The 68,663-nt window shown below is 60.4% G+C and overlaps 2 protein-coding genes across 2 annotated transcripts; both read left to right on the plus strand.

Moving 5' to 3' along the window:
• The first annotated feature begins 3,922 nt into the window (after positions 1 to 3,922).
• Positions 3,923 to 37,841, plus strand: FAM20C (FAM20C golgi associated secretory pathway kinase). The gene is made up of 10 exons (XM_044747132.2): positions 3,923 to 4,677; positions 6,368 to 6,546; positions 14,069 to 14,147; positions 31,963 to 32,055; positions 32,627 to 32,742; positions 35,428 to 35,608; positions 36,035 to 36,144; positions 36,332 to 36,413; positions 36,812 to 36,871; positions 37,108 to 37,841. The coding sequence occupies exons 1-10, from the start codon at positions 4,067 to 4,069 to the stop codon at positions 37,355 to 37,357; spliced, it is 1,761 nt and encodes a 586-aa protein (XP_044603067.1). The 5' UTR covers positions 3,923 to 4,066; the 3' UTR covers positions 37,358 to 37,841.
• Positions 37,842 to 47,189: 9,348 nt separating this feature from the next.
• FOXL3 (forkhead box L3) lies at positions 47,190 to 49,214 on the plus strand. Its single transcript, XM_070484013.1, has 3 exons — positions 47,190 to 47,933; positions 48,269 to 48,437; positions 48,665 to 49,214. Exons 1-3 carry the CDS (start codon positions 47,815 to 47,817, stop codon positions 49,079 to 49,081), a joined length of 705 nt encoding a protein of 234 aa, XP_070340114.1. The 5' UTR covers positions 47,190 to 47,814; the 3' UTR covers positions 49,082 to 49,214.
• Positions 49,215 to 68,663: the final 19,449 nt, after the last annotated feature.

The raw sequence follows: 68,663 nt of genomic DNA on the forward strand, positions 1-68,663 counted from the left end.
CAGCCCCATCTCCCCTCCTCCCCGCACAGGGCGGCCGAGCCTCGCACCCGGGGCCTCCTGCGGCCGGTTTCCTGGGATTAGCTGAGGTGGGACAAAGGATGGAGACAGTCGCTCCCCTGTGAGCATCCTGGGGGAGCATCAGGGCCAGGCCCCTCCCCTGGATCCAGGAATTCAGGGTGGTCTTGTCCTGCCCCCAGCTGCCACCCCATTCTCCTCTCCCTGCAAGCAGAGCTGCTCACAGACGCGTCCCCACTGCCCTCTGCTTCCCTCAGGCCTCCTGCCACCTCCACCGCCGCTGTGCAGAGCTGTCCAGTTAAGACAACCTGTGACCTCCAAGGGGCCACGTCAGGGCTGGTGGTCAGCCTCCCACTCCCGCTCCAGGAAGCACCAGTCGGCGTGTTCCTGGTTCTCCTGGTTCACGGGCTCCTTCTCCGTCCCCCGTCTGGTCGCACGTCTCCCCACCTCCCAGTGGCCCTCCCAGCTCTCGGCTCTCTCCACTCTCTCCCAGCCTGCGAGCCCGTCCACCCCACGGCTCTGTGCGCACGGACCACCCGCAGCCCAGAATCAGGGTCCTGATTCCCAGCACCCACATCTGCTCGTCCACAGACCCCTCTGGAGCTCCTGCTGGAGCCCAGCAACCTTCCACCTTCAGAACGAGTCTGCGCCCAAGATGGGGAGCCGCCCACACGTGGTCCAGCTACCACCTCCCACCCCCAGACTTAGCCCAGACATCCTGTCCCTCTGTCCTCGTCCTCACTGGCTGAGGCCTCACGTGAACCCCACCCCCAATCTCCCCTCACTTGGCTCCAGCCTCCAACCCCCACCCCAGGGTCCTGGCATTTGGCTCCCTGCCCCCAGGCTGCCATGCTCTCCCCTGCCTGCAAGCTTCTCTTCAAACGCCACTTTCTGAGGGGCTTCTCCAACCAGTCTGTGTGGACAGCGGCCGCCCACAGTGTCTGGTCCTGCACCAGCTTTATTTTCCTACGTAGTTCCTGTCACCCCCCAGCCTCCCGATATGTTGAACGTTGGCTTATTGCAGCCTCGGCCTTTAGGAGAAAAAAGCCCCCAGAACTATGCCCCTCGACTCCGATGAGGCCTTTCCTCCAGGGCCCTTTCCCGAGCCGCCCAGCCCGGCCTCCACCCAGGGACATCAAGGCAGAGGCCTGAGGGGGCTTCAGGCCCTGTGTGTGTGTCTGTATCTCTGCGTGTGTGTATATGTCCACGTGTGTGTCTCTATGTCTACACGTGTGTCTGCGTGTGTCTGCGTGTGTCTGTGTGTTTGGGTCTGCTTTTTGTGATTTCCATGGGTGAATCGATTAAACCAATCAGACTTCTCTGAACGAGGTCAAGAGGAACCGGGCAGAGACCCGGCCCCAGGCTTTCCGAACTCCGCCTCCTGTGGGCGTGCCCTGTTTTCAGAGCTCTTCCCGCGTGTGTCACCTGAGCCTTGTATCGCTTCCTCAAGCACCTGCTCCGCTCCGGCCGCAGGGCAGAGCTGTGAACAGCGTGTCTCTGAGGTCCTTGTCTCAGCGGAGCACGTGCATCTCAGGGAGACAAACCATAAACAACGAGAGAAGAGGTATCTTGTTCTAGGAAGGGAGAACAATGGGCCCGGAGGGAAGGGGGTGGGGCCCCTACAGGATCTGGTTGTTGAGACCATGCTTTCCTAAGGTGGAGTTGAGACAAACCAAGAACCGTGCAAGGGGGCCATCCAGAGGTGAGTGGACGAGTCCAGATAACATCTCAGCTCCCAGGAGAACGGGGGCCCCAGTGAGGCCCCCACACGTGATGTCCATGGTTCATGGGAGAAGGGCGGCGGGTGGAGGTTACAGAACCTGAAGGCCAAGGGAGGCACTTGGGGGCTGGGTGACCACAGATCTAAGCCCCTTGTGCCATAAGGGGTCTGTCCTCACTCCCACCCCCCCAGACGGAGCGGGGCTTGCTTCTCAACCCCCATCTCAGTTATTGCCTCCTTGGCCTCTCTGGGTAACTGTGCAAAGTTACCTCTGCTGCCCACAGACGGTGCTGTCAGTGAGAAGGAGGGAGGGGAGGGACGGAGGGAGGGGCTCCATCTCCAGCTCAGACCCACCCTCACCTCCCTTCCCTGACACACACCCTCTGGCTCCAGCTCCAGAACGGCTGATCCAGCCCTTTCACTTACTCAAATGGCCTCAGAAACCTTTACTTCACTGACCCTGACCCACCCCGGGGACACCTCCCCCGAAGCAAGCATCTAGTGGGTGCCTGCTGTGTGCCAGGCACTGGGCTGGGCTCACAGATTCGATGGCGAGTCTAGGGGACACTGTGCCCTAGATTCTCAGAAGGGAAACCTGAGGTCCCCAGTCGGGGAGATGCCCAGGCAGCAGAGACGGGAGGGGAGTAGGGGGTTCCCACCCTAGCGCCCCCAGAGACAGCCCCCCCTCTAGTCCAGCAGCGAGGCCGTGGTAGGGCGCGACGCTTCATCTACCGGCTTTGGAAATGCGCCGCGCCTGGAGGTCCGGGGCCGAGAGAGAGCCTGGGGATGTTCGCGACCACAGTCCCTGCCCGGGTTCGCCTACACTCCCGGGAACTGGCTGATATGCACGTTAATGTTCCCTGATGGAGGCTGCGGGTCCAGAAGCTGTGGGAGCTCAGAAAAGGCCACGTCTAGAAGCGCCTCGCCCCCGGGTGTGGGTGGCCGATTCTGCGCATCCGGAGGGGCCAACGAGACACACGCCGCCCCACCCAGGGCAGGGAGAGGCCGCCTCCGCGCACCGGTGCCTCCCGGCGCCCAGCGGATCCCAGCTCGCCGGCCCGCGGGAGCTACGGCGCAGGCGTGGCCCCTCCGGGTCGGGCGGGGTGGGGCGGGGCGCCGGCCGGTGCAGCAGCCTCTTGGCGGGGCCGGCGTCCCCTCGGGATTCGGCCCCTCTCCGCGCTCCTCTGTCCTCCTCCCCGAGGCGGGGGCGCGCGGGGCGCAAGGTCGCCGCCCGGCGGGGAGCTCATCCGGCGGCGCAGACGCCCAGCGGCTCCGGGGAGGGACTTGGCCTGGGTCTGGCCCTCGCTCACCGGGGAGGAGCCGAGGGCTGCAGCTGGCGGCGGCCGGCGGGGCGGGCGGAGGTCCTGGTGCAGCGGCCCGGCCGGAGGGCCCATCTCGGCCGTGCCCGCCGCCGCCGGCCCTGCTCTCCCGCTGCGGGAGCCGGGCGCCCCCCGCGCCCCGCCTGCCCCCCTCGGGCCTCTCCGTCGTCTCTCGGGAAAGCCCGGGAGAGGCGCCCTCCCCTTAGCGGGCCCGGAGCTGCGGAGGATCGCGGGGCGCGGCCGAGGGGAGGAGAAAAGAGAGGGAGCGCGTCGGCCGGGCCGGCCGTGATCGCCGGCTGCTCCGCCAATCTGCGGGCGCTGACGCGGGGGGCGGCTCCGCGGCGCTCGGATATCTGCCCGCCCGGGCGCGGGGCGCCGAGAGCTCGGCCGTGCGGGCGCAGCGCTCCAGGGACGCCGGCTGCACCTGCCGGGGACCTCGCCGGCCGCTCCGCGCGCCCCCCGCGCCCGCCCCCAACTCAGTCCTCGCGGCCGCGCGCCCTCGGCTCCCCCGGTCCCCGCCCCCGGGCCGCAGCGAGAGCGCCGGGCCCTGCCCGAGGAGCCGCCCCTTCTCCGCCTGGCCGGCCCACGGAGCCGCGGAGAGGACTGCGCCGCGCCGTCGCCGCCACCACGCCGGGCCGCCGCGCCCTGGTCGGCATGGGCCGCCGCGTCCGGCCCCTGAGCGCCTGATGAGCGCGGCCGCCGCCCGGAGATCTGAGCCGGCCTCTGCGCGCGCGGGGCCTCACCCGGCTGCGCCCCCAGCTCCGCGGACGAGGGCTGCTGGGCGCGGCCGCTCCAGAGAAGCCAGAGTGAGCGGCCCCGGGATGGCCCGGCGAGGGGGCGCTTTGGCGGGGGGCGCCCTACGCTGGGTGCGGGACCCGAGACAGCCCCCGAGCTGGTAGCTGCCCGACAACAGATGGACCTTGACCCACGTCGCGGCCCCGCGTTCGTGCCAAACCGAGACTAGAGGGGCACGGGAGGGCCCGCAGCCCAGGCCGCGCTCGCCGGCGCGGCCATGAAGATGATCCTGGTGCGCAGGTTCCGCGTGCTCATCCTGATGGTGTTCCTGGTGGCCTGCGCGCTGCACATCGTGCTGGACCTGCTGCCCAAGCTGGAGGGGCGCGGCGCGCGGCCCTCAGGGGAGCCCGGCTGCTCGTGCGCGCAGCCCGCGGCCGACGCGGGGGCCCCCGGCTGGGCCAAGGCCCGCGGCCGCCCGGGGGAGCAGCCGGCGGCCGCCTCTGCCGGGGACGCGGGCTGGCCCAACAAGCACACGCTGCGCATCCTGCAGGACTTCAGCTCCGACCCCTCCTCCAACCTCACGTCCCACTCGCTGGAGAAACTGCCGCCCGCGGCCGAGCCCGCCGAGGGCGCCTTGCGCGGCCGGGACCCCGGCGCCCCGCGACCCCGCGACCCCGCGCACCGGCCGCTGCTCCGGGACCCCGGCCCCCGGCGGTCGGCGCCGCCCCCTGGCCCGAGCGGAGACGGCTCCCTGCTGGCCAGGCTGTTCGAACACCCGCTGTACCAGGTCGCACTCCCGCCGCTGACGGAGGACGACGTCCTCTTCAACGTGAACAGCGACATCAGGTTCAACCCCAAGGCGGCCGCCGCGGCAGAGAGCCCCGACTGGTGAGTGGGCCCGGCGGGACGGGTGGGTGCTGGCCGGCGACCCCTCAGGTGGCCAGGGGCCCTTTGAGGATAAAGATGGAGCTGTGTGCCCCTCCCAGAAAATGCCCTTGCACGACAATGCATTGTGGAAAGAGGTTCAGGGACCCCGGGAGGGCGTGGACCTCCATGGCAGAGCCCCCCCAGGGGAGCTCAGGACCCTGCCCTTGCTGCCAGAATGCCTGCCTCCTGGAGAAGCTCTGCGGGGGGCTTTGGGAGCCGGTCCCTGTGGCCGCTGGCCTGGAAGGCGGACTGGGCAGCTGGGAGCCTGGGTATCTGCTGCACTTAGGGGAAGGCCCTGCTCGCTGGGAAACAGAGTCAGGCAATGAATGAAGGAGCGGCTGAGAGGTTGCGGCCCTCAGATACCTGGTGGTGTGGCTCTGGGGACGGTCAGGAAGGTCTGCAGGGCCTAAGGAGCCCGTAAACCAGGTGGTGAGACCAGGAGGCCTCACCAAGGGGCTGTCCGTCCGGCCAGGGTGCGCACACCGCCAGCTGCGAGGGGCCACAGCATCCTGAAAGAGCAGAGCATCTCCCAGGAGCATCTCTTGAAACGGTCCTGGTTTCAGCCCTGCCCCCAAGGCCGTCCTCAGCTGCGTAAATCCGAAAGAGCAGACGCTGAGACCCGGAGCTGGTGAAACATTAACCAGCAGCAGGGCCAGAATAAATACCCACCTGGGGGAGGTCGCCCCGGCGACCAGGGGAAAGGCCAGCCTCCCAGACAGCTCAGAAAAAAACCTTCTCTCCTGAAACTGGGCCAGGCCCGGGGTTTCTGTCTAAACACAATGAGGTACCTGCTGGCCTGAGCTTTGTCTGCCGGCTGGGGTCAGGGAGTGCTCAAAACGTGAGGATCAAGCCGTGGCCTGCTCCCAGGCTCGTCCTCGGAGAGATGGGCCCAGAGCTGGCGGTCAGGGATGCGGACACTGGCCACCGTCATGTCCATTGTGGGGCTGAAAGGGCGTCACTTGCAGGTGGATTAGAGCTGAGCCATGACCCACTTTTGCTCCAGCCCAGCAGCCAACAGGGTCAGTTCTCCCCCAAACTGGGCCCTTGACTCCAGAGATGGAGGACGGCCACATGGGCGGCGGGTCCTGCATTTCGGCCCCAGCTGGAGCCAGCGGCTGGCTCCTTCCTCTCCCCACCCAAGGCTGCTGCCGTTAAAATCAAATTTAGCCTCTTGCATCATTCCTGCCCCTGGTTACTGGAGGCAAGGCAGAGCGCCCGGGAAGGCCTCTGACGGGTGGTGTATCTGCGACTTGCACACAGTCTGTGGTCAGACGCGGGCTCGCTCGTCCCCAGAAAGAGCCCACAGCCCCTCGGCCCCCACGCTGACGTCATGTTTGGTGACCCCAGGACAGACGGCGGGGCCAGCGCCAACGGCCTGGGCTTGGTCTGGCTGTAGTTACAGCTGTCTGGGAGGCTCCGCCGTAGGTAAGAATTAAGGGCCTTTGGATCTGTGATTAGCTGGTGGAGCAGCAGCCGCAGAAAAAGTGCGCACGTCGCAGGCTCCTGTTGGAGCAGACACACCTTCCGTGAACCCGCGTTTGTCTGGATCCAAAGTTAGATCCGAGGCCTCTGCTGCTGACGGCCCCCTCTCCCCGCGGCCATGCAGCTCCCGTCCCTCCCTGTTGACTCCGGTCTCCTTCATTCGCTGTAGGCCCCGCGAAGGAGCCGAGGATGAGGAATTCTCCCCCACGGGGGAGGCGGCCATCGACTCCTACCCCAACTGGCTCAAATTCCACATCGGCATCAACCGGCACGAGCTGTACTCCAGGCACAACCCGGCGATCGAGGCCCTGCTGCGTGACCTTGGGGCTCAGAAGATAACCAGCGTTGGTAGGTCCCGCACACGACCCCAGGGGGCCGGGGCTGCTCGGGCGGCTTCCTGGCAGGAGAGCTGGAGGTGCTGCTCCCTGCTGGGGCGTCACCTCCCGGGGTGTAAGGAGGGACCTGTGGGTTCTGAGGGGAGAGTCCTCAGGAGGGGACGCTCCAGACCACAGGTGCCCCCAGTACGTAAAGGAGGGCACCCTGGCGATGGCCCCCAGCACGGCAGGAGGCGCGGCCGAGGTCTCAGGGCTCCCTGTGGTTTGGGAGCAGCTCAGCCTGGCACTCCTGCAGTCTCGTGTGGACGGCATTGCCCAGGGCTCGGCTCTGGCCAGGCTGGAGGCCCGGCACTCACTCGTGCGGAGGTGACGTCTCCAAGGACCTTGGGATCTGCTGAGTTGGACGAAAAGGGGCCTCGAGTGAGGGTTTCAGGAAAGTGTGTCAGAGCAGCTGCTGAGGGAGGTTTGTGCCGTTGTTCTCGGGCCGTGGGCGACCGCGTGTGAGGGTCCCCGTCAGTCACGGGCCTGGGGAGTCAGTGGAGGCCGGGCTGAGGCCCTGGGGTGAAGACCCGGCCTGGGTGGAGGCCAGGGTAGGTGGCCGGGGAACGAGGCGCAGGTCTCCTCGCCGTGCCGTGGGGCGGGCAGTCCCAGCTGCCTGGGGTTCTGTCCAGCTGCAGCCCGGGGGTTCAGGTGCTGCCTGTGAGGCTGCAGGTGGGTTTTCCGGGGTCTTCTCTGCCCGTCCTGAGCTGTGCACGGCACCCACCTTGCTGTGGGGGACAGACAGACAGCTTCTTTCTGACATGCAGTCACTCGCCCTCCTGGGAGAGAATGGCCCGGAACAGCTGGGGGCCTCCCCTCCTGGTGCTCGGCCTAGTGGGAACCTGAGTGCCGCCCCACCCCAGCCCTTCCTCCCGTCCTCTCAGGGCCCGGGGGCTTCGGGCTGCATGGGGAAGCAGTCAGTGGGAAGGACAGGGGACATCTGGGAGACGGCCACAATGGGACGTCGTGTGGCCGTTAGAGAAATGTCCAGCGCCCTGATCTGCGTGCTCACCCCTCCGCGGGTCTCTGAACGGCCCTGCCTTCCAGGCGCCCTCTGGGTGAGGGGGCGGAGGATGAACCAGGTCAGCGGGATTCGGCTGCCAGCTGACCGGGGCGTCCGGGAGGAAGTGGACACGCCCTGGCGAGGAATGAGCCCTCTGGACGCTGTGTAGGTTGAGTCCAGGAGCACGCGGGGGACACGGGCTCCATCTGGAAGGAGGCGGAGGGGGACCTCCTGTAGGAAGAGGTGTCTGACAGGGTCTCGAGTGCAGCACAGGCTTATTGCATCACGAAGGGGCCGGGAGGTGGGGCTTCCCAGAAAGTGGGAACGAGGTTTTTAAAATTAGAAAGGGTTTTAGGGAACTGCGGTGCTCACGCTGAGAGAGCCTGCCCGCTGGCTGCCATCCCTGTGAGCTTCTCTCGGCCTCAGTTTCCCCATCTGTCACGTGGGCTCAGGCCTGCTCAGGAGCCTGCATCTTACTCTGCCAAGGTGGAGAGTGTGAGCAAGCTGGGAAACATTAACTGAGCTCCACGCCCTCCCTTCCACCAGGGGCCCGGCTGCGGGCACCCCTGCCCCCTTTGGTCTGACTGTCCTAGGCAGTAGGGCCCATGCCACCTGACATCACAGTGTAACGGACGCAGCCCTCTGCCCGGGATCTGACGCCGGGGTCTGAGTGGCCAGTGCCTGGCAGTGTGACCCCCGCCCACCTGTCTGCTGGGCTGTCTGAGCTGCCCTCTCACCCCTGGACCACCCTCACCGGGCTGGGCATTCCTTGGGGCGGTAAGCCGGTCGGAGCGAGGCTGGGTGCTCAGTCCTTCGGCAGGTGCCAGAAGGTTGGTTGACGGGGCCGGGCCGTCAGCTGGGCGGAGCAGGGGGCCCGGCCCCACCAGTCACCCACCAAGGTGACTCTGGGCAACCAGATTCCCTCGTGGACATAGAGGTGGTTACAACTACACCCCGTGGCCTCGGGCCTGCACGTCTGAAACCCACACGTGGGGCAGAACCTGGACGGATGAGGCTGTTTATAAACCCTCATTCTTCTCCCCTGACCTGAATACTCACGTGTTCTCCTGAGGAGAGAGGAGCGTGTTTAATTATGGGCCTCTGCCCCAGAGCCGTCAGCTGTGACATGACACGTGGGGTGTCTACGCCACCGCCTCTTACCAAAGTTTCTGAGGTCCCCGAACGCATCTGCCCCCAGAGGTTCTGAAGGAGGAGGGGGACCCGGGGCGCCTACTTCAGGGGCTGTTGAGAGACACCAGCGAGTAAATCAGAGAGAGAAGCTGGGCCGCGTCCCTGCTGGGCAGGTCTCTGTGCGGGGCAGCGTTTTGGAGCTGGATGAGCTGGAGCCTGTGCAGGGCCTCAGTCGGACACGGACACCGAGAGACGCCCCCCCTGAGCTCACGTTTGTGCAAAGGCCCCTGGTGCTGAGGATGCACAAAGTCCTCTCCCGTCTCCGCAGAGCTGGTGGAGCAGGTTGGAGACTGGGGTCCCCAGAGGGGAGCCGTCTGCTGCTGGGGCCTGGCCCTGCCATGACCAGAGTGGGGTGCAGCCTCCAGAGGCCCCTGGGGACCCCGGCACGGCTGCCCCTATGGGAGCCGGGAGCCTGGAGCCAGCCTCGGGATGCCAGGCTCAGCGGCACGTCCATCTCAGCACAAAAGGGAAGAAAAGAAAGACACGGGGGTCACAGTGACCCCCAGCACAGGTGCAGAAAAGAGTCTGAATTTACAAAGCTGGGAATCCAACTGCCTTCCATAAGTGGGGAAACTGAGGCCTCTGACGCGGAGACTTGCCCTCAGCTGGCACGTCCCTGTCCGTCCCCACGCGGCCCTGGGGTCACTTTAATTTCCAGGTTGTTTGTCTCACTGGTGAACGTGAGCCTGGAAACATCCCGGCAAGAAGGTCTCCTGCAGGTCCCTGAGCTTCCTCTCCGGAAGGATCCACTAAAGCTGCCGGCGTGGAACCCTCGGTCCTCTTCACGGCACGTGCGGCCCACCGGACGAGTCTATTTATAGCTGGGCTCCTGGCTGCTTGGTAATAGCCATTTGCCGCCGTGGGAGAGGCTGGGGAGATTATTTACCTCCGTTGGCCTGAAACCAGCAGGCAGCACCGTGGGCTCGGACGTGATAATTAAGTAGCCGTTGTGCACGATTACGGATACAAAGAATAAATGGCACTGTTAGCTGCTCCATCCTCGGAATTACTTATTAAGAAGAGGAGTCACGGTGGCCTGCATGCCTCTGGTCTGAGACGCAGGCCCCACGGCCGCTCCGTCCAGGTCGGCAAAGCTGAAGTTGGGACCTGAAGAAGGGAAGGAACTCTGGGAACAGAAGTCGTGGGTGCTGGTTGATCCAGTGGGAACCCGGGCTAATTGGCGGGCAGCTTCGAGGAACAAAGGCCACGGCCGGGGCAGGCCAGGGGGCCGGCCGGCCTGGTGCCTGGGGGGCTGCAGGCTGCTGGGCCCGGTCGGTCGGCGGTGGGCTCCTCGGGAAGGCAGTCCCACCTCCAGAAAGGCCACAGTGCCCCCTCCCACCCCCGGGCTCCACGACCTGGAGAAAGAGAACCGGAAATGCCCAGTTCGCCGGACGCCGAGGCCCAGAGCTGGAGGGACCTGGATCACCCCACAGGAAGGACAGAGACCACCCCAGAGGACATGGCGGCCCCCTCCTCACCTCTCTTTCCAGCAGGCCGGTCAAAGGTCAAGAACAGAAGCCCACGTGGGTGCTGACCCAGTTCCCCCCTGGGCACCTGCCGTGTCCACTTTGAGCAAATGGTGGCTCCGGCCCCAGGTCCACAGGCGTGAGTTCCGATTGCGTCCTTCTGACCTGGGAGTGCTGGGCCCCCCCATAGTCTCCCTTTCGGGGAATCGTGATTTTCAAGGTGAAAGCGAGCTGCCTCGAAGGACGGCACGGTGTCAGGGGTCCAGGCTGGAGGCTGTCATGGCTCAGATGTCCCTTGGTGGCAGGTGAGGGACTGAAGTCTGGTGGTGCCGATGTAGTCGTGCCCCTGGGGTGGAGGCCTCCCGAGGCCACTCAGTGAGTCAGGGCGGGAGGACCAGGGTGCGCACCACCAGCCCGTCACTGTGGGCCCCGAGGATGTCCACAGGCAGCACAGGGCCCTGCGTGGGCGCCCAGGAGTCTGGACGCTGCTAGGACCTCCCTCCCCTGGGGTGGGGGGTGAGGAACAGAAACGGGGACCTGAGCCATCCTTGGGGGAGGCCTCGTTCCTCTGACCCTTAAAACAAGGCAGTGTCGAGGCCAGCCTGGTGATGCAGCGGTTAGGTTCACGTGCTCAGCTTCGGTGGCCCAGGGTTTCAAGGTTCAGATCCCTGGTGTGGACACGGCACCGCTCGTCAGGCCACGCTGAGGGGGTGCCCCACACAGCACAGCCAGAAGGACCCACAGCTAGAATACACAACTAGGTACTGGGGGGCTTTGGGGAGGAGAAGAAAAACAAAGGAAGAAGATTGGCAACAGATGTTAGAGCAGGTGCCAATCTTTAAACAGAAAAAGAATTTTTTAAACAAAGGCAGTGACCTTGAAAACAGCTGACGTGACCCCTAAGGACAGAGGTTGGTCCCCACTCACAGGTGACCGAGGCCGAGGCGTCAGAAGCCCCACCCCAGTGGCACCTCACACGTGGACCTTTGTGGAGTCCACGAGTCTCTAACAAACGGAATTAGTTTATTTAAAAGTCAAGAGGTGGCCTCTCAAAACACGGGCTGGGGTTCCTGTTAGAAATGGGGAGACTGGCGGGCCAGCCCCGTTTTCCATGGGGGAAACAGGGAGTGTGGCTGCCCCCGGTGTGCAGGGTCCCCACCGCGTCCTCCCAGTGTGGGCGCTGGGCCCTGCTCGGCCGCAGGCCTCTCTCCTCCCTCACGGAGCTCAGAGCGTGGACGAGCGTCATGTAGGAAAAGCACCGGGAGCTCTGAGTGTGTGTGAACCTGTGAACCCAGCCGTGCGTGTTACTAACGACATTAATCGGTGTTAACTAGTAACGCATTTGGCCGCGTAGCTGGGAACCGCGGAGCCCCAGCCGGGAGAGGGCGAGTCCCAGCACGGGGCCCGGTTTCCTCGGTCACGGCCCCAGTCTGTCCTCAAGAAGCCCAAGCTCATACCCTCCTTCTCGAGGCCGGTCTGTGCCCTGCCCCTCAGCCTGACCCCTCCCAGGGGCCCGTTCTGCCGTCACCCGAGGCCTGGCCCGTGGTGAGTTTTTCTCTCCTCCCGCCCCGGGTGGTCACCTTTGGCCTTTGCTGTGACTTGAGGCAGCTGTGTGGGTCTGTGCGGGGCGACCCTGTGGATCTCAGAGCCGAATCCCAGTGTCTCTCGACCGTCAACCCCAGCTGGGCAGAGCGAAGGGTGGGCCGGGGCGGGAGGCCCGAGTGCCCAGATGAGAGAGCCTGGCCCTTGCGGGGCCCTTAGTCCTGGGGGGATGCGAATGCCCTCTGATTCCTGGTTATTTATTTGCTCCATGGGGAGGAGCTGGCCGCACGGGCGCGACTCGCTCCCAGGATCAAAATGATTAAACTGGCCAGATTTGCATAACATTCTGTTATTAAAATAAACCAGGATTACAAGCCCTGGAGGAGCTGACACGCTGCCCCCAGTCAGAATAATTAAATCCCCCGTCAGCCATGGGAACCGGCAGAGACCCCATGGGAACCAGGACATCTAATGGGGCTTAGTGGCGCCACTAATTTTTTTAATAATTGCTTCCGTTTTCTGCTTATAAAAACATAATAATGTTCGTTGCAGAAATTTAGAAACCACAGATATGGGGAAAAAGGAAATTGCACTCCTGTGCCGGGCTCGTCCTGGGAGATGACCACTGGGCTTAACTGCCCGCCTGGTGTGCTCATCGTCAAAGGCGGGTGTTCATGGACCGTGGGTGCTTCCTAAGCTGTTTTGCTTGACGGTCAGTCTGTGAGCGTTTGCTGTGCAGTTAAAACTCCTTTGCTCCTGGTAAGAGGGCTGCACAGTGAATCACCGTGCGCCCTGTGCCCGCTCCCGGGTTGGCATTTTCAAGTTATTCCCGGTGTTTTGGAGTTCGGTCCCTGAGGGCCGTGGGCTCAGAGCTTTGCCGACAGGCCCAGCCCCACGCTGCTCCCAGGAGCCGCCGCTCCAGCCCTGGCTCCGGGACTCGGGGGCCCGGACCCTCCAGATGCCGTGAGGCGAGCGAAGGTTGCAGAGTGGGGTCGGCCGGCAGGAACCAGGAGGAGGGCCTGGGCCTGGCGCACACGGAGGCAGGAGAGCCCAGAGATGCCTGGGGAACTGAGGACTTGTGGAGGGCTTCCAACGCCATGGTGGCCGCCGTTTAGAACGGGCCCCGTGCCCGACGCTGTTCGAGAGGCTTCCCGGCGTTGCCCGCTTACTCGTGACGGCAGGCCTGGGGACGGCCACGGGCGCAGCCTGAGCACCGACAGGTCCTGTGATGCGTTTTCCTGGTTTGGCTTGGCCGTCACCATCACCCCATGCAGGAGATGGCAGGTGTCCCCAGGGCCCTTGAACAGAAGGGGACTGAGGGTAGGGAGGCAGCCCCGTGGAAGCCGAGCAGACCCCAGCCTCAGGGCTGCCCCCACCAAGGCCCCCCACCACGGCGCCCTCGAGCCCCTCCCCACTCCGTCCGTCCAGCTCCGGGTGTATAGTTTGCAATGTGCCCGCCCCGGTGAACATGGACTCTGGTGACGACGCCCTCCTGCTCTCGTTCACGCCTGTGACACTAGCTCACCAGTGCCTCGTGTGTGCACAGGACGCCGTCTGTGACAAGCCCTGTGCGTCCCATTTCAGGTGGCCTGGAGCTTCGCCGTGCCAACAGGTGGGGGTTGGGGGTCAGCCAGCTTAGTGCTCAGGGTCGCCGCAGGCCCAGCCCAGCGCCCCCGAGGAAACCCCTGCACATTTTCCTTCCTTCTGCTCCGTCAGCAAAAAGGAAAACCCACAGTCAGGAAAAAGCAGGTCCTTTCGGGAATCCTGTAGCCTCCGAGCCGGCCAGGCAGCCGGGAAGCCAGAGCGAGACTTGTGGACCTTCCGCCCCCGCGGGGCTGCGTGGAGCCCGGGGAGGCGTCTGAGGAGTGAGGCACCCCTGCCTGAGGGGTCTTCAGGGTCTCCTCAGATGAGCTCGGCCTTGACTCCCCTAGGACCCAGGAAGTGAGACGGCGGCAGTGCTGTGTGTGTGGGTGTTTGTGAGTGGATGTGAGCAGGTATCCAGGCGCATGTCGTGTGTCTGGGGAGGGAGGCGGTGCGGGCAGGTGCGCCCCTGGCCGTTCTTTGTAGAAGCCGGTCCCCTCGTCTGCGTTCAGGCTGTGGGAGAGGTTCTGCCCGACACCTGGTGTCAGGAGGGTGAACCAGCGTCGTTGCAAGAAACCCCAAACTTCCCAGGCAGAAGGGGCCCTCGGTCGCGTCCAGGGGCCCAGGCGGGGCCGTGGGGTCGTGGGGGGCGCCGGCGTTGGAGGAGGGGGGCCTGGGGCAGCGAGTGACCTGTGTCTCTTCCCTCCCCGCAGCCATGAAGTCAGGGGGCACGCAGCTCAAGCTCATCATGACGTTCCAGAACTACGGGCAGGCGCTGTTCAAGCCCATGAAGTGAGTGGGGCCAGCCGGGGTTGGGGTGCAGGGGCGGAGGGTCTGGTGGAAAGTCAGGGTCGCCCCCGGGGGTGTTTTGGGGTGTGACCTCTGGGTGACACCTCTCTACTGTCTCCCCGTCAATGCAAAGCGGGTACCAGGGGCCCCGCACCTCCCCGTCCCCCTTTGACCTCCCCACACGCCTCGGGGTCAGCCCTCTCGGCACAGGGCCAGTCGGTAAACGGTTTGGGGTTTGCAGGCCGTGGGGTCACGTCTCAACTGCTCAGCTCCGTTCTCCCGGCCGAAGCAGCCACACGACACATGCGTGAGCGAGCGTGGCTGTGCCGATAAAACTTTATTTGTAAAACCAGTTGGTGGGCCGGACCTGACCCACCAGATAAAATAGAACAAATAAATAGAATAGGATCATTTCAGACACTTTGTGGGTCAACAAAACGTAGCTGCCGGTTTGCAGCTGGTGGTGGTTTCATTCGGGTTTATTTCTGGGCCTCCTGCCCTGCCTCCCTGGACAGTTGTCCTGGACGGCTGCATGGAGGAGGTGGCCTGCCCAGGACTTCCCCCAGGACCCGCCTGACCTTTCTCTGAGCTGGGGCTGCCGGGGGCCCAGCTGCCTCGCCTGGCTCACGCAGCCCTGACTCCCGTGAGGATGATTTGGGCGAGGTGAGCAGGTGGCGTCCACACAGCTGGATGGTGTGCGGCCTGGGGCAGCTGTGGGCTCCTCACAGAACATTCTGGAAAGTGTGTAGCCTGTGGCAGGTGTGGGCCCCTTGTAGGACTCTCTGTGCCTTTGACCCTCTGTGCCAGGAGACACCATGAGCGGCCGCATCCTCAGCCTGGGGCGGGTGTGGGTGCCTCAAGGAACATTCTGGAAGGTGTGCAGCCTGCAGCTTCTTCCAGGCCCCTTGGGGTCGTGGCCGTGCTGTGCCGGGACGGGCGGGCCTGGACCTTCCACGGCCCAGTCAGGAGGGCGGACTTGTCCTCAGGCCCCTCCTGCTGGGCCCCGGGCACAGGCCCTCATCCTGCGGACAATTCTCCATGGCCTGGCGGACGTCTCCAGGGACATGGAGAGCTCCCTGTGCGGAGGGTCCGTTCCCAGCCTTGGGGCATGGAGTCTGGTCCCATGGGCTCAGGCTGCCGGCGGGGTTGGGGGCTCCCCCATCCCCCGCAGGGTCCCCTGTGACTCTGACGTTGGGTCTTGTCCTGGAGGAGCTGGATGTGCAGCTGGGGGTCGTGACAACAGCAGTAATCATGATGTTCGCTGAGCTTCGGCTGCGTGCAGCCCGCGGTCACCAGTGTTCCTGGGCCGGGCTCCGAGTGGGGGGTTCACAGGTCGCCATGTGAGTCACAGGAAGGGCTGTTATTGCCCGAGGTCGAACCTGAGCCCCCAGAGGCCCCTCGGGAAGCTGCTGGCTCTCGTTCGCCCCGTCTCCCCAGCTCTCAGCCCCTGCCCGTCGGGTCTGGGAGGAGGTCAGGACCTGCGTCTCCAGCGCCGGAGGCCGAGGCGGTGGGCGGACAGTCGAGGGCGGCACTCAGCAAAGGCCAGTGTGACAGTGGGATCCATGGGGAGGTTGAGGCCGGTCCAAGCCATAGAACTGGGGTTGGGAATCCGAGGCAGGAGGGGAAAGGATGTGTTCACAGGCAGAACCAGGGCAGGGCCGTGGGCTCCGTCCCCTGCACGCGCGTGCTCCCAGCGACGACCCCAGCCGGGCAGCGTCGGGGACAAGCTGCCGACATTGGCCCTCCCGGCCTGGTCCTCTGGCTCTTCTGCTGGGCCGGGTCCAGAGCTTCTTGGCAGCCCGGACCCCCGTCCGCTGACCACGCCGAGTCGCATCAATTGTGTCCCGCTGCCAGCAGCCTCCGCTCCCCTGATGACCCCCGGGGGCCTGGACGAAGACCCAGGTGCCCGCTCACCGTTTCCTGCCCCAATGGCTGTGGCCTGAGTAGGAAAACAGCTGTGGTTGTGGCTGTCGTGGTGAAAAATTAAAATCCGTGATTAATGTTTCTCGTGAAGAACTTTCTTCTACGAGCTCATCGCCGCGTTGTCAGTTGTCAGAAGAAGATTTCGAATTAATCAGGTGGGAGTGTTTCTCCCCCGAGATCTTGAAGGATGGGGGCTGAGTGGGTCCAGAGAGGGACAGGCGAGGCGGGCGGGCCGGGGTCCTGCAGAGCGTAATTCACGCGGTACGCGGGGGACCATCGAAAGCCAACGGTCACACGTTTTTAATAGGCATGGAAAAGACGTCACTGGACATCAGCCCTCGAGTTCCTGGATATTCTTGCTTTAGGGTTGAAGGAAGATTTTTTTTAACTGCTTTATCCAGATGTAATTCACACACCACACAGTCCACCGCCTGAAGCCGACGACTCAGTAGGTTTTAGCATCTTCCCAGAATTCCGTGTCCGTCACCGCAGTCGACTGAGAACCTTTTGTTGCTCCAGAATGAACCCTGTACGCCGTTGCCATCACTCCGTCCCCTGCCCTCCCTCTGGGCCTGGACAACCGCTAACCCCCTTTCTGTCTGTGGAGCCCCCTGTCCTGCAACCCTGGATAAACAGCAAACAATGTGCATCCTTTGTGACCAGCCTTGTTCACTCAGCATCAGGATTCACCTGTGTTGTGGCGTGAGAGGGCTTCGCTCCTTTTCACGGCTAAGTAATATTCCACTGTGGGGATGGACCACATTTTATTTAATGGGCATTTGGGTTATTTCGCTTTTTGGCTGCGTGAATGATGCTGCGATGGACATTCACATCCAGCCTCGGGGGGATGTGTGTTTTCATTTCTCCTGGTGAATTCCTAGGAGTGGAGTTGCTGGATCGTATGACAGTAAGTTTAACTGTTTGAGGACCTGCCGGGCGGTCTCCTACAGCAACTCCCGCTTTAGGATCCCACCAGCATCCCCGTAGTCTTGCCCACCCTTGTTCTCTGTCCCCTGTGGGTTCGAGCCGTCCCGGTGGGTGCGCAGTGATGTCTCCGTGTGGCTTTGACTTCAGTTCTCTGGTGACGAGTGACTGGAGCATCTTTTCCGGTCCCGTTGGCCATTTGTGGATCTTCTTTGGAGAAACGTCTGTTCAGATTTCTTGCATGTTTTAGTCGCCTTTTGTTAGTAAGTTGTAAGAGCTCTTTACATGTTTTGGACCCAAGACCCTTGTCACAGAGGTCGTGTCCTTTGAAGCACAAGTTTTTGGTTTTGAGCAAGATGCCCGATTTGCCCGTTTTGCTGTCGTTGCCTGTGCTTCTGGCATAGTATTGAGTTTTAATATTGAGAAAATGCGTGTGCAGGGGAGGTGGTGGTGCAGGCAATGTGCGTGGCTAAAGTCAGGATGCCCCGGTGCACCCACTGAGCAAGCCGGCCTGGCAGGGCCATCTTGTGGGACCACCAGTAAATTCTCTCCCCTCGCTGGTTTACCCCTCTGTCCACACGGGCATGGTAGGAAGAGGCCTTGAGACCCAGCCTGTCGGGTCAGTTCAGGAGGCAGGGCACCAAGCTTCCTGAAGCAGCTGCGGGTTAGACGCCGAGGCCGAGCGGGGCGGGCACACCCCTTGCACAGGCTCTTTCAACAGATTCCAACCTGCTTCTTGGAAAGGAGCCTTCCGGGCAGCCCGTGACGCTGCTGTGCCCGCCTCCCGGCAGAAATAGGCATCCGGCTGACCCACACACGCTCCCCGGGCCCCGGGCTGGCCGAGCGCCAGGCCCTGGGAATAGAGGCATGATTCAGACGCGGCTCCCCGGCACTTGGGGCCGACAGGGAGTGGGGTGTGTCTGCGCCCCCACTGCAGCCCGGGAGCTGGGCCTGGAGCAGTCGGTGCCCGATGTGCACAGAGCAGAGGGAAGGGAGTGGACGAGGCAGACGGGAGCGTGCGAGCAGCTGCCTCCCAGCCGAGCGGGGCCCGGGCTGGCGGCTAGAAGGCTCCCCAGAGGTGACCTCAGCTGAGGCCTGAGGACGAAAGTGAAAGTCAAGTGAAGGTTGGCTCTCTGCAGGCCAGGGGGCCAGCCTGGAGGAGGGGGTGCACTCTGAATGGACGGCTCCCGCAGGGCGAGAGGCTGCCTGTCCGGGACGGTGGCTGCGATCGGGGTCTGCATCCCGTGGCTGCTGAAATGCAAGTTAATCAAAGTGAAACAAAGGCCACGTTGTAGATGGCGCAGATAGAGACGGCGTCCACCGCCACAGGAAGGCCTGCTGGGCAGCCCTGGGTTTGCGCACACAACGTGAGGGGCGATGAGGCGGCGGGTGGGGGGCTGAGGCCACACGTGGGACGCCTGGACTGGGTGCGGGTTTTCTGGGAGTGTCATCAGCCCCACTAAGGGGCTGCCCCCGGCACTCAGAGCCAGTGAGGTGGGGAGAGCCAGGCTTGTCAGGTGTCAGAGGAACAATGATGGGGAGGCCGAGGGTGGAGGGAAGAGACGGGGGGAAAGCAGACCCCCGAACACAGCGACTGGACGTTGGGGTTGAGAGAGGGAAGGTCTGGTGGCCTTTGGGGGCATCCCAGCAGAGAGGGGCGCACGGCGGCCTGGAGCGAGGAGAGGACATGCCGGGCATCACCTCTGGTCTCCCCTTCCTGCTGTGTGACGGCACAGAACTCCCTTCCCCTCTCTGAGCCTGAGTTCCTGGCGCTGGACTGGACGAGGCTGGATTGCACCCTGACTTCAAGTCCAGGGCCGCAGAGGTGGTGACCCTAGCCCGAGCCGAGCGACACCCAAGGTCACCCAAGGTCGCCCGCGAGCAGGAGGCAGGGCTGGAAGAGGCCGCAGCTGGTTGACCTCAGCGCAGTGGGGGCCGTGGTGATGCCTGTCTCCCACGTGAGATCTCAGGGCAGGCGTGTCCCCCGTGGGACCACCTTGTCTCCACTGACAGTAAGTGCAGGCTAGTTTCTTATTCCTGAGCTCACAGCGACAGTTGAGTTCTGCACCTGCGTCCACAGCCGTGCTCGTGTCCTGGGGCTGCGGGAACAGAGAACCACGTCTGGGGGTTGGGGCAACAACAGCTCGTCCTCCCCGGGCTCTGGGGGCGGAAGTCCCAGGTCAAGGGGTCGTGGGCCGTGCTCTCCCCGAGGGCCCCTGGGAGGGTCCTTCCTGCTCCTCCAGCTCCTGGAGGCGGCCGGCAGCCCTGGGCGTCCTTGGCCGTGGCCGCGTCCCTCCAGCCTCTGCTTTGTCCTCGTGTGGCTTCTCCCTGCGAGTCTGCGTCCACGTGCCCTCTTCTCACGAGGACACCTGGCCCTGGGTGGCGGCCACCTGCTCCACTGTGACCTCGTCCGAGCCAATTCCATCCACAAAGTCCCCGTTTCCAAGAAAGGTCCCGCTCACAGGTTCCGGGGTCAGGACTTCAGTGTGTCTTTTGGGGGCACACAGTTCACCCTGCGCAGCACCTGGTGACACCTAGCCTGACACCAGCACCTCTTCTCACTGCCCATTGACGGCGGCAGGGATGAGCTTTCATCTTTACCGTCCATCAGTTCACCCGCCAGCCCAAGGCCACCTTTTCCATCGCACAAGGAGAGACGGGCTCAGATCGAGGCAGATAATGTGAGTGTTGATAAAACTCAATAAAATTGTATTTTACCGACATCGTAACTTCCCATTTCCTCGCCTTTTAAGCATTTACGTTTCCGTTGTGTTTTAACATCCGTGTGGACGTGTTCGCGAATCGTAGTGGCGTCCGCGGCTGAGCACCAGCCCCGAGGTTGAGAGCAGGATGGAGGAGCCGGCCCCCCGCCCGGCGCCTCCCGCGGCACCAACCTGCCCGCCCCACGAGGGGCCTCTCGTCTGCCGCCTCCGCTCGGTGCTGTGTCTGCGAGTTCGTCTGATCACCGAATCGTGTTCCGTTGTGTGAATTCGCCCCGCTTTACCGTCCCTCCCCGGCCGGTGGACACGTGGTTCGTCTCCTGTTTGAGGACGTTGTTGGTGAAGCTGCTGTGACCGTCTTGTCATCCTGGAGGACGCGTTTGGAGGGAGTGGTCCGTCCAGAGTGCGGCCTTGGGTCACAGGTCGGCTGGGCTCCGCCGTGGTGGGTCCTGCCGGGGCCGTCACCAGGCTGCGCCCAAGGTCGACATGCCGCATCGCCAGGACGGCGCCTGGTGCCGGGGCCAGACGCCCGTGTCGAGATTGCCGTGGGGCAGAGTCATCCACACACAGCCTGGAGGGGTCACGGGCTGTACACCGCCATCCCTCTGGCCGGGCCAGGCCTGACCCGACGCTACCCCAGGTCCTTGCTGCCCTGGCATGGAGGCAGCAGGCTCCCTCCCCTCCATCCTGCTCGCGGCTCCTTGGTCTGCAGGACCGGCCAGCGTGGCCGTGGGGGTCATCTTTCCCTCCTTTCCTTAGATTCCCAGCGTGGCAGGCGGGAGAACGTCTCTGAGCCGCTGGGCTGGGCCCGCGAGAGCTGCTTCCTCGTTGTCACTGTCACTTTAGTCTCGGCCATGACAGACCCAGTGGCGGCTCCAGCTCAAGTCCTCTGACCTTCCAACCACAGGGCGCAGGTGTGTTTTTATTTCCAATGATCCCTGAAGGAGGAGGAAATTGAGGATCAGCAGGATTTACGGGTGGACAGGGAGCGGGCGGCAGGCCAGGGCTGGAGTCCAGGGTCTCAGCCAGTGGGGCCCGCGCCCCTCGGGCGCTGTGGGGCCGGTGCAGGGGCCGCCTGGAGTCCCCTCGCTGGGCCGGGCGTCTTTGTAGAGGACGCACTGCTCGTGGTGAACCCGCTGTCTCCTGTCAGCAGCAGCTGTGTTCAGGGGGCACCAGGCAGGCCCCGCCCAGCACGTCCCGTCTGCCTCGGTTTACCTCTTCTCTGCTGGCCAGGCCTTGGCCCAGGGGCTGGACTGAAACAGAACCGTGTCCAGTGCACTCTGTCAAACCTCCCACTGGCCGTCTGCCCTGCTTTCCTTCTGCAAAGAGTAGAAATGTGTGCGTGTGCATCTGTGTGTGTGCGTGTGCGCGTGTCCTCGTCCCCGAGGGCCGCCGTCCGTGAGCAGCTGTCTTGAGGCTCAGGAATTCCTCGCAGCCGAGACCCATAAACAGGCAGCTGGAGGAAGATGTACAGGCCGTGACCTCATTTCTAAATGCAGAAACCCGAGCCTCCCGCCATCTGACCCGGTGAGGCCCACCGCCCAGGCGGCAGGCTGCAGGGCGCGCTGAGGAGAGCGGGGCCTCGACCCTGTGGTCATGACCTTGGTCTGCAGAGCTGCCCACTGAGACTCAGGGCTGCTCTGGGTCACCGGCCAGGCACCTCCCCACACGGCTCAGGGCCCGAGGGGACGAGGGGCTGGTCGCGCCCCCCGGCGGGAGAGCAGGTGCAACTGGGAGACCCAGGAGCTTAGTGTCGGCTTCCTGGGGCCTCAGGCCATGCAGGGGGCCACGCGCTGGGGACCACTGACTGCCGTCCCCGTCCCTCCAGGCCCGGCCAGGCCTCCGCACGACCAGGTCCATCTGGGTTAAACTCTCAGACGGGCGCCCTGCTTGGGGCTGGCGTTTCCTCGGGGTCAGTGATCTGTGGTCCAGACGGGTCGCCCGCCGTTTCCACTCGTCGCTTTTACAAGGAGAGAATTTAAAGAGGCTCCAAGTCGCAGCCCCTGGAGGAGGAAGGAGCCCGGCTCAGGGCGCGGTTAGAACTTCCTTTCATTGAGATGGAACCAATGTGTAACGTTGTGTCAGTTGAGGGCGCCCTGCTGAGATGATACATTGAAGCTGCAACATTGTTCCCATTGCAGCCTCACTGCCTCAACTGGCTGCTTTCTGGCCCCGCCCCTCGCCACGTCCCCCGCACCCCCGCACTGCGTCCCCATCTGGGCGCTAACCCAGGAAGTCCCAGCTCGGCCCCACATCCTTGACTGCCCCGTGCCATGCGGTTTGCCCACCGTCTCCATGTGGCCCTTTGACACCGTCACCTGACCCGTCTAACGTCCCCAGAAGCACAGGGCCCCGTGGACCTCAGGGGAGCCTCGAGCTCCCAGCTCAGCGCCTGGTCCCCAAGGGAGGGCGTGGGGGTCTGAGAACTCGTGTCCGGTCTGTGGGCGCCGTGTGGCTGCCCCTCTCACCATCCTGGGTCCCGGTACGCAACCGTGTCTATGGCTGAGGCTCAGCCAGGGCCTGGGGCCGGTCCCTTCTCCCTCCCAGGGCCACTAAGCTGGTGCGACTGACAGATAGAGACAGGGAAGTGGAGGTGGGAGAGGTGATGGCTGTTAACACGGGACCTTCAGTCGCTCTGGTCCAGCCCCTGTCTGACGGACGCACAAACCTGCCACGACTGCGGGGCGAGGCTGCATGAGGCGGGAGGGTGGGAAGGAAGGAGTCACAGGCGCTGAACAGCTGGGGAGGGGACCTCTGAGTTGGGTCTTGCAGGGTGAGTAGGAGTTCTCTGGGGCAGGAGGGCCTCTGGGCATGTGCCCCACACTCCGGCTTGGGGGAGATGAAAGGGTTTGAGGACCAGTGAGAGGGCGGTGGGGCGTTTCCAAGGATTTGCTGTTCTGCCGACAAATAATTCGTGTCTTCTCGCTGCTGGTCTCCCCCCAGGCCCCGAAGGCAAACACACGGCCCAATGCCGGCCGCCGGGTGTGAAGCCAGCAGGGCCTGGCCCGGCCAGAGGTGGACAAGGGCCCCTTTGTGTCCACACTCGGCCTGGGCCGGCCTCCCAGCCCGCTCTGCGCGACTGTTCTGGCTGGGGTGGGGGGGCCACCCGGCTTCCAGGAGCCTCAGCGTCCTCCCCATGGCGACGCCGGGCCAGGATGTGTAGTCAGATCGTGATCCGCCGTGGAGCTGGGCTCAGGGCCCCGGGCCGGGTGTGCAGGGGCCACCCCGTAGACATCTCCGTGATTAGCCCCGTCCTTCTCCTGGATCCCGCTGGCCCAGCTGGTCGTCGGGCTGCGGTCCGGTGCCTCGCAGGCCGGACGCTTCTGTCGTGTCGAGTGTTCAGCAGTGAACCAGACACATGAGGTCCCGTGCGGCTCAGAGCCTCAGTTCTAGAGACGAGTCAACGGCACATGAACTGATGAACAGGACGTTTCAGAGCGAAACCCGTGGGAGGCGTCAGGCTGAGCCACGAGCCCAGGGGAAGGCTGGCCCGCCCAGCCGAGCGCTTCCTGGGGCTTCTGGAAAAGTCTCTGTGCTTTGTGTAGTATCAGAGCAAGTGGGTTGTCCTTTCCAAAAACGTTCTCCCGATGGGCGACGTCGAGTCTTCTCGTGTTTTCCTCGGGTCTTTTGGGCGTCCGGGTGCCTGGGCTGGGGTGTCGTTCTAATCGGCACAAGGAGCGGAGGTTGAAGGGGATTGAAATGTGGTCCTGACTCCCTCGTCCCGGGAAGGAAATGAACGTCGGGGTTTCTTTCAAGAGCAGCTCGATCAGGGTTTTATGCCACAAAAGGAAACGTGCCGACTTGAGATCCCCTAAAAGGAGCCCAGGGAGGGGCTGGAGGGCAGGCCCCACCTCTGGCCGTTTATTCTCCTGGATGAAGGCGACTCTGGGCAGTGACCTCGGGGCTAAAGGTTTGGTCCCGGGCGAGCGGTCGGGAGCGGGTGGCATCATCATTTTTATGAGCTTTTAATAAAACACTGAACCACAGGCCCCAAACCCAGACGGGCAGGTGCACCTGTGCTCCAAGGGCGACTGAGAAGCCGCGTGTGTTTCCGTTTTCATTCATTCCTCAGTCGCATCCTGAGGCCGGGGAGCCGCCGGCGGGGCGTTGACAACACACAGATCCCAGCGAGTCCTCCTCCTTCGCTTTGGAATCGCGGCCGAGTCGTTGCGATTACGTTTAAGTGGAACTGACTTGGGACCTTCTTTGTGGTTACGAATCCGCTCTGAAGCGTTTTTAAATTGGTTTTCATTAGGGCCCGGTGGCTCAGCGGTTAAGTGCGCACATTCCACTTTGGTAGCCTGGGGTTTGCCAGTTCGGATCCCGGGTGCAGACATGGCACCGCTTGGCAAGCCATGCTATGGCAGGCGTCCCACATATAAAGTGGAGGAAGATGGGCATGGACGTGAGCTCAGGGCCAGTCTTCCTCAGCAAAAAGAGGAGGATTGGCAGCAGATGTTAGCTCAGGGCTAATCTTCCTCAAAAAAAAAAACTCATTTCTTAAATTGGCCCCAAGAGATTTAGGAGTCTCTTCCAAGTAGGTTTTTCCACCCAACGAGAGAGACAACCGACTTCTCTCCTTCTGCATCCGCCTCTGAGCGCCGTGGGGCTGGGGCTCCTGGACGCCGAGGTAGGGGATGCGGGTCTGAAGGGGGTCCTGTCACCTGAATGGCACGAGTCACCAATTGGTCCTCGAGCTCTGGCCGCAGAGTCTGAGCAATGAGATGCCGGGAGGGAAACCCGGTGTGGTCGGCACGAGGCCCGTGGGGGTCGGAGAAGTTTTGCTGCACGGAGCCCGGGGCTCAGGCCCCTCGGTCCAGACCCAGGCCGTCCAGCACGAGAGGTTTTGAAGGAGACGAGACACCGACCCCCCCCGTGTGGGCCAGGACAGGCGATGCCAGAGTTAGTGGAAGTGTTGACGGTGCACTCGAGGACCAAGAGGTCATCTGGGGTGACGGCCGGGGCAGCCCCCCGCGCCCTCCAGAGCGTCACAGCCGAAAACCTGGTGTTGAGCAGCTTACTTTATCCCCTGGTGACAAGGCGCGGTTTCCTGCCACGTGAGTCAGGGACGACCGTGTTTGGGAGGAAGAAGGACGCGTCTGCTGCCCGAGGTCGGCCCTGAGATGGAACTGGAGCGTCGTCCCCTCTGGGACGTCTGCTCAGACGTCGGGTCCTGGTCCCCGAGCCCATGCGTGTGACCTTGTTTGCAGAGTGATCAAGTCAGGGTCTGGGGGAGCTGGCGCCGCCCTGGATCCTGGTGGCCCCAAGTGCCGTCACGTGTGTCCTCGAGTGAGGACCCGAGGGAGGTTGGACGCTGAGAAACCGGCAGAGGCAGAGCCTGGGAGGTGCGGCTCGAGCCCAGGAGCACCGGCAGCCCCAGAGGCTGGAAGAGGCAGCGGGACGGTCCCCTGGGGTCTCAGTAGGGGGTGCGACAGCCAGCACCTCAATGTGTATGTGGGGCCTCCAGAACCGCGAGGGACAAACTCCTGTGGTTTCAGGCTCCGGTTTGTGGCTCTTTGTTGTGGCAGCCACAGGACATTTGCTCGCCTCCTGGGCCCTGGAGCTGAGATAAGTGAGGCGCATGTGGATGGTGGGTTTGCTGCTCGCTGGCCCATGACCTTGGGGGGTCTCCTCGTCTCCGAGCTCCGGTTCCCCGTCTGTGAAACGGGCCTGATAGCAAATCCTGGCAAGTGTGCAAGTCAGGCTCATGAAGCCCCGAGGACACAGCCTGACTCCTGGAGCCCTCGGGCTGGTGGGCGTGCGGCTCACACGCGTGGGAGCACGTGCCCCCTCGCCTCTCCGCCCAGGACCACCCTCTCCTCACCCACCTCCCCATCCCAGGCCCCGTCCAGGGTGCCCTTGGTTGGAGCGGGGCCTCAGACCCACGTGCACAGCCCTGACGGGCCCCGCTCTCTACAAATGATGGAGACCTCTCTGACCCTCCGTCTCCTCGTCTGTAGGGTGGGGACGCATCACAGGGAGTCACAAGGCTTCGGGGTGTGAATCCACGTGACTGCGGGCGCTCAGCTCTTACTCCTTCACAGTCTTGGGGAGCCAGCTGCCAGTTTCTTCTATTTTTAACCAAAGCAGAAGTTTTCTGTTTTCCCACAAATTGAAGAACGTCAAGGTGTTAATGGCAACCGTGAGAACTGCCGAGGGGCCGCTTCTAACGGGAGGAGCCGCGCGGTTGTGACGGTTGTTCGAGGCGGGAACGGTGACGGGAGGGGCCGGGAAGGGCGTGTGCAGGATGGGACACACGGCGGCCGCTTCCCTCCCTCTGAAATCGGGGTCCTGCCCTGGGAGCCAGGCCCTTCCCCGGGGACGCGGGGACGGGGTCTGCCGCCAGACCCCGGTGCCAGCGGCACAGCCTTCCCGTGTCCCTGCAGGAGCCTGGACGCCTGCCCTGGCAGGGAGCGCCTTCCGACCTCGCGGGGCCCGGCTCCAGCGCCCAGAGGAGGTTCTGACCCCGGAAGAAAGTGGCTTTCAGGACCGGCCACCGGAGCCATGTCTGCCTTTGGGGCCCGAAGAAAAGAGCAGGATTTGGGTCCGAGCCCCCTGGTTCCCCCAGGACCTGCCGTTTCTCGCCTTCCCCACCTCAGGCTCCCTTGTCCTTAAAACGGGGATGAGGATCGGAGACGCAGGGCACGTGGCGCTCGCCGATTCTGCCGCTCTGGCTCCTGAGAAACAGGTGCCGCCTCTCGCGGGTTCTGCATCGTTTGTCGAAAGTGTAATAAACATCAGCAGCGAGGCGTGACCGGATCCGGAGGAAACGGCCCGGGTCTGACGACCTTTCCAAGGTCACTGGGTCACTGCGCTCTTTGTGCTACTCGGCGTCACCGAGGTTCTCTGTCAGCTTCCTGCCGCGGCTGGGATGAGTGACACAAACCTGGCCGCTCAGAGCCGCACGGGTTCCCTCCCCGCGGCCCTGGACGTCGGAATCTAAGGGATCCGCAGGCCGCTCCTTCCCGAGGCTCCCGGGGAGACGCTGTTTCCTCCTCCGTCTGCAAGGCCGTCGGGGTGGCCGCCTCTGCAGCCCGATCGCCCCCTGCCTCCCTCTCATAGGACCCCCTGGGAGGACATTGGGATGATCCTCAGTCCAGGACGATCTCCCATCTCAGGAGCCTTAATCACACCAGCAACTTCCTTCTGCCATTTAAGGGGCGTATTCAAGGTTCTGGGTCCTCAGATCACAGATTTCCTGGGAGAGGTCGACATAGTCATTCTCACTGTAGTATGAATAACCGCCATCAGCTCTTACTGCGCTTCCTTCGGAGCTAAGGGAAGTCGCTCTAAAGGAGGGAGAGGGAATGTGGAAGTGTGGGGGGCTCCCAAGAGCTGGTCCTGACGGCACCTCGCCAAGGTTTAGCCAGCCTGGGACTTGAGGGTGTCAGGGGTGCCCAGCGTCCCCCAGGGCCTGCTTCCTGGTTGCCTGTGGGGCTTAGGGTGACTGTCCAAGCCGGGCGGAGGCCTTCCTGAGAGAGCGGGGGTGGACGAGCACCTCCCTCGGGGCCCGGCCGTCTGCATCTCACCACGCTCCACCCCGTCTTCTCTCTTCACCCCGGTCACCGCTGCCAAGGGCTCTGTCACCAAGACGGTCACCTCACTGCCTGTGTGCCTGTGTCCCCGTGGCTGTTTTACCAGGAAACTCAGCCCTTGACCTTTCGGTTCCTGCCGCGCGGGCTGCGGGTAGGTGTGGCTCCCTCTGCCCTCGGAGCCAGGTCCGGGGGTTCCAGGCGCCGACCTCTCTGGTTGGGGGCACGGCCAGACCAGAGGCTCCTCAGGTCCCAGGTCCTCTCAGGGTCTCGCACATCCCTGGGAGGGGCTCCCGCTCAGTCCACGGAGAGGACCATGACTCCCGGGCTCCGAGCCCGTGTGCTGTTCCAGGAAACGCTAATCCTGGCCTCCCCGCCCCTCGTCCGGGCGGCACAGGCTCTGGGGGCCCGGCTCCCCCCCGCACCATGTCGGTAACATCTCTTTCCCACAATTCCACGCCCCTCTCCCCCGGAAGAAGCCGGGAGCCTGGGGTGGCCTGGCCCCCGACCCGGGCCCACCTGGCCGGGGACACCTGGAGGGAGGAGAGGCTGCAGGGTTAGCCCAGGGGTACTGGGTTCAGTACTTTCCCAAAGTCTTCCCCCAAACGGCTGTGTCAGCACCAGCACCTGCTGTTCTCGTGGCCCAGGACGCGGCAGGAAGGCCTCCCCGCGGAGGGAGCGTGTTCCGTGTCCCCCCATCCGGGCGAGGAGGGAAATCCCAGTCCCCCTGCGCCCCTTAGTGGCCCCGAGTTCTCGCGGTGTGGACCCGCCGGAGGGGACGGCGCCAGGAGTTGGGCAGGCGGCTGGTGGAGCCTGTGGTTTCACGGAAGTGACCGTCCGTGGTGGACCCTGCCCTTCCCCCCTCACCCCCCGTCACGGCCGGCAGGGTCCACCGCCCTCCCTTGTTCTGCCCAAACCTTCGGCCGTGAGATGGCGGGGAGCTGCCCCTCCTTCTCCATCGGCCCCACAAATGAGTCCGGCCTCTCGCCGTCGTTCTTCCTGCCCCCAGCTCTCGGCCTGTGTGGGCTTGACCGCTCGAGGTCAGGGGAGCCAGGTCAGCGGCCACAGCCTAAGCCCTGCTCAGTGACCTCGTGGGGACGGAGGCAGCAGAAATCACCCTGTCCACAGCGGGGGAAACTGAGGTGAGGACTCTAATGCACTCCCCCAGCCCTCGCTGCCAGCAGTGGGGGCCAGGTCTGCCCCACCGTCCGGGCACCACAGGCATTCTGTCCACAGCTGATGGACAGGAGGCCCACGCGGGGTCCGCCTTCCTCCCGTGTGCCCCCCTCCCCTTCAGGTGTTTCCTGAGGGGCCTTGTCGGGACAGATCAACGGGGCCCCTGCCCACAGGAGCTTGCCGCCTGCAAGAGCCTTAAAACCCCATACGGTTCTCCCACGTCAGGAGGCCGGCCCAGAGCACACAGGCCTGGAGGACGCAGGCCCAGGAGCGTCTCAAGCTTCAGGAGGGAGGAAAGCCCCGGGGCAAAACGCGCTTCAGCTACCTCTCTGCACGTCTGCGGCCGTTCTGGGGAGGGGCGTCTGGAAGCCGCCACAGCCGGGCGGAAGGCCCACACGGCCTCAGGGCTGGGGACAGAGCTGCCTCCTTCTGTGAACAGCCAGGGGACCGAGGTCCCGGGAAGGCCCAAGGCGGGAGATGTGAGGGAACCAGGAATTGTGCTGGGACCTGTCACAGAGCCTCCAGGAAGTGGCGGGGCTCTTCCCAGAGCAGCGGGGCTCGGAGCCACCTGCACTCAGGTGTGTGACGGGCTCAGAGGGGTGGCCAGGGTGAGGGCAGAGGGAGCAAAGGCCACAGCATTGACGGATGGAAATGCTCACTTCTTAGCATCACAGATATTGCCGCTGCACATCAGGCAGTAAGGGTCACTGTGTGCTAGAAACCATGGCCATGGAGGTGATGCTGGTGGTGCTGATGGTGGCGGTGATGATGGTGGTGATGGTGATGGAGATGATGATGATGATGGTGATGGTGGTGATGATGTTGGTGGTAATGGTCATGGTGGTCGTGGTGATGATGGTGGTGGTGATGGTGGTGATGGTGATGGTGGTGATGATGGTGGTGGTGATGGTGGTGGTGGTGGTGGTGATGGAGGTGATGATGATGGTGGTGGTGGTGGTGGTGATGATGGTGGTGGTGATGGTGGTGATGGTGATGGTGGTGATGATGGTGGTGGTGATGGTGGTGGTGGTGGTGGTGATGGAGGTGATGATGATGGTGGTGGTGGTGGTGATGATGGTGGTGGTGATGGTGGTGGTGATGGTGGTGATGGTGGTGATGGTCATGGTGGTCGTGGTGATGATGGTGGTTGTGGTGATGATGGTGGTGATGGTGGTGATGGTGGTGATCATGGAAATTGAAGCAATGAGGGTGGGAAGAGCTCAAGGCGGCAGGTGGATTCGTGAGCTTCCCCCATCGTCTCCTCCTCTGCTCATCTGTTTACTAACCTCCTGTTCTCGAGCAGGCACTTGGCTGGGCCCTCCAGCCCCCGGGCCCTGCAGACAATGGTCTAGTGTGACTGTGCCAAGCTCCTCGGGGGACGAGCCTTTGTCTCAGGCTGCCAGGAGGCCACGGGGCTGAGACGGACCTCGGCGAGGGTGGAGGAGGGAAGCACAGGCAGAGGGCCCGGCACAGGCAGAGGCACAGAGACAGGAGGGCCTGGGGCTGGTCCCGGGAGGTGTAGTGACGCTGGAGCAGCAGGGGCGAGGGGGCCGGGGCAGGAGAGGAGGTGGGCGTCTCTGGCTGCAGGAGTCCTGGGTGGCCGGGTGCCGAGGAGCCGGCTGAGGCGCTGAGTTGGGGGCTGAGCCTGCGGCACCCGTGGGTCTAAAGGGTGCTGTGCTGTAGGCTGCTGTGTGTCCACCCTCAGTGCTGCTCCCTCTGCTTGCTGCCCACCCGGGGCTCTCAGGTCTCCACGTGCAGAATGAGCCGGTGGCCGCAGGAGCCAGGACCCAGAGCAGACACAGGGAGGGGTCTCCTGCCTCGGCCCCCAGGGGCCTGTTGTTGACGTGTGAGGTGCTCTGATGCCACCTGGGCACAGGCAGGGAGAGGCGTCCAAGAGCATGGAGCCATTCCCGAGGGGCTTCCTGGAGGTGGCAGCCCAGCTGAGAAATTGGAAGGAGGAAGGTCTGGCTGGGGCCGGGGAGGACGGGCTGCCTCCCACCCAGATGAGGAAAGAGGGACAGACAAAGGGACATCGAGGGGGCAGAGAAGCCAATGATTCGTGAGGGTTTCCAGGGTTCCTCTGCCCCGGGGGCAGGTGGTGAGCTCTGTCTACCCAGCTGACGAGGGTCAGAGGCCAGTACTTTCCAAAGAAAGTGACTCTTAATTCCACGACAAGCAAGGCCGGAGGCGCGTGGTGGGCTCTGCGTCCGGGGGGCACGGGGGTCCGGGGGGGCCGTGTGCACTGGAGGCTCGGAAGTTCCCCGGAGAGAAATCTTGTCAAATCCGAATTTTTCTGTTTCTGGTTAAAACTGACGACAATCCAGTGGAGCCGGGGTGTGCGCTCGACTCCAGTTCCTCCAGGTCGAGTCAGTGACCCCTTCATAACCTCAGAAACACCCCCCACCCCAGAAGCGGCAGCTCGGGGTCCGAGGGCGGCCTCCCATCCGCTCGCGGTTTGCCCCACGGTGTTTCTCAAAACCTGAAGCGGACTTGCCGGCATTTAAAGGTCAGGCGATTCCGTGGAGACGTCTAGGCTGTTGCTCGGGGCGAACGTCAGGCCTGCGACGGCGGAGCCGGGGGGCCCAGGTTCCTCAGTGCAGAACCCCAGGCAGGGGGCGTGGAGGCCGGGAGGCCGGGCCATCGGGCTGCACACACTGCCGGCCAGAGTGGGGGGCCGCGGGGCTCACTCGCCACACACCTGCTGCGGGGGGGGCAGGGGGTGACCCGCCGGGTAGGAGCAGCTGGTGGCCCGGCTCTGACCACCAGGCGTCCTGCATGGGCCGGGCACATCCCTGCTCCAGACAGAGCTTACCCTCCAGGCTGGGGGGCCCAGGGTGAACTGCGCTCGTGGTCGTGGGGGCATCGGGGGGAGCTGCCTCTGAGGGGTCGACCGCCTGAGCCAGCAGTTCTCTGAAGCGTGGAATATGGTGGCACGCTGTGAAAGAAATGGTCCCACGGTCTGTCGGGCTGCAGGCCTTGTCAGAGCCTTTATGGAGCTGTTGTGCGCTGTTGAGACCCCAGAGGGCACTCTCATAGGCACCGTTACCCGAACTCCAGAAGTCTGTGACGAGGCTCCTTCTGTGCGGAAGCCCCTGGGCCTGGGTGGGGGGGACACATTAATGCCCACTTAGCATCTGGAGACGTGAAGGGAAGGTCGTTCCAGGAAAACAGATCAGTGTGAGCGAAGAGAGCATGGGCAGGACAAAAAGACGGTCTGGACTCGGCTCCGGGAGATGGGGAGGGGCAGAGGGTCCTAACGCTGATTCCAGGCTCCCCCACGCCGCGTTGCCGCCCTGCAGACGCGGGAGCGGTCGAAGCAGATAAAGTCGTCAGGTGACAAGGAAGGGACAGGCTTTTCATGTTCGTTTCTGTGTGAATGTCATTTCTTTGGCTGTAAGTTTAGATAATTTGCTTTTTAATGCTGACGGGTTCACAAAATTCTCGGAAATTCAGCTGCCGGCTCTCGTGAACTGGTGGGCTCCTCGCGCCCTCCCTGGCAGGTTCCTCGGCGGTAAATGCCGTCCGTCTTGTCCGTTTCTCCAGGCAGACGAGGGAGCAGGAGACGCCCCCCGACTTCTTCTACTTCTCCGACTATGAGAGGCACAACGCGGAGATCGCGGCCTTCCACCTGGACAGGTGAGTCTGCTCCCGCCGCGGCCTCCCCACGGGCGCGGTTGCTGGGTCAGAGCACTGCACGAGCGCTGGGCCCCAGCCCTCCACCTGCAGCACCGAGTCCTGCGGCCGCTTAGAACGCGGCGTCCCCGCTCCGCCCGGGCCCAGGACCAGAAGGGCCTTTCTGTGAAAACGAGAGCAGCCGCGGCCGCCGGGCCCCTCGCTGGGAGGAGGGTGACTTGTTTACCACGGCCGGTGCCGCCGTGGGGGGGCCGAGGGTGCGGCGGGTCCTGTCTGGACGGCCCGCATTCCTCCGCGCCCGCCGCCTCCCCGCAGAGGACCGTGACGCCCCTGTCACCGGGAGGCTCAGGTCCGCGCCCTCCGCGTGCGAGGCGGCTCAGGAGGCGGCCCCGGGAAAGCGGTGGTTTAGTTTAATTTGAAACCCGCCCGGGCCCTGGGCAGATGGACGCACCGCCCGCGTCAGCCCTGGGCCGTCACCGAGGGCGCCAGGAGGAGCCGCGACCCCAGGTCGGGCCGGAGGAGGGCGGAGCGGGCCGGGGGCACGAGGTGAAGTCCCCTCCGTCCTTCCCGCCAGGATCCTGGACTTCCGCCGCGTGCCGCCCGTGGCCGGCAGGATGGTCAACATGACCAAGGAGATCCGGGACGTCACGCGGGACAAGAAGCTGTGGAGGACGTTCTTCATCTCCCCAGGTAATGCGCCGGCTCGCGGTCCTTTAGCCAAAGGGAACCGGGCGTAACCGGCCTGGGCCACACGTGGCGGTTGTTTCTACCGTTAGTGTTCGAAAAGGTGAATTGAGTCGTTCTTGCAAACCCGGCGTCTCCAACGCCTTCTCCGGCTCCAACACGAGGCCTCCGTTCTCTGAGCTGCCCCCCGAGTTTAAGTTGCCCCAACACGACCCTCACGCACTGGTGGGGCCAGGAGTGGGGAGCCCGCGAATGAGGGGAGAGCAGGACAGAAACCCCCGCGAGGCAGGAGGAAGGTTTCTGTTCCCCCGTCAGTGTCTCAACCACGTGACCAGAAATCAAAGGGCTGAGGAAGAACCTGTGGTGGGGAGGGGTCTCTGAGGGCCTCCCACAGCTTGCATGCCCCCAGCGACGGGGAGCTCATCGCTCACTGATCGTTCAGTTTGTATCTGCTCGGCTGGAGCTGAGAGATGAGTCCTTCTTCTCAAAGGCCCGAGCTCCTCCACCTCGCCCCGCAGGGACCCCTCTGTGGTCTTTCCGGGTCCACCAATATCCTGTGAAAGCCCGAGAATCTCGTTTGGCGCCCGAGGCCCCACCGCGAATGATGCAGCCTCGAAGCGCAACCTCGAAGCCCCTGCCAGGTGGCCGGGCTCCCTCTCTCCGTGACTGTCTCCGTCCGGCCGTCGGCTCCGGCAGCTGGACCTCCTCCTGGAAGCCTCTGGAACGTGCGGTTTTCTCTACAGCAGCTTTGACCTCGTTTGAGAAAAAGAAATCTCACTCAGATTCCTTTGTCACTTGGTTGCTTCACCTGCACGTCCAGGCCCACCAATGCCGAAATGCCACAGATGCCGGGCTCTGCTGGGATCCGCCGTGTGTCCCTTCTGCCTCCAGGAGCCCAAGAAGCTCTGCTCTGGGGTCGATCGGGAAAGGGAGAAAAAGGGGGGCTGGGCTCCAGACAGGGGAGCGTGGAGGTGGCCTGGGAGGTGGGGTGAGGGCAAGCTGCCTGCAGCCCCACTGTGGACAGGAGGCCGGGGCGCCGTGTCAGGACACAGACGGAGCTCACCTTCAGAGGGGCCGCTGCGCGGACGTCCAAGGAGGGCGCTTCTCATTCTCTTTGGTAAAATTCTACCTGCGTGACCTCCTCCAGGTCAGGACGAGATTCTGAGCCGCTCCGGGCCCCCCGCCCTCCAGATCTCAGACTGGCTTTAAATGGCTTTTTCCTGCCGCTCGGCTCGTCCTGGAGACCCAGCCCCACCTCAGAGCCGCCCGTCTGCCCGGCTCCCAGGTGGCCCTAGGACATGACCCCGAGGGTGCGAAGGCGGGTGCCTGGGGCGGACTGTGGCCCTGCCGTTTCCCGCGTCCATCCTGATTATCATAATCATTATTTCTAAGATGAAGAGGGGCCCACGCTCCCCCCTCCGTAGGCAGGGGTCGACCTCACAGCAGCGCTGTGACCCGGCCCACTCGGGGCCACGCGTCCTCTGGCTCCACCCAGGTCCCCTATTCAACTGTGAAGCAGGGGCCACTGTGGTCCTCAATTCAGACGAGGAAACTGAGGCACGAGGAGGTGGAGGGCGTCGCCTGGGGCCGCACGGCTGGAAGGACAGAACTTTGGCCCTGAGCGTTTCTCCACCAAATAAACAAAGTGATCAAAGGCAGGAACAGGGGCTCCACCAGTAAACGCGCCCGCGGCAGGACAGCCCCCTCGGGGCCCTGAATGGCGCAACAGCCGGGCGACACCGTCTAAAAGGCTCCTCTCGGTTGAGACATAATCACGTCGTACGGCCCGCAGGCGAGCGGTCGTGCATCCCCATGACTCCGCGAGGCGACAGGTGTCAGCGCCTCCTCTTTTCACGGTTAAATAACGTTCGGTCTGTGGACGAACCGCGTGTTCTTTGTCCGTCCGTCACCCCCTGGGCTGCGACCCGGCTGCCTGGACGCTCGAGAACGGTTTCCGTGTGGACGTGCTCCATTCCTCGTGCGTCGCCCGGCGAGTGGGTGGGTCACGTGGACTCTGCGTCTGGTTTCTGAGGATCTGCCTGACCCCTTTCCGCGGCGGCTGCACCGCAAGCGCCCACCGCACGTCTCTGCCCCAGCGACACCTGCGACTGTCTGTTCTCCTGATGGAACCAGCCTGGCGCGGACGGGCGGCGTCTCCTTGCAGCTGGATCTACAACCCTGAGCGTCTTCTCACGTCCTTGCGGCCGTTTCTAGATTTTCTCTGGGGAAATATCCATTGAATTCCTTCACCCGTTTACTTGTTGGGTTATTTATCTTGTTGAGTCGTAGGAGTTCTTTACATGTGTAAGCGCTGGACCCTCATCAGATAGGCGGTTTGCAAATGCTTCCTCGCGCTCTGTGGGTTTTCTTTGTGGGGCGAATGCCTGTTTAAGCCATTGAACGTCGACTCTAGCGTTTCCACAGACTCCGCTCCCTTAGCTTTGAGGGCGACTAGAAAGAACCTGGTTCAGACCCCAGTGTAGCTGCCACAGCTGTGTGGTGACGGGCAGGTCGGCGCCCCTCTCTGGGCCTTGTAACATGGGGCTGAGATGGAAGGTGAGAATGTGGGGGGCCCGCCTGTCCCGGGTGGGGTGCAGGCCGCGTGCAGACTCGGGCCCGGGACTGATGTTCGGGGAGGGGCCGGCGTGGGGAGACGTGGCCCCGTTAACTGGCTTGTCCCTCTGCCACCAGCCAACAACATCTGCTTCTATGGGGAGTGCTCCTACTACTGCTCCACGGAGCACGCGCTGTGCGGGAAGCCGGACCAGATCGAGGGCTCGCTGGCCGCCTTCCTGCCCGACCTCTCGCTGGCCAAGCGGAAGACCTGGCGCAACCCCTGGCGGCGCTCGTACCACAAGCGCAAGAAGGCTGAGTGAGTGAGCCGCGCGGGCACCCCGACACTGACCCCAGGCTCGGGGGGGCCGGCCCCTGTCTGGACGTCTCTCCCTGCCCCTCTCGTCCCCGTGACTGTGGCGTCCGGCCCGGCCCCTGACAGGGACCCTCCAAACCCCGGCGTCCGGTCTGGCACTCGCCTCCAGGTGTGGTCATCACAGGGCAGGGGCCCTGGCGCAATCACCTCCCAGACCCCTGCTCCTGTTAATGCAGCCTCAGCCGCCTGCTGGCCTGTTTCCATCTGCAGCCGGTTTATTTGGCAGCGAGAGCTTTTCTCCCACCCACCCTGGTCCCGGCTGCGGTGTCCACCCCACCGTTCCTAGTGGGGCCGTGCTGGACGCTGGCTCGGGCCTCCCTGTCGACCCAGAGGCGGCCCGGCCTCCTCACGCCATGCTGCTCCCTACAGGTGGGAGGTGGACCCCGACTACTGTGAAGAGGTGAAGCAGACGCCGCCCTACGACAACAGCCGCCGCATCCTGGACGTGATGGACATGACCATCTTCGACTTCCTCATGGGTGCGTCCCGCGGGCGGCGGCTGGAGTCAGGGGTCTACCACCAAGCCGCGGGGACCAGCCGAGGCCTGTGGTGTGAGGGGCCCCTGCTCGGAGGTGGAATGCATGGGGGAGGGCGGGGGGCACGTCCGGGCTGCACAGAAGCTTCCGGAATGGAGGATGCGGACGGGCGTGCTCTGCTCCTCCGCAGGGAACATGGACCGGCACCATTACGAGACCTTCGAGAAGTTCGGGAACGAGACCTTCATCATCCACCTGGACAACGGGAGAGGGTGAGTCGGGGCGTGGCCATCCCCAAGGCCACCGTGTGCGTGACGCGGGCATGGATCCCCCCACTCCCCCCACGCCGACTGGGGTCCACGGCGGGGAGGGTTTGTGCCGCTGAGCCGCCTGATTTCACAGTAACCCTGTGAGCGGGTCCTGTTTCCTGGTGTCGCCCTGGGGAAACCGAGGCACAAGGAGGCAGCTGGGACACCTCACTCAGCCGCTTCGGCTCCATCCAGCGGCCGGAACCAAAGGGCCCATGTCGTCCCAGGCCCTGCGTCCGGGACCAGAGACACGCCGCCTGGCCTCCACGGCCCTCGCAGCCCAGCAGGCCGCCCGTGAGCGGCCGCTCTCTCTGTGTCCCCGTCCCCCTCGTGCGGCCCGACAACTCGGCTTTTCTCCGCAGGTTTGGAAAATATTCACACGACGAGCTGTCCATCCTGGTGCCTCTACAGCAGTGCTGCAGGTACGGCTGACCCCCGCCCTCCGCCCTCCGCCCTCTGCCCTCCGCCTCCCAGGGGCCCCCAGCCACCCCGTGTCCACAGCTGGGCCTGTCCCCAGGCGAGTGGCTGCCCTGTCTGCCCACGGGCCCTGCTGGGCCTCACGCGGCCGCGTCCTGCACGGCGTGACGAGAGGAGGGGACCAGCCCGGCCCCGATTTGGGCACTGACGCCGCTGCCCTGCGTCCCCCGCGTCCCCCCAGGATCAGGAAGTCCACGCACCTGCGGCTGCAGCTGCTGGCCCGGGAGGAGTTCAAGCTGAGCCTGCTGATGGCGGAGTCGCTGCGGGGCGACCTCGTGGCACCCGTGCTGTACGGGCCGCACCTGGAGGCGCTGGACCGGCGGCTGCGCATCGTGCTGCAGGCCGTCAGAGACTGCGTGGACAAGGACGGGCTGCCCAGCGTGGTGGAGGACGACCTGGGCCCCCCGCACAGAGGCTCCGCCCGGAGGTAGTGACCGCGAGCCGCCGGCCGGCCAGCCGCCAAGGGGGACACGCGCCCGCCGCACAGCCGGGACCTCCGGGCGGACGGGCTGCTCCCGGCCGGGGCCGTGGGTCCAACAGGACTCGCCTGACTCTTTTCCGAGACCAGAAGAGGCCAGGAGGCGGCCGGCGCCCCGTGTCAAGAGGAAGCCCCGTGACCACCTTGGTCCACACGGGGCGTAAACGGAGGGCCCGCCGTGCGGCCCAGACCGCCCCCCACTCGCGGGACCCAAACTGAGACGAACTCCTCCTCCCGGGCCCCGGGCGCACTCAGGGGCCGTGTCCTCTGACACCAGGAGGCTCCGAGCGACATAACGACCAGTCACTCCGTTCCACGGCGGCCGGGCCCCGGTGGCGGGTGTGACCGCGTCCCCGAGGGCAGAGCCGCCGTCCTGGCCACGTTTTGTGGGGTCGTCTCAATGTGGTAAAAGTACAATAAAGAGACAGCAGACACGTCGGGGCCTCGCTGTCCCTGCCCCCGACCCCAGCCCTGACGCTGTCCCTGCCCCCTGACCCCGGCTTCTGAGGGGCCCTGGGGCTGTGCCCAAGGCTGGACGGAGGGAGGGTGAGGCCTGAGCTCCCTCGGGGGGACGGGTGTGGGGTAGGCAGCCCGGCCTCTCCCGCTGTGGCCGCTCCGAGGGCTGGGGGGCGTCCGGTCACACAGCTCTGGCATCAGGTGGGCCCATGTTTACCCAGCAGGCCCCGGGGCAGCATGGTGGGACGGGCTGCAGGAGCGGTGTGCATAGGCCGCACTGGGCCGGGGGCTGGAGGGAAGCAGCGTGTCCCCCACACTGGCCCTGGGGCCCGAAATCCGCTCAGACTCGCCAGGCGCCTGCCGCGGGTCAGGTGGGGCCCAGTGGTGACGGGATGTCAGCAGAGGTCTGCAGGGCGGTGGTGGAGACGCACGATAACCCGCAAACAGGTGGCAGACTGGACACTGCGATGGGCGGCGAGGGGACGGGGAGCCGAGGGGCGCCAGGCGGCTGCGTGCGAGGGGGCCGTGGCCAAGCTCACAGGTCGAGGCCCCGACCCCAGAGTGGCCGCATCTGGGAGGTGACTGGGGTCAAACGAGGTCGTGAGGGCGGCCTGACCCCGCAGGACTGTCCCCATAAGGAGAGGACAGGCCACAGGGGGACACGGGGAGAGGACGGCCATCTGCAGCCAGGAACAGAGACCCACCCGGAACGAGAAGATGAGGCCCTTGTCCGAGCCCGTCTGCGGCTCTGCCATGGCCACCGCAGCCTGACGAGAACATGCACGCGGCCTCCGTCCCTGGGCCCCACACGCAGCTCCCGGGTCCCTGGGAATCTCCTGAGCTGAAGGTGAGCAGGACGGAGTTGGGGCGGCCGGGAGGAGCGCGGTGAGCAGGGGCTGGTCCTGCAGGGTGACATCCCGGCATCCCCCCTGGAGGAGGGACGTGTCACCTGGAGCTGCGTCCCCTGCCCCATTCAGAGGGAGGACCCCGGCCCGGGAGGAGGGCTGGAGAAGGCCCAGCGGGACGACGATGAGGTCCCCACGCCTCCAGGCTCCCCGGGGAACAGAGAGGGTAGGTGGTCTCTGCGGAAGGGACGGTGGCTCAGCGGCGACAGGCACCTGCCGGGACGTGGTGACGACCTGGCCGTCCAGGTGGAGCAGAGCGTCGGGAGGGAGGGGACACGATCAGGGCGCCGGGCTCGGCCGGGAGAGGTGTCGATCAACACGCTTTCCGGGAAGCGACTAAGGGGACGGGAGAGGAGGAGGTACGAGGACGTTGGGAACAGAGCGAGGAAAAATTCCCCCTGGGGACGGCCGCGTGCGCCCACGTTCCCACGAGCCCGGCGGCCTCTCCGCCCACGAGTAGGACAGACCAGAGGGGCGAGGAGAGAGCGGGCAAGGATTCAAAAGTGACTAAACGAAAGCAGACCAGGGAGAAAGGAAAAGGAAGGGGCCCCGAGGTCGGTCCTGGTTTTGGAGAATCGGGTTCGGGAGGGAGCAGAGGCCGCGTCCAGAATTAAGATGAGGAAACGGACACGTCGATCTGTCCACGGGGCCACCCTCGGGGGGCTCGGGACGGGACACTCGGAGCCCCCAGGGGCACACCCGCAGGTGGAGGGGCCAGACGCCGGGGTCCCCAGCCACCCCCTCCGGGACGGCCTCCCTGAGTGCCTCCCAGCTGCCACCGGAGCCCCGGCTGACCCTCACACGGCTCCCTCACGTCCGGACCACCGACCACGGGACCCTCTTCCCCGAGTCGCTCTCCCCCAAGAAGGGAGCTGAGCAGAAGCAGGGGGCAGGGTCAGAGGTGAAGGAGCAGGGGTCTTGTTGGGAGGGAATCCCAGAGCGTGGGTGTGGGGCCCCCAGGCACAGGCCTTCCTCTCTTTGGAGCCGACATCCCGCAGGACAAGTTCACTGCCCGCCTGGGGGCGAGATTTCTGGGAGCTGGGAACCGTGTCCTTCCCGCCTCGAGGGTTTAACGGGACGAGTGGGGACAGGCCATTCGAGAGCCCAGAGGGGCCGCTGGGGGGCGTCAGGGGCAGCCGGTGAGGCTGCAGTGGGGACTCGGGTCAGCCGGCCCCGCCCGGGCCCCGTTCTGCCCCGTCGCCTGGGTCCCGGGGCTCAAGGATGCAGCTTCCCCGGCCACACTCTGTGGCCACGAGGCAGCACGGGAGGCCAGTGCCAGGGCGCACGGCCCGTGTCCGGTCCCCTTGCACCACCTAGAGGAGAGTCCGAGGAGAGCACAACCCGCCTCCCAGCGCAGAGACACACAGGGCCCCGGGAGAAGAGGGGACGCAAAGACCATCCGGGCAGGGGGCCTCAGCCAGCCCACCCCACCCGCCGCCGTGCCCCCGTTGGGTCCGCCTGTCCTTGCAGAGTCCAGGAGCTCAGGGGCCTAAGCCCCGGGCACAGGGCCTGTCAGACTCAGTCTGTTGTCCCACCAGGACCCGGTCAGCACCGGGCACTCCAAAAATACCTGCTGAATCAATGGGTCATTCAGTGAGTGCTGAAGACAGTTCTGTCCACCGGTAAATATTTACAGACTCTCCTCAGCACAGAAGAGGCTGGAATTCATCCAGAGGGGGAGGGAAGCCACTGGAGTTCTCTGGCCTTTTGGAAGCTGCTAGGAACTTCCGTGGCGCGGCAGGGCCTTTGCACAGCCACCATGGAGCCCTCTGCACCAGGCCAGCTTGACCTTGTTAATCCCATTCCAAGCGCTGCTCAGTCATTCCCTCCGTGGGGAAGGTTGCTCTGACCTCAGCATGGCCCCTCAGCACGCCCTCCATGGAGCCCTCACCCTTCGTTTCCGGTCGTGCATTTCTGAGATCATGTGGACGGGGTGGCGGGGGGCGGCGACATGAGGATGGAGTGTGTCTCACTCTGCGGCTCCCCCCGTGCTCCCAGCTCCTGGAGGGTCCTCGACTCCACGTGGCTGTGTCCCTCCCGACCTCCCTCGTTCATCTCTGCCACCGGCCCTGTGAGGTTCCCCCGAGGCTGCAGCCTGCCCAGCCCTGAGCCCTGGCACGGCCGGCCGGGTCCACACCCAGGTCTCCTTCCCCGTTGTAATGCTCCCTCCCCAGCCGGTGCAGCCCCCTCTGTCGGGGTCAAGAGTTCCCAGCTCCCCATGTGGCAAGAGCCCCAGGCAGGTGCCCAGCATCCTTGCCTCCTGGGATCCACGTCCTTGTGAACCCCCCAGGGTTGCCCCCAGACTGGCTGGTGAGACCGATAGAGAACACGCAGGTGAGCCTGGGCCTCTTGTGGGGGGAGATCAGCTGCCACGTGCCGAGCAGCTCGATGCAGAGGCCGTGTGGGGAGGACCTGAGGCCCCAGGCAGCGGCCACTCCAGCATGGCAGGCACAAGGGTGCCACCTCGGGAGTGATCCTCCATTCCCAGTCGAGCTGTTAGATGACGGCCCTGGCTACTCGTGCCTCCAGCGTGTAGGACCCCGGGAGCTGGAACCGCCCAGCTAGGCTGCACCAGACGCCGGACTCTCAGAAACTCTGTGAGACACCGTCTGTTAGTTGAAGCCACTAAGTTTGCAGTGGTTTGTTAGCTATCCCTGTTTCTGATGAGCTACTGCACAGGTCCGTGCAGTGAGGAGAACGTAGGAAGGTTTGTCCTCCTTCATGGCATGCTCTGCAATATGCCTGCTGCCCTTTCTTTTAACAGACCCCTGGCTCCTCTGTGGGGAGACACCCCCCATTGGCCTCAGTCCTGTGGCTTGAGCAGGGCTGACCTCATCTCCGGGCACCAGACCTGGCGTTTGCAGTGGGAGAACTGTAACCCTGTGGCTGCAGCAGTTGATGAAGGGACAGAGGTGACTCTAGCGGGGCCATGAGAAGTGTCACAAGTCACCTCCTGGGCCATCAGAGGGGGCGCTCGGTGGGTGGAGGGAGTGTCGGGGGCAGCTGTGTTCTTTCTCAGGGGGCTCGTCCCACTAAAATGTAGGGCTCTGGAGAGAGTTTGTGAAACCCTAGACTCCGTGAACGCTGCAACCTGCCTCCGATGTTAAACAGCAATGGTCGCTCACCAAGAAGGAGGCCCAGGATGCTGAGGCCTCCGTTTACACCCGCTGAGCGGACGTGCCAGCCCCGTGATCAGGAAGTTATTCCCAGCGCTGCTGCGTTGGTTTGGGAAAGTGACGCGGATGTGATTTTTACGTTTCTTCTTCATTCTCTCTGTGCATCACCCATCGAGCCTTTGAGGCGAACAAGCTGGATCTCCTCCTGCCCCGAGGAGCTCCCGCAAAACCGCTCGGAGAAGCCGGGGCCCCCGTTCACCTGAGCTGCCGCACGGCTGGTGGGTCAGAGAGCTTCTCGCGGGATCTGGAACATCCTAGGGGCCCCATCAGTGCCGGCTGAGCGGGCGAGCGAGCCCTGAAGGCGTCTACAATTTAGACATAAAGTTTGCGTCTGATTGTTGAGGAAACTCAGTGTTAATCTATAGTTTCAAATTAGCAGGCGATTACTCACATAAGGAGGTTCCTGCAACGATGTGCTCCCCAGAAACATTCAATATATGATTTATGAGTGAATTCTGACACATTCGACGTTCCATAGACGTTAAAAAGCAGGTTTTTGAAGAATATCACGTGTCAGTAGTTTTGTGAATGGCGCCCACTCCCTGATTTCAAAATATACTACAAACCCATAGTCACCAAAACAGCATGGTCCTGGCACAGAAACGGACACACAGATCAGTGGAACAGGATCGGGAGCCCAGAAATAAACCCATTCATCTATGGACAGCTAATGGTCAACAAGGGAGCCAAGTGCATACGATGGAGAAAGGAGAGTCTCTTCAATAAGTGGTGTTGGGAAAACTGGACAGCCACATGCAAAAGAATGAAAGCAGACCATTCCCTTACACCATGCACAAAATCAACTCAAAATGGATTAAAGACTTGAGTGTAAGACCCGAAACCATGAGACTTCTAGAAGAAAACATAGGCAGTACGCTCTATGACATGGGTCTGAGCAGCATATTCTCAAGTCCCATGTCTGACCGGGCAAGGGAAACAAAAGAAAAAATGAACAAATGGGACTACATCAAACTAAAAATCTTCTGCACAACAAAGGAAACCATCAACAAAACAAAAAGACAACCTAACAATTGGGAGAAGATATTTGCAAACCATATATCAGATAAGGGGTTAATATCCAAAATATACAAAGAACTCCTACGTCTCAACAACAAAAAAACCAACAACCCAATTAAAAAATGGGCACAAGATCTGAACAGAGATTTCTCCAAAGAAGATATACGGATGGCCAACAGGCATATGAAAAGATGCTCAACATCATTAGCTATCAGGGAAATGCAAATCAAAACCACAATGAAGGATCACCTCACTCTGGTCAGAAGGGCTATAATTAACAAGACAGGAAACAACAAATGTTGGAGAGGATGTGGAGAGAAGGGAACACTTGTTCACTGCTGGTGGCAGTGCAAACTGGTGCAGCCACTATGGAAAGCAGTTTGGAGTATCCTCAGAAAATTAAGGACACATCTACCATATGATCCAGCTATTCCACTGCTGGGTATTTATCCAAAGAACTTGAAAATGCAAAGGCATAAAGATACCTGCACCCCTATGTTCATTGCAGCATTATACACAATAGCCAAGACTTGGAAGCAACCTAGGTGCCCATCAAGGGACGAATGGATAAAGAAGATGTGGTATATATACACAATGGGATACTATTCAGCCATAAGAAATGATGAAATCCGGCCATTGGTGACAACATGGATGGACCGTGAGGGTATTATGCTGAGTGAAGTAAGGCAGACAAAGACAAACACGGCATGATCTCACTCACGTATGGCAGATAAACTAACGTGGATAAACAGACGCACCCGTGGTTACCAGAGGACAAGGGGGGAGGAGGGGGGGAAAGGGGTGAAGGGCGTATTTATATGGAGACCAATAAAAACTAGACTCTTGGTGGTGAGCACGATGAGTCGATAGAGAAACTGATAAAGAATAACGTGCACCTGAAATCACACAATAAACCGTGATGACCTCAATAAAATAATTAAAAAAAAAGAAATCCCCGGGTTTCAGGAGCTGCAACACGACATAACAGAGGGAACTCGACGTCGCCCGTGACCCCGTCCGCTCCCGTCCTCTCCCTCCCTGAGTGCCCGATTGGGCGTTTATCAAGACCGTAATTTTGTATTTTCCCCACAGACGCACGTGTCACAAACCACACAAGCCGCTGTGTCGTTTCTGCTCTGTTGACGGTGCGGCTCCTGAGTGTAGATTCTCCCGGGTCCGCGGGCGAGGCTGCGGGGGCCGCTCGGCCAACGGCCGCTGCCCAGGACTCTTCCGGGTCCCTGACTGCCGTTCCAGCTGCTTCCGAGACACCTTCCCTGTGAAGGGTCGTCACCCGGGCCTCCTGGGGGGCGCATGTGGGGTCCCGGGTGCATCCCGACCCACAGTGGGGTCACCAGGCGTGGCCTGGGCTCAAGCCTGCTCCGGCCCCACAAGTGGGTGCATTGACTGCCCTCTCGGACCCTGTAACTGGGAATAAACAGTAACCCCTGGCCCCGGGACTGTCCTGGGGAGTAAATAAGATTCTCTGCGTCACGAGCTCTTAGAGCGATGCTGGCCCTCCTTCTCTCCGCCAGCCCCCAAATTCATTAAAAGGTTTTCTTAGAAGTCAGTCAAGCAAACGTCTCAGAACTCTAAGAAACCAAAGTCCAGTTCTCCCGCTGACCAATCTTTATTTTCTATCTAATTAAATAAGTGAAAGATGGTGGCGTCTTCTCCACCCGTTTTCGAGGTTCCTCCGTTAAGACTTCAAAGGCTCCTCCCGTCCCCCTGGGACCTTGTCTCAGGATGGACAGATGGACGAAGGTGGAGACGCCCAGACAGGACCTGCCATGACCTCTGTGGGGACGAGGCCCACGCTGGCTCCCACTCCTCCTCCTGTGCGACCAGCGAGGCCCACGGGGAGGGGCCTTCGGGCGACGCCCCGCTTCTGCCTCTCCCGGGGGATCCACACGCTCCCTCCGGCTCTCATCTTCAGAGCTGCGTTAACGATTCATCCGAGAATTCTGCACACGGTTCTGGCTGGAGCCTGGCACCTGCGCAGGTGAGGGAGCCCTCGGACTCAAACTCGGGCTCTGAACTCCACCAGCTGCGGGACCAGAGCCTGGGGTGACCATCACCTGCTCCCCCAGGGCTCGTGACGGGGCTTTTTCAGAGGGCGGATCTGCACACACGGGACATGCACGGGCTGAATGCGCCAGGCACGGGCCGGGCCTCGAGGACTCTGCTTTACTCGGAGACATAAGACAAAGGCCAGGAACCCCATGGCTCTGGGGGACGCCAGCTCAGAACCCCCTCCCTGTGCAGCTTGGGGTTGGGTCGGCCCAGGAGGCGTTCACCGAGATGTGGAGGCTGGAGGGAAGCAGCAGCCGTCGTTCTGTGTTTGTAAATCGTATATCTGACCAGGGATCAACGGCCTGGTTTTTTTCTTTTTTTTTTTTTTTTTTGAGGAAGATTAGCCCCGTGCTAACATCTGCTGTGAATCCTCCTCTTTTTGCTGAGGAAGACTGGCCCTAAGCTAACATCCGTGCCCATCTTCCTCTACTTTATATGTGGGACGCCTGCCACAACGTGGCGTGCCAAGCAGTGCCATGTCCACACCCGGGATCCGAACCGGTGAACCCCAGGCTACCGAAGCAGGAGGTGTGTACTTAACCGCTGCGCCACTGGGCCGGCCCCCACGTCCTGGTGAGCTCGAGGTCAGCTCCTCTGAAGCTCGAGGGAAGGAAGCGGAGCGAAGAAGAGGGCAGGGAGAGGAGCGAGCAGCGAGCTGTGTGGGCACCACAGTCCCACCAAAAAAATACCCCAAACCGAGAGGAGCCAGCGGGATTCTCTGCCCCTGGCGCTGACTGGGGCCCCACCACCCGCAACACTCTGCACGGTGGTCTCCTTCTCCCCCGGCACCTGTGGGTTTCAGCTTCCGTAACCGAAATATGAAGGAGGAGAAGGGAGAGTCTCGAAGAACCAAGACCACGCGGGGCTCTTGAATTAAACTTTCTGTTTTGGGATAATCGTTGATTCCATGCAGTTGTCAGTAACGAAACAGAGAGATCCTGGGTACCCTTCACCCCATTTCCCCCCAATGCTAACAATGCAAAACTCTGGTGCGGTGACGCCACCAGGATACGGACATCGATCCACTCGCATTGTCCTTCCCTCCGGCCCCACCTCCTCCCAACCCCCAGCAACCACCGATCTGTCTCCATTTTACCATTTCGTCGTTTCGAGAACGGCATGTAAGTGGCGTCATGTGCGTCATGATCCGAGACTGGCTTTCTTCCGCGGTCGGGGATCCCCCAGACGGTGGTTGCGTCCAGGGTGGGGCCCTTCCCGTTGCTGAGCGGGGTCCTCGGGGCGGATGGACGCAGCTCGATCGACCGTTTCCCTGCTGAAGGGCACCTGGGCTGATTCTGGTTTGGGGACGTGATGAATAAGGCCGCCGTGGACACGTGTGCGCAGGAGTCTGCGTGAACTGAGCTGCTGTTTCTCTGGGGTCAGTGTCCCGGCCGTGCAGTGAGGTCACACGGCAGCTGCATGTTGAGCCTTTTAGGAAACTGCCACAATGTTTTGAGAGGGGCTGCCCCGTCCCACCTTCCCACCGTCTCAGTTCTGACGTCTGATGGAGACGACAGGACCGAATCACAGAATGTGTTCGAGCCTCAGATCCTGAACAGAAGCCGGCAGCCACGGTGCCAACGCAGGAGGGGCCATCGCCCGGCCACCCCGAGCTTCCAGGGACCCGGACGTGCCCCACGACGGGCAGCGGGCAGCGTCAGGCTGTCCCGGGACCAACTGGCTGGACCGAGCAGAGGTCATTTCAGAGCTAAAGGTGCTGCTTTGAAGGGAGACTTTTCCGGAAGAAGTTTATGCAGCCTTCCTGGCCTCGGGCAGACGCACAGACAAGGCTCACGGTCAGAATTCTGCAGACTGTTCATAAAAATGCCTTTTGGTGGCATGTCTGCTGTGAAACAAAGGGCCCCCCTAAGATCCCACCCCACTTCTCTTTCCTAAATTTCCTAACCTTTGTCTTCTCTTCTGCACCCACCGACCCGGACGTGGAACTACGGCTTCCAGGCTCAAAGGGACCAAAAGTGGGGGTCTGGCTGACAAGAAGCACACTCCCGGGAGCTCTTTGCCCCAGGAAGGCAGGGGCTCCGTCACAGGGCAGGCACACTCTGGGCAGCGACAGTGTGGCCAGGACACCGGGCGCTGGAGGAAATGCTGGGCCTGTGCCTCTGGCCGGGTTCTGAGCCGGTGCTCCAGGTGGGGACACACCTGCAGGGCCCCCCAGTCCCGCCTGGACCAGGCTGCTCTGGGGCAGAAAGAGGCCGGCCGACCCCGGTGACCGAGGGGGTGACAGTCCCGACCTCCCTGCGGCCCGGGCTCCCGGCTGTGGCTTCTGGGGGCCCAAGAGTCCCCTCCAGGGATCCGGGTGCCCGGGAAGACCCTGCGTGTCTGGGGGTGCGCCCAGGGCGCAAGGGCCAGGGAGCTCCGAGTTCACGTCCCAGGGCAGGGAGGCCCAGCTCTGCTCGGGGACCCAGCGGGCTCTGCCCCGACGGGGGCAGCGCGGCGAGCGCGAGGCGGAGGGAGGCGCCCCTCCCGTCGGACCACCCAGCGCGCGCTCCCTCCGCCTCCCCCGCGGCCGGGCAGAGGGTCCCCCGGAGCCCGCTCGCTCCCTCGGCGGCTCTGCGGTGGCTGGGGCCTCCCCCGCGCCGGGATTGGATGCGAGAGAACGGGGTGGGGGCGGGCGGGGGACCCCAGAAGCCCAGGTTCCCAGCTCGGGCGGAGAGCAGCGCGCGCTGCAGACGCTGCGGTTCGGCGCCCGGGAGGACCTCCGCGCGGACCAGGCGGCCGGCGGCCGGCGCGGAGGAGGCGGCAGCGAAGGCCCGCGGGCGCCCACGATGTTTGACAGCTCGCAGTACCCCTACAACTGCTTCAACTACGACGCCGACTACGACGCCGACGACTTCCCGGCCGGCAGCTCCGACGAGGAGAAGCGGCTCACGCGGCCCGCGTACAGGTGACCTCGAGGCCGCGGGTGACGGCGACCTTCTCCGCTGGGGGCTCGGATAACCCGCATCCGCCCGGCGCGGGAGGGCTTTCTCCCCTCGGGTGGGGCTCGGCGGAGGGACGCAGCCGTCCACACGGAGCGGGTTCCCTCCGCCTCCCCGAGGGGACCCCTAGGGGCGAGGGACAGCTTCTGGGGTCTGGGCGGAGGCGCAGATGGGGGCGTCCAGGGGTCACCCGCCCAAAACCCCTTCCCACTGTCCGCCTCCAGCACCCCGAGGCGCCCCGGGGGGAGGTCCACCTCTGGGTCCACCCTCGGCCCGCGAGGCTGACGCACCCCGTTCGCAGCTACATCGCGCTGATCGCCATGGCCATCCAGCAGAGCCCCGCGGGCCGGGTGACCCTGTCGGGCATCTACGACTTCATCATGCGCAGGTTCCCCTATTACCGCTCCAACCAGCGCGCCTGGCAGAACTCCATCCGCCACAACCTGTCCCTCAACAGCTGCTTCGTCAAGGTGAGCCCCCCGCCCGCCGCGGAACGGCCCCCAGCGTCCCAGGCTTGGTGACCCCCCCCCCCCCCGGGGCCAAGTCATCCCAGGCTGGAGGGAGGGGCGCGGCTGGAAAGTTCGCTCCGAGCACACGGGGCGCCCACCCGGGAAGCGGCGAGCGTCGCTTCGGGTCCCACGGGCGCGCCCCCGACGCCCCCCGAGCCGGCCGCGCGCTGAGCCACGTCCTCGCGCAGGTGCCGCGGACCGAGGGCCACGAGAAAGGCAAAGGGAACTACTGGACGCTCGGCGGCGGCTGCGAGTCGCTGCTGGACCTCTTCGAGGGCGGCAACTACCGGCGGCGGCGCAGGCGGCGGGGCCCCAGGAGCGAGGGGGCGCGGGCGGCGCGCGCGGGGGGCGCCCGGGAGCCGCCGGGTCCGTCCGAGCCGCTCAGTGCGCGCGGGTCCCCGGCCCCCCGCCCGGCCCCCGCCCCCGCCCCCGCCGGCCCCGCCGCCCTGGGGAAGCTGGAGCGCGGGGACCTCAAGTTCAGCATCGACTCCATCCTCTCGGCCCCCGACCCCTTTCCTGCGCTCACGTCGCCCCGCCGCGCGCCCGAGCGCAGAGACCCCGCGCTGGAGGCCCAGCACCTGAACCTGCGCTTCTGGACTATGTGAGAGGGGCCTGGGGCGGTTGGCCCCCCGGGAGGCTGGCGCCCGGTCCATTGGGGTCGTCCGGGTGGGCTCAGCCCCGCCTCCAGCGAAGAAGCGGGGCTTTGCCGCGTCCTAGAAACTTCCACAGACTCGTGCTGGCTGCTGACACCCGCCTGGGTTGGAGGGAGAGGCGCCAGTCTTGTGAAAGGTGTTCCTGTGGTGTTGAGGACTCACCCTTCCAGAAAAATCTCCCTGAAGGAAAACCTGTGGGGTTCCTGTTCCGGTTAGGGATCCGCTCTGGATTCACGGGGTGACCCCGCCCTGAGGAGCCAGGAACAGTTTAGGGTGCCGTCCACTTAGAGTCAAGGTAGCATTTCCTCCCTCGGTCGTTGGAGAATTTGGTTCATAGATGCCACAGCCTGGTGGGCTCAGGACTCGGTCACGAAGTGGGTGGGCATCTTCCCACAGCTCAAGTCCTAATAAAGTGCAGACGGTGAGGTCAGACGCTGAGCGAGCCCGAGAACATTGTCCCCAGGTTCTTGACCGTGTCGCCGTGGTGGATGCTGTGGTTGCAAGTGACAAACACGTCTCGTGTCGTGGGCAGAATATTTGGTGGTTGTTTAAGAAATCCCATGCACTTTTTTAAACTGGAAAGAAGGAACGGAGAAAGGAAGGGAGGAAGGGAAGGTCGACCCACATTTGGGACGACCTGGGGGCAGAGCACACTTCTGGGTCCTCCTGAGCCGGATGTAAGCCCTCTTCCGGCACGTTCCATCCCCGGAAAGCAGACACTGCATAGCAGACGGCTGACGGATTCCCGCTACCCTGTGAGGCACGCGGGTAGCGACCACACAGTCGCGAGCTGGGAGGTGGGTGCGCTCCATCTGAAATGTAAATGATTTAATTACCGCGTGGAGACAGGCGTAGTGAGGAACACAATTACGCAGGGAAGCCATTCGACCGGCCTTATCATTTTTCACCAGCCCGTTTTGCAGACTTAATCGCCTCCCGTGACTTAATTTGAACATTAGTATGGATTACGCCTAATCTGATTCACCAGGTGACGACGACAACTGGCTAATTTCGTAAACGGCAAAAACGCACCCAAGGAGGCCGGCTGTCTCGGCTGGGAATTGCGTCTCTTGCTTTATCCGGTTCTGACAAACGGGCCCGGAGTGAAGGGAGGCGGGCGGGCAGCTGAGACAGAGCGAACCCCGCGAAGACGCGCTCAGACCTTGACGGTTCGTCAGGTCTCAGAATTCCTTCCTGCACCGGCCCCGCAGGCAGAAACTCCGCGCTGAGTCCCCCAACGCCGGCGGCCCCCTAGGCCAGCACCCCAGCCCCGGGAGATGCTGTCATCTCATCCCCATTCACAGCTCAGGGACCCGCAGCGCAGGGGCCCAGGCCCAGGACTCAGGTGTGTGGCCTCGGGGTCAGGCTGCCCGTGCATCCTCGTGCTGTGGCTCACCCAGGCCGCGAATGCCCTGTGCACGCGTGTGCGTGTGTGTGAATGCAGGTGTGTGCTGTGCGTCCGTGTGCCTTCCTTCTATGTCCTGTCGTTTGTGCTAAAAGTGTTGTTATAAATAATACTGGACAGAATCTGGAAAGTGATGCAATGCTGGCGGCACCGTCCGTGAGTCGACGGCACGCGGACTATCAGGAGGTATATTTTTCTGCTCCCAACGGAGCAAATAAAATGCGCAATTTCTCTCTGGCTCTCGCTCAGCTCCTGGTTGTGTCCAGGTGGCGAAGGCTGACTGAGAACAGAAAACCCTAAACAGGACCATCTCTGGAGGCCCCGGCCTCAGAGAGGGAGACGAGGCCTCGGAACGGGGTGGGGTTTGGTCGCACGGCCTCCTGCGCATGTCCCAGGCAGCCGCCCACGGGGCTCCGGCCGCGAGCACAGGGGAGGCGAGGTCTGCGCACGATGAGGCGTAACATTTGTTTTGCAAAGGATATCAATCATGTTTTTAAACGCGAAGGGACATTTTCAATTTGCCAGCGTGTGGGATCCCGCGACTCCAGCCCCGAGAGTGAGCGGCATTTAATACCGACAACACGCCCTGACCTATTCAAATGTCGCCGCCACCACGCAGGCTCGCCCGACGCGATTATAATTAAGCGCTTTATGCCTCTCTTGCAAATCGGCTGATTGATCACCGACGCGTCCGCTGTCACCACGTCACCCCGAGCACATGTCTGCCACGCGTGGTCACGGATCGCCAGGTTTCCATTAGCAAAGTGGGGGGCGCTGCCCCCGGGGGCTTCGGGGAGGGGCCTACGGATCTCCACCTTGCGGAGCGAAGTTCGGGCCAGGCGGCGTTGGCCGGAGCTCCTCGTCCCCGGCCGCCTGGAGACCGAGGCTGTCCCTCCTCATGGCAGCTGGCCAGTGGAGTCCAGCATCACTGTGTCTCCCCGGAGGGGCCTCCCCGGCTGAGGTGCCCACAGTCGGACCCCTCCCTCCACTCCAGGCTGAGGGGGCTCCTGGACCCGCCGGCCCACCCGGGGCAGCAAGAAAAGGCCTCACTTCTCTTCAAACTCCTTCATTCCTTTATTAAGCAGTGCTGGGGGCAGTTTGTTTATTCATTCAACAAACATTCATGAGCCCCACGCTAGGTGCTGGGTGCAGCTCTGGACCAGAGGCACAGACCGTGCTCCAGCCGTGGGCTCAGGAGGAGCTCCCAAGGGTGCGCAGAGTCGCACATGCCGGTGCGGTTGGGGAGCAAGCCAGCCCGTGGGGGGTTGGGATGGCAGGACCTCTCGGGGGACGGGCGCCACAGCTCGCTCAGAGACGGAGGTTGGGCAGGGCCCTCCCAGGAACCACCTCGAAGCCGAGGCCTCGGGCAAGGCAGGCGGCCAGGCCGAGCAGAGAGGGTGTTCTCAGTGGGGACAGTGAGCTGAGCCCCGGTGGTGGGAGGGAGTGGGGAAGGCCTGTGGCTGGAGGGCCGTGGGGAGGGGACGAATGCATGAGAAGACCCCAGTCTGCCCCTCGGCCCCAAAGTCCGGGCCGAACACCCTGTTTCTTTAGTTTTGAAATGTGTCCCCTGCATTTGAGTGTTTGTCATTCTTCTTTTTGATACATGGAACTCCCACAGGAATCACCTCCCACGTCCTGGGCGCTTTGCCTTAGCTAATGAGGCCTCCATCCCGGCTGACTTACTTGAGCACACACACCGCGTGACTCCTGCTCTCGTCCCCCAACCTTCCTCCTTGACCTGTCCAGTACTCTGCTGGTGATACTGAGTTCAGGGATCCAAGACCAGAGGCAGGAGCTGGCAGGGTGGTGAGAGGTGGGAGCGGTCTTCTGGAGCCCCCCCAGCACCAGCCCTCCTGGGTGTCATCCAGGCCTCAGCGGCAGCCCCAGATCACCTTGGCGGCCTGCAGAGGCTGCAGCAACGTGCCGGGCTCCCGGGGGGGAGCACCGGGCTGGGAGCCTCGGCGGCTGCGTGTGCTCGGAGAGCCCGTCTGCCCCTGGATCCTCGGGTTCCTGTCTGTGGCTCAGGCCGCACGCGGCACCACCTGCGCTAAGCTGAGCCCCTGCAGGCTGGGCTGGTGGGTGCTGGACCGGGTCCGTCTGCCGCCTCCCGGCCCCCCTGCCCCATCCTCCACTCGGCCGCCTGGGACCCGGTGAGGGAGGCTGGGAGGCCTGGCTCCAGGCTCTTGGGCCCCCACGGCCGCCCCCTCCCTGAAGCAGCGCCTGGACCCCGGGCCCCTCCCTCGGCCCATCCCCTGCCCTCGGGAGCCGCGGCCTCCACCCTGGAAGGCTGGCCGGGGCCGGGCGTCCTCTGCCCCCGTCCGCTTCTTTGGCGCATCTTCACACTCTTGGGCCCCGGCTCTGCCTCGGTTCCTCCGTTGTGCAGCGAGGGCTCAGCGCTGAGCTGGGCAGGGAGCTGGGCCGGGTCTGGGGCCGTGGGGAAGGGGACGTCCTGTCAGAGTGAGGCCGCTGGGTCTCACGGGCAGAAAAGGGTCCAGGGTGCCTGTGACAGGACGGGGCCTCCAGGGCAAGACCACCCAGTCATCCTGTGACGACAGCAGCTAGCGCAGGTGTTTGTTGAGCACTTTCTGCGCACCAGGTGGTGTTCTGGGATCCTCCGCTTTCGAGGCCTCGTTAAGTCGGTCACATAACACCCTCTGTTTTGAGGGGGAGGTTGGGATTGAGCTCAGGGCCCGACCACGCTGGTCAGCAATTTGTCTGGAGGCCCCGGGGTGGCTGGCGGCCGGGCCGAGTGTGACAGTCGAGGGATCATTCCGGGAGGTGGGAGGCAGCGTGACTGCAGGGCCCGGGCCCAGGGGCTCCACACCCCGTCCCCCGCCCCACGCGGAGGGGTCATGTGGTGACGGCCGAGGGTCAGGCCTGCTGGGCTCTACTTCACGGAGGAGACCGAGGCCCAGAGAGGCCTCCTGAGCTTGTGGGAGCAGAGGTGGGTCCCAGCCCGTCCCCCGCTCCAGGCGCCCGGCCGCGGATGGAGCCACACCCTCCAGCCTGGAGGTCAGAGGTCATCAGGCTCCATGTCCCCGTCCACCAGCTGCAGCTTCCACTGGACCCCGGAGCGAGTGTCAGGGACCCCGAATCCGGGACTGCGGCAAGGGTGTGGACCCCGTGCGGCCTTGAGGGGGGACCTGCCCTGTAGCGACCCCACACCCCTCCCCCGACCCGGCCAGCGGGGCCCTCGCGGACCGACTTCAGGAGGAGCCAGGAAGGTGCACGCACCATCACCTGTCATTCAATTCGTATTCGGCCAAATCAACAACCCATAACATTTGCAAAATTACATGTTTTCATCCCATTAAAAATGCCAAGCGCGTCGACTGTAAATGGGCCTCGTCACCGTCCTGGAGAAGCCGCCGCCCATCGGGCGATTACAAATGAGCTGCACTCCGTGCTCCACGCAGGGGCCTCCTTCCCGGCTCCAGGCGGCTCCAGGCCCAGCTTCCAGACACGACGTGGTTCCCTCGGCCGAGAGTCGAGTGTGGGACTCACCAGGGGGCCATGGGGCTGCGCCGTCTCCACCAGAATGAGTGGAATGTTCCAACCTCACTCTGCTTCCCTCCCACCCGTGTTGACCGCACGGCCCACCGAGGAAGACGCCACGGGAGCCGGACACATTTGAGAACACCCCCTCACTGCGGCCTCACCTGGGTGTGGACGACCCGCCTCCCCCAGGCCGGCCGCGCACCATCAGCAGGCGGCCGTCAGGAGTTCACAGAGACCCGTTTCCAGCGAGAGGTGGGAGCGCGAGTTCTGGCACCAGAGACGCCTCGTCGTTAGCCCCTGAGTTTGGGGGAGACGGAGAGCGTTCAGACCAGCTCCCCAAAAATCCCCACATGAACCCCCCGCGATACCGACGGGTGTGCATATCGGTTCCCGCGATTCATCATCAATATCTGTCTCTGTGAGGAGCCGCGACCGCGTGTCATGTCCCGGATGAACTGGACGCTCCTGGGTACCAGTGACGGGACCCGGATGACGGGCACACACAGGTGGGGACAGAAGGTCGGCTCCCCAGTGGACGTCTGGGGGCCAAAACAGGTGCCAGTCGGGCCTCAGAGTCCACCCCAGCCGTTCTCAGTTGGAGGAGGCGGAAATGGTCGTCACACGTGTGCACACGACACACACAGGCACATGTGTGCAGACACATGACACACGCAGGCACATGCCTGGGAGGCCTTCCGTCTGCCTCAGTGTCCCTATTGGGGCCAGCACACAGGGAAGCCCACCCCCCAGGCCTGGAACCGAGAGGCCCTCCTGGGCACGGTCCACAGCTCTCACTCAGGCCCCGCGAGGAAGATTGGGCTCGATCCCCGTGTTCCAGACAGAAGATGAGGCCTAGGGGGGACCCCCGGCCCCCACAGCTCCAGGACCCCCCCAGGGGTGGGCCGTCTCCTGGGGTGGGATGTGCTGTGGGCCCCGAGGTGCATCCAGGTCGTCCTGGGGAGGTCCTGGTCCTCCTCCCACACCCGGGCATCAGCAGGAAGATCCGGGGAGGACGGTGTCAGGCCCGACCACGAGCGTCGCTGGGGGCTCAGGTGGAGGGAGGGTCCCTGGCTGGAGCCGGCTCGGGGCAGCCAGCCTCGTGAGGACGGCCCTCCTGTAACGAGGCTTCTCAGACGAGTGTTTGTTCTGCAGAGACGTCATCGCTGGACACCCTACACCCTGTCTCCAGAGGGTGGCCCCCCCACCTCAGCCACCTGACCCCACCCCCACCCCCGAACAGGCACATGACCAGACCCCCAGTCGGTTTACCCCTTCCCCTCAGCCACAGAGACTCAGAAACAACCAAATAAACCCCAGCTCCCAGCTTGTGCTGCGATGATGGGAGAGGAGCCGTTTCTGCCCAGAGGAACATGGATCTGGGACCACGGGTGCCGTCTTGCCACTGTCACGAAGAGCCTGTCAGAGAACAAGGAGAGACGGATTCATGACAGTGTGAGAAGCACCCAGATCCAGCCACACCTGAAGCCATTACTTTCCAGTTGTCTACGCCAGTAACACTCTGTTGGGCTGGAGGCAGTTTGACTTGCGATTCTGATGCTTCCAACGGAAGGAGTCTCGATTTGTACAAAAGGGTTTCGATATTTGCTGAGTGACGAGGGATAAAGCATTAGCCCAAGAAATGTATCCCTAAGGGTGGAATTATGACCAGTGAAATGGACACAGCAGCGTAAAGGCCTTCGTGCTCCAAGCGCAGGTCGTGGCCACGCGGGGCATGGCCTATGAGCCGTCGTGTTCAGGAACCTGGTCCCAGTCACTCTGCCTCTGAGGGCGGCTGTGAGAGGTCACAACCTGCAGACAGTCAAGACCCATGAGCCGGCCCTCTGGGGAGGGGCCCGTGGGACACAGCACTGCTGCCTGAGGCCAGGGCCTCGCTGACAGGCAGCCAGCTGGGTGAGGCACAGGACAGGGGCGCCAGAGGGACAGCCTCACTGACCACAGTGATATCGAGCCCTGGTGTAGCAGGGTGAGTGGGTCTGGGCACAGCGGCAGGCGGGCCCCAGGCCCTGCAGACCCCTGGGAGGATGGCCTCCCACACCAGGACCGCCTCCACCCCTCAGGGCTGGGCGTCCGGACACGGCTCTGGGCTGACACAGATCTCGGGGGTCCTATGGCCCCAAGTCCAGATGCTCCTGAACCTGCGTTGGCTGCACCCTCCCCACTGCACCCGGTGTGTCTGCAGGACCCGCCTCAGGTCCTGGCCTGGCCACCCCTGGCCAGGTGTGGTTCAAGGTCCTGTCTGCCCTGGTGCTCTGGACCCCCGGGAGCCCCCGGATCCTGCCGGGACGCCTCCTCTGGGCAGGTGTGAGCCCCGCTTGGGAGCCGCTCAGCGGGATGCACACAGAGGAGCTGCCGCAGCCGCCGGTGAAGTGACCGAGGGCCAGTGGGATGGTCAGAGCATCAGTCAGTGAGACTGTGAACATGGACGGGGAAAAACTGGGGCGAAATCACGCCCACAGTCCTCTCGGACCGGGGCCTGTCGCTCTGGACCGGAGCCCCTGCGGCCTCCTGGGATGGACGTGCGAGGCTGGCACTCGGTCCCGAGTCCATGGTGTCAATCGGCCCCGGGGCAGGTCACAAACACGGTCCAGCCAGACGAGCTTCCCAGACGCCCAAGAGAAAGCGCGTTCTGGGCCCGCCCCTGAGTCCAGCCACCCCTCCTCAACCGGATGCCCCCAACCGCCAGCATCGGGCGTTAAAAATACTCCAAAATCGCAGCCCTGTTTGGCCATTTCTTCCACTTTTCAAAGTAACTCTTGGTGTTTCCTTCCTGTGACAGCAGGAGATGGAGGCGGCCCCTTGCCCTCTCTCTGCCTCGGAGACCCTGCTCCCCCACCCAGAACGGGGTCCTCCCGCTGCCCCAGCTGAGCCATCTGCTCTCTGACCTCAGCCCCTCTGTTGGGCGTCTTCTCCTCTCAGCCTGGCTAACTCACACTTGTGCTCCAAGACTGAGCACTCAGGCTGTCTCCTCCAGGAAGCCTTCCGTGACTGCCCTCCCATCCCACCTGGGCTGGAGGCTGCCTGAGGACTCCCACTGCTGCCCCAAGATTTCTGATTTCCTAGCATCTCTTCCTCCCGTTTTGATCCCAGCAGCTCCCGGGGGTGCCGATGTTCACGAGGATGGATTCCAAATGCCCCTTCACTCCTCCTGGGAAGGAGTCTTGGCTTTGCCCACTCTGCCTCCAGGGCCCGGGAATGCAGGGGACCCACCTTGACCCCGCCCACCTCCCCAGGTGGACCCGAAGGTGCTGACAGTGCAGCCTCTTGCCTTAGCTTCGGCTTTCACACTCTCACCGTGGATTTGCCCAAAATAGCAACAACGGCGACAACGGCTCACCCCGTGGAGAGGTTACCTCGTGCTCTGCCTGCACTTACTCAGTTAGTGGTCACAGCAACCCTACGTGGTCGACACCACGTCATCGCATTTTACAGATGAGAAATCCATAGCACAGAGAGGTCGAGTAAGGGATCCAAGGTCACACAGCCTGAAAATTGGTCACAGGCTGTCTGCTCTGGAGCCCATGGTTTTACACCCTCTTTCCAAAGGGCGGCGGGTTTAATCTTTGGACAAGGGAACAGGACCTCACTGTAGGGCTTGGCTTGAGGTGGAAAACAGCTCTGTTAAAATGCTGCTGATACAAAGGTGGTGAGACAGGTCTGTGCCAGATGTGGGAGGGGGACCCCAGCCCCGTAAGCTAGGGGCAAACCAGAGTGAGTGTCGGCTGTGCAAACTGCACTCGTGTTGTCATGTGGAGCTAACGTGCAGGAAACAGCTGTGCAAATGGCAGGGGGTGGAGCTCAAAGGCTCTGAGGTTGCAGCAACACGGACATGGCAAAGCTGGTAATTTGTATACGACTTGTGAAAATTAATAAAAGGAAAATGCCCTTTACAGTGGAGGCGGGAAGCCCTTCTGGGGGGATTGTCATGCACACACCGTCCGTTGTCTCTTTGTCTACAAATTGGGGCAGGAAGTGCAACTACCTATCATTCCAGCAGGAAAAGGGAGATTTTCTCTGCACCTGACAACAGCTCAGCCAATGAGAAACCCCACTGCTCAGCCAATGGGAAATCCCACAGCCCAGCCAATGAGAAACCCCGCAGCCCAGCCAATGAGAAACCCCGCAGCTCAGCCAATGGGAAACACCGCATTTCAGCCAATGGGAAACCCCGCAGCTCAGCCAATGAGAAACCCCGCAGCTCAGCCAATGAGAAACACCACAGCTCAACCAATGGGAAACCCCGCAGCAAAGCCAGTGAGACGGCGTTGCCACCCGGAACTGTCACTCTCCTCCAGTGGGCTCTCCTTCAGCCCCACTCTCTCCCCCTTTCTCTATAAAAGCAGCCCCCTCTTTGGTTTTCCAGTGTTGCCTCTGGTTCACCATAGCGTGCATGTCCTGAATTGCAATTCCTCTGGCTATTCCTGAATAAACCCCTTTTGCTGCAAGATGACTGGCTACTTTATTTTACAGTGGACATTAAATGGTGGTCAGAAGGGGGGTCCAGAGGAGACCCCCAGGGACTCCGAGGCTGGTGAGTGGCCGGGTGCTGGTACCCGCAGAGCCGTCGAGCTCACTGCTTTCTGGCTGCCTCTGGAGTTGAGGGTGCATTTCCTCCTGGGTTCACACTCCGCTCTCTCCACATTTTGAACCCTCTGGCTTTGTCCTCTCTGGTCCAAGCCTCCATCCTTGGTGTCCAGCTTCGTCCGGTGATCTCCTTTCAGAACTGCACTAAAAGGATAAGCTTCTTTTAGGAATCGGCCTTGCTAGAAATTTCCTTTTGTTCTTGTAAAATTTTGAGAAGCGGGATCTGAGTCATAAAAATGCTCTAAGGGCAGCCCTCCTTCAGGGACCCCTGCCGGTTTCATGTTTAGAAACAATGGACTGATTTAACCAGAAATGATTTACAACATCGATAGCCATTATGGGGAACTTTCAATCTCCCCAAACTTGCTTCTCTCAGAACTGAATCAGAAAGCTGCGACTCTAAAGTCGAACGCGCTGGATGGAATGCCTGTTTTAATTGGTACCTGCGGGCTTCCAAACGGAGCCAAGACTCCAAAATTGCCTCTTTGCAAAATGCCGTTCCTAAATTAACTGAGACGAACAAACAATTGAAAAAAGTCAAATGGCTTCGGAGGCCTCTTTTTCCTTTTCCCTTCCCCCTGCCTCTTTGTCTTCAGACACCAGCGGCTCAGGCCCCCAGTGCCATCCCCCTCTCTCCCCCGCCGTGAAAACCTGCCCCTTTAAAATCAGATCCTCTGAAGATTCAAACGCTAAACCCCTAATTACTATTTCTAAGTTAAGTGGAGCAAATAGACAACTAGAAGGAAAATTTTAAATAGCAATTACCCCAGACTTTTGATAATAGACAAAAACACTCCAAAACTCCTAGGAGAAAATTTGCTTTCTGTTTCTGCCTGTTTGTTGAAGCTTCTTGGCGAGTCATCCATCCTGTTTACAAGGGGGGAGAACCCGTGATTTCCAGCGTTTCGGAACAGTTGTTGGAAAACAGGACCCCTCGTCTTTAAGACGTTTTAGCGAATCAAAGGAAAGACGGCTTTGACCTGGCGTGTGGGCCAGGATCTTGTGCCTTTCTGGAAAAATGGGTGAACTTTTGGATAATTTGGAATTGTGGTGGCCGCTCTGGGGAAACTTTGTTTCAGAGACGTGCACCTTAAGAGGCACCCTTGAAAGAAGGATTCCAAGCCTCTCGTGAGACATCGGAATGGCTTCTTTGATCGGGAGGCAGAAGTTTCTAAAAGACAAGATGACTCCGAAAGCAGCTCTAAAAGGGTCCTTGCAGCACACAAATGAAAATCTTTGTTCCTAAAGACTTTGGCCGTCTGAGCAAGGAACTTTAACTCAGTCCATCTGCCAGAAACACAATTTGGACCCGATTGTTCTTTGAGTTTTGTACCTGAGACATGACTAAATTTTTTTTCGGTGAAAGCTGTAAGACCTCTGGCTCTGCCCGTCTGTATGTTGTGTGTCTGTGCATGTCTGTTACAGAGATGTGATATTTTCCTGCCTCCAGATGGTATCGCCAAAATTAATTTCTAAGAGAGCTCTATTTAACTGGCCTGAAGGAAATCAACTGGTCATATGATGGAGTATTGACAAAGTTCCAAAAATATAATAGAAGCTAGTCCAAACGCTTTTCAGGTTCACATGATCTGGGGTAATCTTTGGTAAACAAGGCTAATTTAAGTTTAGTTCAATTGAAATAGGTGTCTTCAGAGTTATCAGTTTGTACTTGAAAAGAGCTCCCAGAATCTTTATTTTCTTTTTTGATAAGCAGAAATCTTAAAAGCATTGCTAAATTAGATGACGGATAGTCACGAGTGTCTGGATCATTTCCAAATAAGATAAAAATACTGAACCATTGATTGCTGAACGTAGGTTTCAGGTTTACCTACTTTTTGGCTTCTTATTACAGAGAAACTAAAGATAAAATTGGGCCTGTTAGTAAACATGCTTTGTGCCACATTAGAAAGATTGTGCTATAGGGGCTGGCCCTGTGGTGTAGTGGTTAAGTTAGACACACTCCACTTTGGCAGCCTGGGGTTCACTGATTTGGATCCCAGGCACGGACCTACACCACTCATCAGCCATGCTGTGACAGTGACCCACACATAAAGTGGAGGAAGAGTGGCACAGATATTAGCTCAGGGCCAATCTTCCTCAAGCAAAAAGAGAAAAATTGGCACAGATGTTAGCTCAGAGAAAACCTTCCTCACCAAAAAAATTTTTTAAAACTTAAAAGAAAAGATTGTGGGGCTGGCCCCATGGCCAAGTGGTTAAGTTAGCGCGCTCCACTGCAGGCGGCCCAGTGTTTCGTTGGTTCGAATCCTGGGCGCGGACATGGCACTGCTCATCAAACCACGCTGAGGCAGCGTCCCACATGCCACAACTAGAAGGACCCACAACGAAGAATATACAACTACGTACCAGGGGGCTTTGGGGAGAAAAAGGAAAAAAACAAAATCTTTAAAAAGAAAAAAGATTGTACTATAAAAAAAGCACATCTCTGGAAATTGTAAAATGTATTTATAAACTTACCAATCCAAGGAATGCTGATGTAACAGGCAGCACTTCTGCATACTTCTTAGTTAGGGTTTGCTAAGAATTCTAATCAATGTAGTAATAACATCTCTGTACACAAAGGAAATAAAATGTATATTTTGGTGAAAGAAGATAAGAGGAAGGGAAATGTATTTTGTTGAAGGAAATGGAAGTAATTTTGTGCTAAAATAAAACTGGCTACTTTGTAAAGAGAAAGAGGACGAGAGACAAACTAAAATGGACACAGGAGGTTTGTGGAAAAAGAATCTTTGAAAAGGAATTTAGTGTGAGGCCAAGCTGGCCAAAATTAAATCAAGTTTGTGTTAAAATGAGTTTTAATATCAAAAGTGCACTGGTGCAAAATTAGAATTTGGTTTTCTCTCTACCAAAAGGACAGAGTTTTCTTAGATTATTGGTCTATTCCTTGTAATAAATTGTAAACAAAGTTTCTTTACCTGTTATGTAACTTTCTAGAAACAGAGAGTCTGTGTTTCATCTTTATTGGGTCTTTACTTAAGAAAGCTGCATCTTCTCTCTTAAAAGAACTTAGGCTGTTTGCAGCTCTGTAAACTTCAACATTTGTTTGAAATCTTTTTGTCACTTTCATTAAATGGATAATTAAGTATTGTTTCATAAAAATCTGTGATCCTGTTTGGTCAAATGTCCAGAAACTTTTGATGTTTTTAACAAACTTCTCAAAGAAATGAAATTGTAGATTAAGTCTTTCTGACCTTGAACTACCTCTGGGTTTTTCCACTGGGCCCCAGGGGGTCTCAAAGGATTCATCTCTCACCTGGAAAAATGTTGAACTAATCAGGCTTATTTCACACATCAAACGACATGGGCAACGTGGTCAGATAAGTGACAATAAACCTTCTTAGATTATATTGTACAGGTGAATGTTACTAACATAAGTGTCCTAGAAATTGTATAAAAATCCTAAAATTCTGATACGCCCTAGTATCATGTTCTCAGTCATAATTCTAGTTATTATCTTGAAACGCTGTGTGTCACAGAAATAACCCAACTTCTTGGTCGATGGCATTGCAATGAGCTTTCATCAGATCTTTAACCATTGCCATTTTTAAGTCTTTTGTCATTTACAGACAGTCACAGCTTTACTCTGGTGCTTTTGCAAATTGCTTTTATCTTCAGAGAAATTCATGGAAAAGATCCTGACAAATGCTCTAGAATGCAGGTGTTTTGATAACTAAGATCATCACACTGAACGGTATTTAAAAGATTCCTTTCTCTCTTCTCCTTGACGCTGTCTGTGACTTAGAGCAATTTGGTAAAGTGTGTCTTTGCAACAAAGGTGGGAACATTTATCTTTTTCTCTCTATCTGATCCCTCCAGAATTCAGAAACTCTTCAGTATTCTTTTCATGACGAAACACGTATTTGCAGAAATTCAATGACAGCCTGTTCTCCTCATAACAGGACTCAGTTAGAAATATTACAAGGCTTTGACTATAATGTCATATTTGAGAGAGACATATATGGACTCAGACATGGCCAGACAGCTTTAAGGAACTGCGTAGACCTTGCTTAGAAGGTTCCAGCAAAGCAATCCTAAAAAGAGTTTATATGGTCAATCACTATTCTTGCTGCGTTTATATAAATCATCAGGCCACATTTAAAACAAACAAGTTAGTTCTACTATTATTATCTTTAATAAAAATGAGGATGATTGTGGAAAGAGAAATTGCATTTCTAGATATTAAATTCTAGTCCTATTAATTGTCTTTAAGGTTTGTTATCCAGTAAGCTGGACTGGATCCTAAATTCTTCTAGTTTCCTTAAATGTCTGGATCCAATACTCTAAACTGAAGTTTTTTATTTTACTGCCCTTGAAGTCTCCTTGGAAGGGACTATACCAGGTCCTCCTCACCACCCAGATGGCAGCCAGACTTCAGGGACTCGAGCGGTGGGGGCACATCTCACAGCTGAAGAAGGTTCCACCTGTCATCTGGCCCTTAACAAACACCGGAGACCCCAAATCAAATTCACCAGGAAGAGAAGCAGCTGACACCTGAGGCAGACAGCTTTCCCAAGACGACCGGACCAGGCCTGTTTACCCTCTTCCCACCCTTGTTTCTGACTTTATTTCTCCCTGTCTTTCTTGGAAGGACGATGCCTTAGTCCACATTTCCTAATCTATTGGGAAAGGGGGAAACCCCTCCGATTGTTGGATTCGTCATTGAAAACCTTGATCTGTCCAAAATAGCAATGACCCCTTAGTCCACCCTATAAGTAATTTTGCTGGAATTCCAAATGCTACTGTAAGCCTGAATTGTTCCACGGGTCCCTTTTATAAGATTAGAGTACTGAACCCAACTAACCCCACTCCTTGCTTCAATTTAACCCAATCCTGAGATGGGAAAATGGGATCTCTGGAAAAGACGTAAATATGAGACTCTGCGGGACAGGCAGTGTAAGTCAGGCCATTTGTGAGTCTGCTGACACACCCATACTTAGGTCGCCTCTCAGTATGTGATAATGTGGCATCTGAGTCTTGGTTGAATGATGCTAATGCCTCTACTCCAGCGAATGGGTCCTTAGAGGCTCTTCCTCATGAGGGAGCCCTGGGGACGTCCCCTGGCTTCCCTCATATGTGGAGGTCTTGGCAGAGGTGTCTGTGTTTGCACAGCTCGCTGCATTGATAGCTGGAGGACAAAAGAGCAGTGTGCTCGTGCTGGGTTTACCATTCTGTTTTCTCTCCATGACAAATCAGAAGCCTCTCACTGGCCCGCCCTGTTCAGCCTCCACGGCCGCCGTAAACGGAAGCCTCCAGGAGGCATCTGTGACTCTGGATTTGCCTCTGTAGGGAGAGTGAGCGCCAATGAAAACTTGACTGGAAACTTCCCCCTGACACAGGGGAGCTAACCACCCCTCATCCGATACAGCAGCGCCCAGCAGCCCCCCCGACTCGTCGACTCAGGTGTTTCCAGACGACCGCACAGTCCTCGATTGTCTCCTCGCTGAACAAGGAGGCGTCTGTGCGATAGCCAACAAAATACAGACCTTAGGTGGGAAATGCCTGACCGCTCCCTCCTGACCTCCTGACCTTCCACACATGGCCTAAATGGTTTCCAACCACTCTGCACTTTCCCTCCAACGTGGGACACGACAGCCAGGAAGGGCCCTCCTGGCATCGAGGGACGAGACCAGAGAACCTGAGTCTCAATCAGTGATGCTTTCGGGAAAGATCTTAATCAAAAGGGGAAATGTGGAAATGAATAAAGAAAAACCTCATTTAAAATGGAGCCCTGTAGGGGGAGCTCACACACACACCATCCACCGCAGAGTACTTTACAAGTTTTTTTAATAAGTTTTATAAAGAAACAGCCTGTTTCAATGTTGTCTTAGTAACTTTACTGCAGGCAGCAAGTGCAACACTTTGCTATTCCAGGGGCGGAAGGAAGATTCTCTCCCACCTGGCAACAGCCCAGCCAATGAGAAACGCTGCAGTCCAGCCAATGAGAAACGCCACAGCTCAGCCAATCAGAAACACTGCAGCTCAGCCAATGAGAAACACTGCAGCTCAGCCAATGAGAAACCCCACAGCTCAGCCAATCAGAAATGCCACAGCTCAGCCAATCAGAAATGCCACAGCTCAGCCAATCAGAAATGCCACAGCTCAGCCAATCAGAAAGTCCACAGCTCAGCCAATGAGAAACGCCGCAGCTCAGCCAATGAGAAACGCTGCAGCTCAGCCAATGATAAACACTGCAGCTCAGCCAATGAGAAAGCCCGCAGCTCAGCCAATGGGAAACCCTGCAGCTCAGCCAATGAGAATCCGTTGTGTCCCTGAACTGCTACTTCCCCTATTGGACTTCCTTTAGCACAGCCCCTCCCTCTCCCCCTTTCTCTATAAAAGCAGCCCCCTCCTTTGTTCTCTGGATTTCCCTGCAGTTCACCATAGCGTGCATGCCCCAAATTGCAATTCCTCTGGTTATTCCAAAATAAACTCATTTTGCTGGCAAGATGACTGGCTACTTTATTTTAAAGTTGACAGACTATAATAAGTAAAGAATATATTTGTAATCGCTAGAGCAGCCGTGATAAGAAATACTAAAAGAATGTGTAACTATCAAGATAACAGAAGGAAAAAGTTAAAAACATTTGATCGGTCCAAAGAAAGCAAGCAAGCAAGAAAAAAGGAACAAACAACAGGTGGGCAAAAAGGAAAACAAACAGTAAGATGATGGAAACAAATCACCCTCTAAACAGAAACGGATCCAAGGAAAGGACTGACTGTCAGACTGGATTTTGTTTTTAAAAAGAATTAAATGATGTTTTCAAGACATATATTTTAACTATAAGGACACAAAAAGGTTAAAAGCAAAAGGATGGAAAAGTTTACCATGAAAACACTAACCAATAGGAACGTGGTGTAGCTACATTAATATCATACACACTAGATATTAAACAAAGAACTTTCCTAGAGACAAAGAGGGACACTCACAATGATAAATCCTAAATCTGTTTGCAGCTCCAACATATATACAACAAAACTGTCAGAATGAAAATGGGGACAAATCCGCAATAACTGGGGTTGAGCCTTTAACTTGCCACTCTCAGCAGCTGATGAAACAAGCAGACAGAAATCCATAAGGATGCAGAATCTGAGCAACCCAGTTCACCAGCTGATCCAGCTGACATATGTAGACGCCCCAGGACCCCAGCACAGAGTCAGCTTCTTTCCAAGTCCACAGGGAACTTTTACTAAATTAGGCATATGTTGGACCGGGAAAAAGCCTCAACAAATTTCAAAAGATCGCAAGGTATGCTCTCCAAACACAATAGAATTAATCTAAATATTTATCACAGAAAGACAACTAGAAAATAACCCAACTGCCTGAAAATAAAGAGTTCGTGGTTCAAGAGGGACATCAAAATGGAAAATTATAAAGCACTTTGGTTTAAAAGGTAATGAACACACAGCAGATCAAAGCTTGTGGGACGCAGCCAAAGCTGCACTTAGCAGGTAATGTGTAACCTTCACTGAATACAAGAATAGAGCCTGAAAATTCAACAAATTATGTGTCCATCTTAATAAGCTAGAAAAGAACAACAAATCAAATCTATGAATGAAAACACTGAAGATAGCAGAAACACAACAAAATATAAAACAAAAGTACAACAGGAAAACCCAACAAGGATTTTAGAAGATTAATAAAATTAACAAAGGTCCGGCGAGACTGATAAGAAAAAGAGAAAGAAAATACAAATTACTCGTATTAGGAATGAAAAGGAGACATCACTACAAACTCCATAGGCATCAAAAAGATCGTGAGAGGATGTTAGTGACATGCTTATGCCAGTGAATTCGACCATTGGTCACACTCAGTGGTGAGAGAATAAAAAGATTCTGCACTTAGATTATGAACAAGACAAAGACTTCTGCTATCACCACTTCTGCTCACCAGTATGTGATAAGGCAAGAAAAGGGGGGAAAAGGCACAAAAATAGGAAAGGAAGAAATAGCAACAGTCACATTGCAGACAACAGGATTTTTTATGTATAAAATCAAAAGGAATCTGCAAACTCTTATATTGAATAACTGACTTTAGCGAGATCATTGGGTACAAGGTTAATATACAAAAATCAGTTGTATTTCTACAAACCAGCAACAAACAAGTAGAAAATGATTTCTAAAAATCCATATCATTCGCACAGCATCAAATATGTAGGAGGGATCTGATGAAAACGTGTAAAAACTCTGCTGAAAACTACAAACATCACTGTAAGAAATTAAAGAAGATTTACAGAAAATAAGAATACGTTCCATGCTGAGGATTGGAAGATCCAGTATCAAAAAGATGCCAATTCTCCGAAGGTCTGTTCATCCAAAGATGCCCTAAGAGAATCGGGATTCCGTGGAGCCGGACAAGGTATTTACAACTCCACAAAAACACCCAGAAGACGTAAGGAACTCTCACAAGTGAAAGGAAGAAAATGGCCAAGATGATAGGAAAACGGCGGCTGTCAAGCCCAGGGGCTAAAGGGCTCAGCCGGGAGGGTGTGCGGGGTGGACACCGTCTCCTCGCTCCTGTTCCCACGCAGGAGGACGTCTGCCATCCACACTCTGGCCCGCTCGGCCCCCGGCAGGTGCAGCATCACCCGTGTGGTGGGGCAGGGTCGCTGGGCAGAGCGAGCGCCCTCATCCTCCGTTGGCTTTTCTTGGGCGACGACAGAGGTTTTCCTTGGGTTCTTGGTGGCCCAGCTAAGGCTCAGCCCCAACCTCCCTCACTGCAGCGGACTGTGGAGGGCAGAGATGCCGGAAAATGTCCCACAGTGTCGGCCGTTGGTTGTCAGATGGATTTATGACGGGATTAGAAGAAGCGAAGACGTTACCAGTGGTGCTGGACTCGGAGGTAGATGCTGCAACTGATGAGACTTTGCAAGGCTGCCAAGCACAGTTATCCAGACTGTGCACTGCACAACCAGAAAGCAACACTCATGTTGCAGACATTACGAACTTGCGCATTTATTGTGACAGTTTTCTGGGAGATGGCAGTAAAATGTCTGATTCTGACAACGCTAACATACGCTACATTTTCTGAGAGATGTAAGTAAAACCCCTTAAGGGAGACATTCCTTTTTGTAACCACACCCCGGAGCCACGTGGGCTCAGGGGCCCTGAGACTCTGGGTTGGCCCATTTAGGAGAAGATGGGAGCCGACTTTGTAGCAGACATAAATTAATGTCTCCAAGCCCCCGTGTGGCCAGGTCGGGGCGAGGAGCCCAGGCTTTCGAGGAACAGGTGCCCCTGCTCATCGCTTGGACTTGAGAGGGGTTGTCAGGAGTCGATGGCCGTGCGCACAGGAGTCTTTTCTGGCACTCACGGGGGCGGGTGCCGCGGACTCTCCAGTGGGGGCTCCCGTGCTTGGGGCTGCACCAAAGACGGCACCGCCCTCGCCCCCGACGGCCCGGGGAACGTGCCATGGTTCCTATTTCAGTTGTCATGACAGTGTGGACATGTGCTGACAGGTGCTGAGCGTGGACGAGGGGCATCAGACACTCAGCGAGGGACCAGGCCGCCCCCCACGCCGAGACCCGTCCTTGTCAGGATGCCAGCCCACTCTGCCGTTTGCAACTGTGTCGTTTGCAATTAAGATCACGACCGATTCACATTCCATCTTGTTCCTACGACCCCGACTTAGAACCCCGACAACCTGCGTCCTTTTTATCGTCTTACGTGGGGAGACCCTGGTGGAGGTTTCCAGGTGTTGGCCTCTCTCTTGCTTACCATTCCTTCTTGCTTCTCACTTCGTCCTTCTGGGATCAGTTTCCTTTCTGCTGAGCCACATCCTTAAGTGATCCTTTCTCTTAGTGTCAACTCTCAGTCTTATTCTGAAGACGCCTTCCTCCCTCCCTCCCTCCCCCCTTTGACTCTGTTCACAAATCCACCTGAGGTTTTGTGAATTTCAAAGCGAGGCGCGGGCACCAGGACACTTCACCCAGAGCCCCTCGGCGCGTGTATCATTAACCAGAGTTCAATATTTGTTTATGGATTTCTTTTTGGTGAAGTTTGCCCATCGTGAAG

This window comes from Equus asinus, chromosome 14 (assembly GCF_041296235.1).
Source record: "Equus asinus isolate D_3611 breed Donkey chromosome 14, EquAss-T2T_v2, whole genome shotgun sequence".
Lineage (NCBI taxonomy): Eukaryota > Metazoa > Chordata > Mammalia > Perissodactyla > Equidae > Equus > Equus asinus.

What these genes read in the sequence shown, in the direction of transcription:
- FAM20C (XM_044747132.2), top strand. Translation starts at nt 4,067, where the DNA reads ATGAAGATGATCCTGGTGCGCAGGTTCCGCGTGCTCATCCTGATGGTG. An exon ending in GCGGCAGAGAGCCCCGACTG is followed by an intron (nt 4,678 to 6,367) that starts GTGAGTGGGCCC and finishes CATTCGCTGTAG; the next exon opens with GCCCCGCGAAGGAGCCGAGG. An exon ending in CACAAGCGCAAGAAGGCTGA is followed by an intron (nt 35,609 to 36,034) that starts GTGAGTGAGCCG and finishes TGCTCCCTACAG; the next exon opens with GTGGGAGGTGGACCCCGACT.
- FOXL3 (XM_070484013.1), top strand. Translation starts at nt 47,815, where the DNA reads ATGTTTGACAGCTCGCAGTACCCCTACAACTGCTTCAACTACGACGCC. An exon ending in CTCACGCGGCCCGCGTACAG is followed by an intron (nt 47,934 to 48,268) that starts GTGACCTCGAGG and finishes CCCCGTTCGCAG; the next exon opens with CTACATCGCGCTGATCGCCA. An exon ending in TCAACAGCTGCTTCGTCAAG is followed by an intron (nt 48,438 to 48,664) that starts GTGAGCCCCCCG and finishes GTCCTCGCGCAG; the next exon opens with GTGCCGCGGACCGAGGGCCA.